Raw genomic sequence first — 72089 nt, forward strand, 5'->3', positions numbered from 1 at the left:
ATTCATTAATGGTTGAAAAAAAAAATATTTTTTAAATTTTTTCAAAGAAAAATGTACTAAAAGCAAAGAAATTCTAATTTCTAGGGGGGGGGGGGGGCCTTGAGCCTCCTCTTGCCCCAAGCTAATAATCTATATCATCTTAACAAAATGTGACATATGACATCGTGTGTGACTAATGTGACACATTTTGTTACGATGACAAGTGTGTCATTGTAACAAAATGTGTTACTAAAAGCAAGGAAATTCTTAATTTCTAGGGGAGGGGCCTTGAGTGTGACAACAAATAATGTGACATCATGTGTGACATATGACATTGTGTGTGACAAATGTGACACATTTTGTTACGATGACATATGTGTCATCGTGTTACTGAAAGCAAGGAAATTCTCATTTCTAAGGAGGGGGGGGGAGAGCTTGAGCCTCCACATGCCCCACTATGTGGGCATCCATGCTAATAATCTATGTCATCTTAACAAAATGTGGTCATTTTAAGAAAGTTACCTAAACAAATTAAAATAATATGTATTTGTTCCCTCAACTTGTTTTGTTTTAACACAAATAATCAGGTGAAATATTTTTTTGGATCTAGGTTGAAGTAGAAGGAGCTTTCAGGGGAAGAACAAGAAATCTGAAGTGCGTATTCGTTGAAATTTTATGGAACGATGCACTCGGAAATCGCACAGAATTCGCCGGAGTCGGAAACGGGAGCTACGTTCAATGCAGTGTCAAACTTCCCCTCGGTAAGTTTTGATGTTTATTAAATAATATTTTATTATAATTATTGTTGAAATATATATAATCGCACTTTAATTGGTTAAAGTAAACTTGGTTCAATAACGTTTTGCTATTGGTCAGGGCTTACTTGAAGCTCTCTCGGGGATCCTAAATTTTCTTAAGTTAATCCCTTTCTTTTGTCTATATTTTATTTATTTATTTCTCATTGGTTGTTTTACATTAGAAGCATATTAATTGGTTAATTTACTAATCCTGGAACTAAAACTATAAATAGCCTATGTGCTTACTCTGCTTTGGTTCTTTGATTATTAAGTATTACATATTTGTCATTGTTTATGTAGATAGTTTCTTCAACATTAATAAATGTGTTTTCGATCCACGACATGATAATCATTTAATATTCTTAACAATTATTTATTAAGTAAAATACGAAACAGAGAACAACTTGGTTATAATTACTCAAATTTGTTCAAAAGGGCTGGTATGACTACTTTTACGACTGTACTTAGCACGCCCGTATGAATAAACTGAAACTGTAGTTTAAGTTTTGGTTCAGCTTAAGAAACACCAATTTAGTTTTGATTTGGTCTGAGACTGGATTGGAAAAAATCAAAACTCAATAGCTTTCATTTTCAGACAGTAAAGTTACATTGCATTATTTTTCTTTCAAAAAAAAAATCATGTTTGAAAGTCGAAAATTTCAATTAATACTTCAAGTTTCAAAGGCAATCTAAAATAGCAAATGTAATTGTTACGATTAGACACACATTACCCAATGTTAATGGTTGAATTACGACTTGACTTATTTCTGGTGTTTGATCATGAAAGCTCTCAGTTATAAAACAAAAAGCTTTTTTTTTTCTTCTAATTAATCTTACCTTTATGTGTATTTCTGTCAAGCAGATATGTGGATAGCATATATTTCTTAATGCTTAACCCTTTATATGTTCCAAAAAACACAGAGCTATTAAGAAACCCTAATTTTATTCATGAAAAAATCAAATTTTACATTTTTTCCAATTTTTACCGAAAAACCGGTAAAAAACTATTTTTTTCCACCATTTCAAAATTTCCAGAAATTTTACATCTCTACTAACACATACAAGTTAAACACTCTTCCCTTCATATTTTAAAGAATATTTTTTTTTTAAAAATTCATTGAATATTGTTGTGTACTGTTCTAAGTATATATTGCTCAGTTGTTTTAACTTTAATTCTCCTTTTGCCTATTTGAAGGCAGGGTAGCTTCAAGCAGCCTCTTCAAAAGTATGCTTGTCTTCTTCTCAAAAGTAGAATATTTATGTTGTATAATAATTAAGTAATTCATTATAAAAGACATTCCGGCTAAAATGGATCAAGTCAATTTCGACTTAGTCCACTTTCCCACTTAAGCTCTGAATACCTCAATTATCTGAAACTTATTTTTCTTCTTCTTCCAAAATATTTCTTGCATAAGATAAATGTATAATTGAAATTCTGTGAGCTTAAAGTATTGCCAATATGTTTTGTACAGTAAAACCCCTCTAATGCGGACACTAACGGGACAAATTTTTTCGTCCGCAATAGAGAGGTGTCCGCAGGACAGGGGTTTAATAATGTTATTTGCATTGGAACTGGGGAATTAAAAATTGTCTGCATAAGAGGGGTGTCCACCTTTGAGGGGTGTCCGTTAGGAGAGGTTTTACTGTATCAGTAGGTAACTATAATCACATATTATTTATAGTGAATGTTATTCATCACTTAACAATATAGTCGAACCAATTTTTTTTTCCTGAATCTTACTCGATTATGAAATTTTTTATTTTCCATATTAATTCTGAGTTTATTAGTGCTTTTTAAAGCTTGACTTTTGTCTTCAGGTACATATCGTGTGGGCATCAAGATTGAAGTTGGGGAGCTTCCTGAAATGGATTATGTAGAAGGTGCAGAGCTCTTGGTTTATGAAGAAGGTAAAAATCTTTTTCTTTTTTGTTTTAGGTTCCTTTCTCTTCTTGTTTGTTTGTTGTTGTTTTTCCACTCAATCCACACTTCTTTTCCTTGGTCTGCTTCTGTATATCAGGGGTTCCCACCCTGGCTAAAAGCAAGGGCACACACCCCTAAATATCGCGAAACCCCCCTCCCCCCCCCCCCAAAAAAAAACCAAGAGCCCAACTAAAACTGAGGAAAGTACCCCTCAAAACTGATAACTTACAATGTTTAAATGGAAAGCCGAAAGGCTAAGTTCTGTAAGTCAGTCAACAATATTACTTGCTTATACAGCCAGAGAGGATACAACACAGTAGAAGATGCAGATTTAATGTCAATGTGAAGAAATGTACATTGGAAACTTGTTTAAAAGCTTACCAAAAATTTATTGGTCCATTGTAACTAAAATAAATACACTCACAAAATAAATTAATAAAAATAAACCCTGGAAAAATAAATGATTGGAATCGTTCACTATTTATACTTACATGCCTCGTTTGCACATGATTGGGCATCAAGGATGCCAAGCTAAACCTGAAACTTTACGCTTGTCAAAAAAGTTGAGAAGTTAATCTAATTTGAATGAAGACGATTTTACATTACATTAGGAATGAGAACGTAGTTGAATATCGTTTACTGATGTCTATCAACTCCCCCCCTAAAAATTTCCTCCCTGTAGGTGGGACACCCCTGTGTATATTTCAGAAAAGAGGAATTGAATTGAAAACTTTTTCAACAGGGTTCTTATGATACTTGCTTTTGAAACTTCATAAAATAAACATATATTCAAAATGTGTAAAAAAATGCATAAACTATTGTGAAAATGTGAAGCTAAGAATATGTAAAATATGATACATTAAAAAAAAAAATCTTTTTCTTTTTTGAAAAATATAAAAAAGGTGGAGAAGAAAAAAAGAGAAAAATAGCAGTAAATAATTAAATTCCAACTCAATCACACAGTAGTAAAGTTGCTAAAGATTGCTCTGTTCACTTGACAATATACAGTAAACCCCCTATTAAACCGAACTTGGCTTAATTCGGGCAGCCACTAAGATGTACATACTGTGTTAATAAAAGGCCAGTTAGCGCAATAATGTGTTTTAGTAGATCGTATTTTGTATTTTTGTAACTTTCTCTTATTTAAGTTTTTTATTTCATTCTGGTGAATTCAAAGTACAATTTCTACTGTTTGCAGTGGTTTGTCAATGTACCTATGATCATATTAATTTGGACAACCTGGATTTCTTATTTGTTTGGATTCATGAAGTTCTACCGTATACATATAGATAGATTCAGGGACGGATTTAGGGGAGGGCAGGTGGGGCTACTGCCCCAGGGCCTCCACAACAAAGGGGCCCCCACAATAAAATTTTTACAAAATATCCTAACTTTCACGGGTCAGGGGATGCATTTACTATTAAAGTGCTGATCGAAAATATCGAATATATACATATATATCAAAATATTCGGATATATATCAAAGTATCGGATATTTTCGAAAGTATGGTGATCTTTTCGAACCCTGATTAGGGGACTCCACTCCTTCGTTGCCCCAGGGCCTCCACACTTCCAAATTCGGCCCTGGATAGATTTCAACAAAGCTTTTCTTTTTGTATCCCTGCTACCCTTGGAATTTTCTATTTCCTTGTTGAACCTGGAATAGATTTTCTGCTCTTTAAAATAAAAATTAGTTTTCAAAAAATGCAGCTTGAACAATATCATAGTTTGCTTATGCACAGAAAACTAATGCAGTGAAACCCGTGTATAACAATGCTGTCTTTAACAATAAACCTCTCTATAATGATACAGTGGAGCACCGTTTATAGATTTCACTTTTATACGTTTTTATCATTTATACGTTTTTTAAATTGGTCAATGCAGAGTCAAATACACATTATCGTATGTCTATTATACGTTTTTTCTTTTATACTCTTTTTTCATACAGTCCCTTCAAAAACATATAAACGGTTCTTCACTGTATTTTCTTTAGTCCTGGCCGAATTCTCATTTATTGAATATATTTTCAACCTCCCTATAGCGATATTCATATTTCTGATGCACCTTTCTATAACAATAATTTATGCACTTTTTTAAAAAAAACAAAAATTAATTTTATTTATTTATCACAGCATTTTTCTATTTTAGATACTACATCCCGAATGGGAGATAATAAAAATGAAATAAAATTCAGGTCAATTTGGGAAAAGCTGAGTAGGTACTGGCATACAATCGATAAAGAATTAGAGCAAGCTGATGCAAAGAAATATTTGGAATTTCTTTGTTAACTATAGCCGTTACTTTTTTATTTTATTTTTAAGGGGCAATATTAAAAATGACCAAAATTTAACATGGCAAAATTATTCCAAATACTGATAGTAATAAATATGCCCTTGCCTAGAATGTATATAAGTTTTCAATTCTTATTTTCATTAATTATAAAAGCGTAAAATTGTTAAATGGAAAAAATAGCTGTTAATTATTTACTACTAGCTGTGTTGCAAGGCTTTGCTCGGTCCACCTTGAAAATAAAAATTGTGTCAAGTGACGTATATTCAACAATCAGGCGTAAAAAATAAATAAAAAAACATCATGATTTCCCTTCCAAACAATGATGACAGATAATACTTTTAAGAAATTAAATCCAGAAAGATAGATTTAAAATGCACAACCATGGAAACACAAAATAAAATAAGTTTAAGGAAATAAAATGCGAAAGAAAATGGTTCACAATTTGAATGGAATCGAGATTTCTGAAACTTGATTTAAAAAGGCTTGTAACTTTTCTTCCTTCCAAGATAAAAGCTTATTTTTTCGACCATAGGTCGAGTTAGATCTTGAGTTAAAAAAGCTGCTCTTTCCAGTGGTGTTAAAAAGAAAGCTGTGGGACAATTCCTTCGCTTTTTATTGATTTATTTAATGAAGAAAGTAGTGCCTAGATTTCAGCTGAGCCTAAAAAATTCGAGCTAAAATTGCAAATAACTCCCGCCGTAATAAAGTTAGAGCATTGAAACAAGTTGCGTAGAACGCAGAAAATTCTACCCTTTCTAACGATATGTAATATTAATATGTGCAAGTAATTTTCACCCCCATATTTGAGAATTTATGTGAAAATTGGACGTAAATTGGAATAAAAAAAGAACTATTCATCGAATTTTATTCAAACTGGTCTGCAAACCTTTTCAGGACTTAAAGGAAGAAACTGAAAATTTCAGCAAAGTCTGCCGGGTAGTTCTCGAGTTTGCGAGTTCAAACACACAGACGCTTTTTGGGGACTTCATTTTATACTATAGAGATTATACATTTACATATTATTCAAATTTTAAATTACTTGGATTAAGTTCACTTTTCTAAATAAAACTCAGTGTATCATATACACGATGTAGGTTAGGGGATATTTGCATAAATGTTTCAACTGTCTGTAACGATAACCTGCCTAATACAGTATTATTTTTAGGTCCAACAGTATTGTTACAGACAGATTTTACTGTATTCAGTAAACTACCGCCCATTAGCCAGGGCTAAAGCAGAAATACGTGAAATACACCGCCAGCTCAGTCATTTCCAGCCGAGGACTGCAGTTTCGTGCTTATTAGCACTCATCAGCCCGAAATAGGAAAGTGACTGAGCTGGAGATGGAAAACCTCTTAAGGAAGCCAAGAGTGACAAACAAACTGGTAGCTAATATAGAATTAGCAGACCAGACGAGTGACCGAAACGCAGTCCTTGGCTGGAAATGACTGAGCTGGCGGTGTATTTCACGTATTTCTGCTTTAGCCTTGGCTAATGGGCGATAATTTACTGAATATACCTTGCCCCGCGTTCAATCTTCGAGTTGAACCGAACCATTGCTTCGGTCACTCGTCTGGTCTGCTAATTCTATATTAGCTACCAGTTTGTTTCGCACTCTTGGCTTCCTTAAGAGGTTTTCCACCTCCAGCTCAGTCACTTTCCTATGCCGGGCTGATGAGTGCTAATAAGCACGAAACTGCAGTCCTCGGCTGGAAATGACTGAGCTGGCGGTGTATTTCACAGATTTTACTGTATTTGTTTGAGTTAATATTGCATTTATAATGTCCAGTTTAGATGCTACCAAATTTAATATTATGTTGAACATTTAAAATTAAAGAAAATTTTTGTTTTGTTGAATTTAATTTTTCATCTTTATTTATTTATTCTGCAGCCGAGTACACAACTATGTCACCTACCAAAGCTGTATTTGACAGAGATGGCAATAAAGAGCTGGTGGTTACATTTTCTGGGGGAAAAGTTCCTCCTCTTCCTCTAACTTGCATAATCACAGGAGAAGGTTTGACTTTCTATTATTTATACTATTTAAAAAGTACATTTTTTTATGCTTCATGTGTTTTGGTTCCTGAAATCTGTTTAAAAAAGCAAAAAAAAAAAAAAAAAAAAAAGTTAAAATATTAATGTTTTATAAATATTTCCTTTTGAAAGTCCTATTTATTTGCTTTTAACTTACTTCAGAATTCACTTCACGTTCTATTACTTTCATTTTCATCTATTTTGTTTAGATTTCAGTATTTTTAATTTGGAATATGTAATTAGCAATTAATTGATATCTGTTTCCAAGGATTCATTTAAACGAGAAGCAATGAGCCCTCTCATCCCCCCAAATAAAATAAAATAAACCTATTCATTAAGAATAAGGAAATAAAGATTTTAATATTTTACAAGCTTAAATTTAGAAAGCTCTTGTGATATTTTGCTCCTGCCCATCCCGAAATAAATTACTTTATGCAAATCACTTTATCCGCTCCTGTCTGTTTTCAAGCAAACAAGGCAAGGGGTTTATATTAATGATAATATTTCAGCAAAAGGTTGTGTTAAATCTATTAGTATTTTTTCCTAATTAGCTAGAAATCATTAATTGGCTATATTTTTTTGATTTGGTAGAAGATGTGTTCATTTCAGTCTCTTTTGGAATGCTAATTTTTAAATACTTCATTTTTTTTAAACAAGACTTCTGGGTTAACCTTCAAAAAGTGGTTGTGTGAAATATAAGCTTTGATTTTGAGACTGAAAAATACTAATAAATGTATGCAAAACTATTTCACCCATTCATAGCTGTAACTATAACTGAATTGATATTAGCATAATTTGACAAAAGGAAATGTAAGATTTTTTTTTTTTTTAAATATTTTTGTACCATTATTACCTAATTGTTATCAATGAAATACTTATATTTTATAACTTTGTGTTAACAAATGTATAATTCTCATGTTTAAAACGAAATGTTCTTTTCAAGATCACTTTAAAACCAACCAGCAGTTAACTTCAGTTTCAAAAAATAAAAATAAATAAATAAATAAATAAATAAAAATAATAATAAGAAGAAAGTTATAAAAATAATTAAATTAAATTCAGTTGAAAAATGAGTTTAAGCTTGGTGTTGAATTTAATTTTGGCTAAAATTTATGCATTATCTAGATATATATCTAGATATATATCTAGATATATATTGCATCATGAAAAATAATCAGATAAGGCTTTTTTGAAAAAAAAAAAAGAGACACATAATGATGCGTAATTCGGTTACGCAAAAAATACTGAAATACATGCTTAAAATGTTTTAAATTTTTACTAGAAATTATTTCTAAAGCCATTTTAGGCAATGTTTTTGGAGACTATAGATCATAACACATCCATAAAATTGATTGCTTGCTCTAAAAGTTTTCTTCATGTCATAATTCTTAATATTAAGTCAGGATAGTTTTATTTGTTTCTTTATTTTGATCTTGCTATAATGTAAAACATTGTGCTCTATTGTATCTCATTGTGCTAGATCCTATAATTTACAAGCTTTTTAACTGGAATAACTACAGCTATAAAGATATTTTTTTGTATGGCACTTGCCATTAAAGACTAATTCTATTTTTTAGAATTTGTATTCTTAAAAATTAAAAATATATAGATTGAATACTGCGTATAGATTTTTTAAAATTAATCTATTTTGTCTGGACTCTTTTTAGGAGTGTTAAGAATTGACTCATACTATTATCATACCTGCCAACCCTTCCGGATTTCCCGGAAGTTTTACGGATTTTTATGTCCTTTTCCGTTTTTCCGGTTATGAGCAAAATCTTCCGGATTTTTCACGTTTTGTAGGAAAAATAATTATCTCGCCAATTTTGGCGCTAACGATACTTTTGTGGAACGCGGCACCGCGTTTTAGGCCAAGTAGCCAAGGAAAGGTTGCCGTAAGAGAATAGCACGAGAAGAAGTGAGGCAAGATTATGACGTTACGGAGTGATACAGCGCATGACTTCATCGGGATCCAATCAAAGCAAGCGTCGCGGCGGGCAACTAGGGGCACAATTTCGGCGCCAATTATCTTCTCATTCTCTCAATTCGAGCTGTTTTTGCTTCGTTCTTTTTTTTTAAGATGAGCAACAAATGTTATTTCCAAACTTTTAAAGAAAGCAATAAAAGTAATATTTACTAAACGAAAGTAATTTCAATTCATATGAAATTCAAAACTAATATATTGTTAAATGTAAAGAGGGTAGGTGTCCTGTTTGATTTTATTTTGCGTTAAAATCTTGTGGATAAAAATAAAAAAATCTTCCGGATTTTTTTTCTCGGAGGTTGGCAGGTATGTATTATATATTATTATTAATAATATTATTATTTAATTTGAAGGATGGCCCTCAAAGTTGAGGCTGGCACCGAGCGAAGTCAACACATTGGACACTTGTGTCATTCCTTACCCGAGCACCTCAATGAAGCTGAACATAGCCCAGTCGTTCAACGGCATTCATGCTTTCAAGAGATCGTTCGTTCTGAAGTTTTATGCCTCTCCCCCAGAGATGAGGAAGTACTATATTGCCGAAGATGGTGAGTTAGGGTCTAGTTCTGGTTGTGCTCTATTTTTAACAGATAGAGTTGTTGAAATCTTTTGATCTTGGTTGCGTGTAATCCAGTATTGTCTGAATCAAAGAAAAAGGAGTGCAGTGGGGAAGCTTAATCCTTAAGGGGTTACATTACCTTTTGAAATTTTTTTTTTAAATTTATGAATATTGTGTTTTTCTTTGAAACCATAACAGACACACTCATTTTGCAACCAATAATTTATTTTCAAAATCTTAAAATATTGCCCACCTTTTTTAAAAATTCAAAAAATTTAGGGAAATTTCAATTTTTAAAAATCCCTAAGGTTTTTTTGTTTTTGAACTTATTCGAAAAAAGATTTTTGCTAAGCAATCACAATATTCATCTCTAAAAATCTGTGCATTTATTTGGTTATATATGTATTGAAACATTTTCTGTGATTAATTATGTAAAAAATCGTAATATTTTCTTTTTATATAACAATATTTTAAATTGTTTTTAAAAATGTAACATGCTCTAAACATTTGAGTAATTTATAAAATGCTTATCCAATGCACAGTTTTGTTAAATATATTATCCTGACTGCAAAAAGTATTACTTTAAAGCTAGCTATCTTTAATAGAAAAAATCCTTAGAGATTCTAATGACATGAAAACACAAAAATAAATAATCACCGAGAAAAAGCAATTTAAAATTTTTCTTTTGCATAAGAACACATAGCAAGCATGACCTAAAACTACTCATAACTTTTTAAATATTTGAACTAATGTGATGAAACTTTTACCCTGTGTTTGGAATAATTTGTAGTTTTAAAATAAGCAATAAAATATTTTTTGATCGTTTGTTCACTTTTGAGATACTGTGGCCCCTTAAAGAGCAGTAAGAATAAAAATTATCAATAAAATGCAACCTATGTCAAAATCATAAAACATTGTTGAAATTATTCGAGTGAGCACTAAGGATTGACAATTGCTAATGCATGTTTCAGGGGAGCAAAAAAAAAAAAAAAAGGGCATGGGACAAATTCTATATGAAAGAAATAATGTTTTTGGTAAACAATTTTTGAAATAAGCTAAGTATACTACAAAATAATTTAATAATTAGTACATATAAAATAAATATGTATGAAAATTATGAAGAAGTAACTTTCAACTTGAATTTTGAAATCTTTGTTTTGGCTCATTTTTTTAGTACATTATTTGTTGAAAAACTCCATAATAGTGGATTGCTTGCTAAAAGACTTTTGGGAATACTTTTCTCACTCCTTTTGACATCTAACAAAAGCTTGTTTTCTATGTCCTTTCATCCACAAGCTCTTTTTTCTTTGCATTGAGGAAGGGATATTCATAATGAGATCTTTTGACGCTTAAAATAATTATGTTTGACTCTTATTTATTTATTTATTTTATCATATAAACAGCGTAATTAGGATAATTCTGGAAATGAAAATATTTTACAAAATAATCTAACTTGGTTTTATTCTTTGTAAGGGTATCACCAACTAACTTGGGGGATCTTGTTTTTGCCAGTTTAGTAGTCATATCTGGAGCTATAAATTCTTTTTTTCGGGGTCAAGAATTAAAAAGTGTATACAATGTATTAGACCAGTGGTACCCAACCATTTTATTTTGCGGGCCACATCTTATGTATAGATGAATCTCCCGGGCCACAACAAATATAAAATTTAAATATATTTAATTATTTTCTAGGTAGCATGGGAAAACAAGAAAAATGAAAGACAAATACAGATCAAAATATCTGTCATCATTATTTCTTACATACTTATTTTATTGATACAAACTTAGTATCTGTATTTTAGGAACAGGGATCAAAGTTGTCCTATATTTCTTATAAATCCTATATTTTTCAAAAAAGGTCAAAAACCATCCTATATTTCCTGCAAATCCTATATTTCCAATAAAAATCCTATTTTTTTTGGTACCCCAGAGGAATTCTACACCTTATTCATAACGAGTTATGTCATTTTTCATTGAATGTTATGCCCTGCTTCATCAAAAAAGAAACTCTTAAAGGGAAAACTGGTGAAAATTTACTTGAGTTAGATCTAATAAAAGATTTGAAATTTCATGTTGATAAAACGTTGCCCCGATTGCCCCAAAATACCATAAAAACATTTATTCAAGTTAAAAAATATTGAAGTGTCCCGCACTGCCCTTGCGAAAGAAAAAAAACTGGAAGAAATAAGAAGGAAAATTATAAAACCTAAATTGAATGATGTAACAAAAAAATCTTCTTGAGATAAACTGAAAGGTTGTAACGAAAGCATCAATTCAGCTCAGGCAATGATAGATGAGGCGAATACGAAATTAAAAATTAGGACTTGACATTGAGGCGGGGCAAGCCGTAACAGACACTGGTAATAAAAAATTTAAAAGCTGCTCAGAAAGAGTCAGCAGTTCTATGTAATTTGTTGCTAAACCATTTTGATTTTTAATTGAAATAATTTGTTATTTCCCATAATAGTACCATCGTTTTTATTTATTTTTTGCATCTGAGAAATTTAAATTTTTATGGTACAGTAAAGAATCAATAAGGTATGTCTAACAATTTTTGTATACATTTTTTCATCAATGGCACTAAAAGGTACCTTTTTTATGATGTGTATGCAAAATTCAATCATTTTTTTGGTGTCCTATTAATCCTATATTTTTTCAAAATGTGTCCGATATTTTTTCAAAAAATGTCCTATATGTTGTCAGTTGCTCACTTTGATCCCTGTAGGAACCATTTTATGCTTACTTGGTTCCAAAATTCCAACAATCATTCATAATGCTGAATGAAAATTATTAGAAGAATTTCGAAAGGTTCCAGAATATATTTTTTGTTTCGTAACATTAAACGCAACGGCCGGCCACATAGATCAGCTTTGCGGGCCACATTTGGTCCCTAGGCCGTAGGGCACCACTGTATTAGACAAACCATATCTCTGAAATTTTCTGTGACATTAAACTTAAGAGAGGTCAAACTTACATGTGAAGAAATTCAAGAAAATTGGATCTCCCTGTGTGCTGTAAATAGTGCTCAGAAACAGTTCAGTTCAAGAACATGAGAGCACATAAATAAAAGCAGGAATCTTTGACATGGGCTTGCGACCTACCCTCCCTGCCTGTAGAAAAAAGTTTATTCTTTCATATCGAACAATAAATCAATGCTGTGACTGGTGCAATTAATTGTCTGTTTGATTTTATGTATTTTTTTTTAGGTCATGCTGTTGTGATAGTCTTTGACAGACCTGTAAATTTATGTAATTTAGACCAGTGTTCAAATATTTTAAACAGTGAAACCTTGGGAAGATTAGGTGATGGAGCTATGTGCAAGTGGGCTACAAAGCAACAGATGATTATTACAGTGCAAAATCCTATTACAGGTAAGATGAAACGCTAAAAAAAAAAGTAATTGAAACAATAATCATAATTTGTCCTACAAATCTTTTTTTTCATGAAATATTTTTCTATCAATATTGAAGATTTAAAAAAAAGATATGAATTATCACAACTAAAAATTTGATTAAGGATTTTGAAAATGAGTTGCCAATGATTTCACAAATTGTTTATATGATTTTGTAAAAACAACATTTTACTAAAGATGTTTTTCTTTTTTTTTTTTAAATTTGTTATTATTATTATTATATTATTAATTGTGTGGCAAGTAAGCGCTCAGACTAATGGTCAGCAAAGAAAAAAAAGGTTTTAAAATGCTTCATACCAATTTTTTTCCTTTAATGTATGTAAAATATTAAAATTGACTCACTTAACAAAGATTTTAAAATTCATAAAATAGGTTTAAGTGTTGTTCTTTATGAATTATAGCAGAGTTCACATTAAAAAAGAACCAGAAAGCAAAAAAATTAAATAATATTTAAAAAAAAATAGATAATACTCAAAATTGTGCAAAACACGGGAAACAGTATTGCTAGGACATGATACAAAAAAAGTTCAGCCCCTCACTTGTAAAAATTTCTTTTATTTTCTACATTAGTTATTCCTTTATTTTTTAATGCATGCTCTACAGTTTTTAAAATAAAAGTTTTCACTAACCTGCAAACTTTTTCGTTTTTAATAAAAAGACAGTCTGGGACAGACTCTGGGCATTGTTATATGCAAAATTTTATAGATGATATTATATACAAGACATAAAGGTTGGGGGGGGGGGAGATGCAGCATTTGATTCTTGCTCTGTTGTACAAAAGGGTGATCTTTATTCCCTGAAGTTACTTTGTAGGCATTAATGTCATTTAAAAAGTTTGATTGATGTTTCTTGTACCAGGCTCTGAAATTTATAATATCATCTAATATATAAAAATCTCCTGTCACAGTGTTAGTGTTTGAACTCTTCTGAAACAACTCAACCGATTTTTATGAATTTTTTTATGTGTATTTAGTAGGTATGAGAATAGGTTGTAAAGTATATTTCATACCGCTAGGTAATCAGGGTATCCACATGCAAAACTTTTTTTTTTTAAATCATTGCAAAAACCATTGTTGAAATTCATTATAAAAACCATTGTAAAAAATCATAGTAAAAATCATTGTTGAAAATCATTGTAAAAGCCTTGCTTGATTAATTACATACATTTTATTTGTAGACAAACAGAAGGTAATAACAAAACTTTTTTGAAGGCTACAATTGGAGTCCTAAAATGCGAAAAACCAACCAAAGTTTTGATTTTTCATTGTTTCCTTAAAACTAATCTTTGAACTGTGGTTTATTCATAGCAAAAAAAAAAAAAAAAAAAAAAAAAAAATTCTATTCGGACAATTTTTACAGATAGGTTGTTCTGTCAGTGTGATAAGTGTGATATTATACATTTTTGGAACAATTGTTTCATTTAAATGCAAATATCTCATATTCATAAAATTTCGATTCATGTGTGTCTTTCAAACGCTCCCTTCAGATCAGGAATTGATTAATTGCTTTGAGTTTTTTACAGATTGATAATGAGATACGAATTTTTGAAAAATAGGGAGCAAATTTTCAATTCCATCAGTTTTTTTTTTTTTTTATCAGGATTAAATCTCAATTTTATTGACTTTTTTCAGAAAAATTCAAAAATTTTAACAAAAATTGTTTTTGACTCCTTTTGAAAAAAAATTTTTGGTTAATGAAATTTTGCTCCCCAAGTTTTCTTTAAATATGAAATATACATCTAGAAAAATACAAAAAATCAAGTTAAAAAAAAATGGTGCTCATGGTGTGATTTTTGCATTTCAAATATTTACTATTAAAAAATCAATTTCCTCTGTTTTTCAAACTCTATTCAGAATTTTTCAACAAAACTTTACATATTACTTCACCTCATAAAGGTCTATAACGCATAAAAATTTCATAATTGTATCTTCAAAATTTAAAAAACAAACGATTTTCATATTCCTTTGTAGCCTTAATCATTGATAGTTTTCAGACATTTTGCCAGAGCATCGCATCATGTTCACATTTTATTCTGCATTTGTTTTGTATCACAAAGCAGTGTGTGCCAAATTTTGAATGGTATAAAAATTTTGTCTATTTGTACGTGTGTATTACTGTATTGAGAAAATAAAATGTTGGTGTTTTCTTTTTTTTTATCGATGATCATCGTCTACAGTGCTCCATTCCTTTTTCTGCCAAAGATCTCATCCCCGCTTTACAATACATTCGTTATTTTTTAAATAACCACCAAAATATTACCTAGAAAATATTTATATGGCAGAACAACATTTGCTGGGTCAGCTATGCTGTTGGTGTATGAGAGTAAAACATTATTGTAATCCATCAATTTTTATTTGTATGTCAAAATAGAGATACTGCTTTTAAAATTTCATTTTGTACAAAATATTTTTTAAAACTCTTTATTGAACAAATTTAAGTAGGAAAAGAAATTCCTTTTAATGATTTCTTCAAAAATATATGTCATGGAAAGGGGTTAATCTTGAAAATTATTTTTTCTGCCAAAAACTATCATGTGTTGAATTAACAGTCCTGATGAACACGAGCTGAGATGTTGTTTCTATACCTTACAGTTAATCCTTTTCGAGTGACTTTCAAGAAGGGCATTTTGAAGCAAGATGCTCAAAAGTATTCCCTCCCAAAGAATGAGAGTTTGGTGAGTTTGAAAAGTTTTCTTAATTTTACAAAAAAAGAGAAAGGAAGTGAAATAGTAATCTTTCATTGAATTTTCTCATTAAAGCTATTGATTAAGCTCTAATGAATGTCAATTTAAGTGACTATTTATTTTTATACTTTTATTGAAATTTCCTTGAATTTTTGTTTTAAACAACTCTATAAAGATGTTTAAAATAAAAATTCCAAGGATTCCAAAATTCCAAGAACAAAGATGTATTACTCTATTGTCTATACAGATGGTGACATTTATTGCGGGGAGGGAGGGGGGGGGGGGTGTTTACCGTTATCTCTATAGAAAGTAAAACTAATTCAGGCTAATGGGACATTCTATGGTAACTGGTTATTTTGTACCGCACCTTGCGTTTGATGTTTTTCATTAAATAATAATTTAAAACGATAATGATAAAAAGTTAATTGCTTAACAGATTACAAACAAATGTTTGATTCCTTGAGCAAAAGATTTTGTCATTACTTTTTTAAATTACTACTTTTTAATAGTATGAACTGTCACATGCAAGACAAAGTGACTATTTTTTTGTGGAATGGCCCAATATATAATTTTTTTTCATGGTTTGAACTTTTGTTTCGAAGCAAATGAGATATATTTCAGTTACATTTGAACCTTTGCTCTTCAAATCTACCATTTATTTTAACATTAGTATATTAAAAGAGCAAAAATATTAACTCATTCATACAGCAGGTTGCAAGAAGTTGACTTTGGATATTCCGCACATGACCGCGGGCAAATAAATTAAAGTTTTCATAATAAAATTGTTTAATGAAAATATAACTGTGTCAGGAGTATCTTTGTATCAAATGTAAAGATTAAAAAATTTGCTTACACCTGTTTAATAAAAATAAAAAGAGATATGACAAAATGTTAATGAAATTTTATTGTCTTTTTGTCCTGTGTGTTATGGTAGAATGGCCTAAATATGTTTTCTGTTTGAAAATTTTCTAACCGAAATCTGTGTCACATCAAGTCTGCACATAATTCATCTGCTAGTCTGCAATTTTTCACTTTTTAACTTAAAATATTTTTTCATGTAGTTTTTTTTTAAAATATTGTCCGCCACTTACATTGGAGGTTAAATAAGAAATATTTGAAGGATAAGTTACAGTGTGTTTCAGTGAGGATTAAAATGCACGCGAAAAATACTGTGTTATTTCCTCTTTATGTACCGTGTACCCTCAGTCTACTCACAGGCCTTTTTATTTTGTCTTTCTATACTCTCATTTCTTGTGTCTGTAAAAGTGTTTTGCAATCATTAATGACATTTTATTCACTATTTTTTTTTTGTTCCTTTCATACCTACAAAAATATATAATTGGTTGAAAATAAAGAACTCTTGAAATGCTTAGTATATTGAAAATAAGCACTGAATAAAATTGTTTATGAATATTTGCTGTTGCAACATGTTTAAAAAAACTGCTATAACAGAACAGTGGTTGAGAAGCATTGTTGCTTGCAAAATAACCTCGAGCAATCAGAGACCACCATAGGCGCCCATATGCAAAATTGTAAGGGAGGGGGGGGGGGCTCAGATATTTTATGCATGATTTAGCAGAATATTTTTCCCATGCAAACCGATTTCTGGACAGATTAGAGTCCTTAAAATGTGACAGTTTTAAAAACTTACTCATTAATGGCTGGAGAAGAAATGTTTTTGTTTTTGCAAAGAAAAAAGTATTAAAAACAAGGAAGTTCTAATTTCAAAGGGGGGGGGCTCTTGCCCCCCTATATGGGCGCCCTTTGGAGACCACATAGCAAGTACCACTGAATTATATCTTCCTCATACAAAAGCTGTGTTGATAGTTGATGCTAAACCAATATTATTTTATCTCCTAGACAATTGACGTTTGGTACCCGCAACCCGTAAGCAGTGCACAAGTGGCCATCAGTGGACCTTCTACCATTCCCAACTGTGGTGTCTTCACATTGGTCGGCCATTTCAGCTCCCCCAAGGGAGATGCTCAGTTTTATTGGACAGCGAATAGGGCCGACAAGCGACCTCTAGAGGTGGAAATTGCCAACGCTCTGCTCAGTAAGTGTACTGAAAATTCAAGACATTTTGAAAATCCCTTTTTTTTTTAAATCTCTCTGTGACAGGTATTTAAGGAATATCTTTGAAAACTCAAATACAATTGTTAAAAATTTCCCGATCATTAGGACGTGAGGTGTGAATTTATGTGAATCTTAAATTACAACTCCCCTCTAAAACATTGATATTCTGTATTTGTGTGAAAACTATAGAAGTGTTTTTATGTTATTATTTCGCCTTTAGTTCTGAACGGGGCCTTCATCCACAAATTTGGTGCTAATGTGGTATTTCTTTTGTTATTTTCAAAACAAATCCATGCTCTAAGAACTGCCAATGTCTCTACTTAAATTCCCCAAAAAATATTCTTACTACAGACAGGGCCGGATTTAGGGGAGGGCAGGCGGGGCTACTGCCCCGGGGCCTCCACAACAAAGGAGCCCCCACAATACAATTTTTATTAAATATCCTAACTTTCACGGGTCGAAAATATTGGATATATACGTATAATCAAAATAGTCAGATATATATCAAAGTATCGGATATTTTCCAAAATATGATGATCTTTTCGAACCCTGATTAAGGGCTTCCACTCCTTAGCTGCCCCGGGGCCTCTACACTTCCAAATTTAGCCCTGACTACAGATGATGCTTGGTTTTAAGAACCTCTTAATTTACAAACACTCACAATTTTACGAGCAATTTAGAAGAAAAATATGCTAGTTAATTTGAAATTCTCTCGATTTTATGACACTTTTAATCTTTCTAAACAGTTTAAAATTGAAGATAAAACTCTAATACTTTGTTGCACAAGAGTATTTCTGAAATAATCCCTAGTCATAGTGCTGTAGAAGTAGAGAAAAAAAAATAGTTTTTTAAAGTTCTTTATTATGCTTTCCACTTTGGAATGGGAGCACTTGTTTTTTGTTCGGTAGACAATGTTATGCACCAATAATGAATATAAAACTTAAATTTAAAAGCCAACACATTGCAAAGAGTCCTTCAGTAATGTCTGATAAGATTTTGTGTCTTACCCCTTTCAGTGATCAGGACTGCCTCCCTCACTCTGGACTCCAGCCTGCTGGAAGTGGAGCAGGAGTACATCTTCATCTTGACCGCAGAACATCCCATCAACGAGAAATACGAAGCCAGACACGTCGTTAGTCGGAAGCCCTACATCGGACCCCTGGTGACAGCCTACTCGAACGTCATGACACAGTCCTCTGTCATGGTGGATGAAACGTAAATATATACAAATACAAATACAAATACAAATGTGACGACCAGCAACAGGCTCTGGGCCCAGCTAGGCTGGTCCTAGTCAATTAATTAGTCCCCAATGAAGATCAATGGCCCTCTTAAAGCTATCCACTCCCTTGCTCGTTACCGCCTCTTCCGGTAAGCTATTCCAAGTGCCCACGACCCTGCTAAAGTAGTAGTTTTTCCTGATTTCCAAGTTAGCCTGAGATTTAAATAGCTTAAAACAATGACCCCTTGTCCTGCTTTCCCCGCAAAAATTTAATCCATTTACATCTTTCATTTTGATAAATTTAAATAACTGAATCATGTCCCCTCTGACTCTCCTTTGCTCCAGGCTATACACGTTAAGCCTATTAAGTCTGGTATCATAATCTAAATCTGAGAGTCCCCTTACTAATTTAGTTACCCTTCTTTGAACCCTTTCCAATACAAAAATATCTTTCTTCAGATAAGGCGACCAAAACTGAACAGCATACTCCAAATGAGGTCTTACTAAACTCCTATATAAAGGCAGAAGAACTTTCTTAGATTTGTTTGAAATAGATCTATTGATGAACCCAAGCATTTTGTTGGCTTTGTTACTAGCAATACTGCACTGTTGACTAAACTTGAAGTCCTGATTTATAAAGATACCCAGATCCATAACATTTTCTGCCTGATTTATGACTGAACCCTGTAAACGATATCTCATACGCTTATTTCCATGACCTAAGTGTAGCACTTGACATTTCCCTACATTAACTGCCATACCCCATTTATCTGCCCACTTAGTAATATGATCTAAATCCTCTTGCAGCTGTTTTACTTGTTCTTCATTTTCGACAATCCCCATAACTTTTACATCGTCAGCAAAACAATTCATGCTTCCAGAAATATTTTCATTGATGTCATTCATAAATATAATAAACAAAAGAGGCCCTAAAACTGATCCCTGAGGAACCCCACTTAAAACATCACTCCAATGAGAATGATTTAATTTCTTAATATATTCTTTAGTGTTCTGATTGTAGCTACTATTCTGCCGTGTGCAGGTAAACGGCAGTATCTGCAGAAATGAGTTTTTGAGTTGTTTGAACAAAAATGTTTTGGACTCCATACTAACAACGGGGAAAGGTCCGAATTAGACGTCTTTTTTGCGCCTCTTTTTTGAGAGAAAACCAAATAAGCGAACTTGTACAATGAAGATAACGTACAATAAATGACAAAAATGCGAAAAAAAAAATGAAAAATTTGCAGTTACTGCCTGCACACGGCAGTATTGTACTCTGTTCATTTCATGGTTTAATTTACATAGGAGTTCAGCTCTTGCACTAGTTTTCAGCTTTATGTAAATTTTTATGCGTGAAAACTATTTACATATAAAAATAAGGGCTAAACAGGGTTTAGCCTACAATCCCATTTTTCACAAAACGCAAAATTGATAAAATGAAGATGACATTTTAATTTCTTTTCGTAAACATTTCACAAAATGTTTTTAAAAAAGGGTTTATCCCTAATAATGTGTAAAGATATTCCCAGAGAAAGAATATAAATTATAGATAACAAAAACATGGCTCAAAAACTTAATTTTTATTTTATTTATTTATTTATTTATTTATTTATTTTTTTGTCATCTTTTATTTAATGAATTTTTAATTTTGTATGTTTTGTTATAAACTTTTCAAAATAGAATGCTTCATGTATGTCTTCAATTAATTTTTACTAGGAGTTTTAAATGCAGCTCTTTTATAATATTTGTTGAAATCTCAAAGTGAAACATAAATCTTAATTGTTACTTTAATTATTATTTTTATTTTGTTATTATAATGTACTGTTATTTGAATTTTACTTCTATAATTAACTTTTGGAAAATCTTTTTATTGTATATTTCTTGTGTTAGTGTTTTTTTTTTTTTTTTTTTTTTTTAACAAAATCAGTTTAAGTTATTTCACCCTGTTTTTGTTGCTAAATAGTAGAATTTCAACTTGTATTTATTTAATGTTTATCCATGTAGAAATTTATACTACTATGTTAAACCCTTAGAATTCATGAGTTTTTGGTTACATTAATAAAAGGAAACAAATGGGAAAAAAGGAAAATAAATCCAGAACAAAGAGTAGCAGTGATTTAAAAATGACTGTAATTGTAAATTCATAAATTGTACTTTCAAATTGTAATATGAACATATTTCAATCATAAAAATTACCTTAAATTATAGGGTAACACTCCAAGCCGACCTGACTCTTCCGGAATGCAGCAATGGGAAAGAAAATATGTATTTGATGTGGTCTGTCAACAATCCTAAAGTGAAGTTTAATTTTCGTAACAGACGCTCAAGCGTGTATGTGATTGAGCCTTATTCTTTGCCAGGTATGTTTTTCAGTTTTTTTAAACTTAAATGTTTTTTCTGGGGATTTCTTTCAAAAATTAATAAGTTATTCTAATTTTAATTACTTATTTTTAACTTGAAGTAATATCAAATAATGCATACATGATGTTGATTAATAAACATGCAGCTTGTCTTGCCTTGCAGTATGATTATTTCCCACTTCATATTTTTTGTCTTGTGTGTTGTCAACCAACCCTGTTGCATTGTTAAGGCAACAATCCTTTTTGTTTTATTTAAGACCAGGGGCACCCGCATGGCTTTGCTCGTAGTAGAAAATTAGAAGGTCATTTGGTTCACCTGTACATTAACAAATAATGGATGATGAATTTCTTGCCAATTTGCTATGTTAAATGTGTGGTGTCTGCTTTCGAGGATATCGGAGTTTCCCGATCTCTGATAGAACTGCGTTCGAGACTAGAACGGGGACTCTGGGTGAACGAGACTAGAGGAGTGTAGCAGAGCGTCGATGGATTTGTAAATAGAATGTGTGTTTTTGCCTAGTGTACATAGTAAGAATAAATAGTGATGTATCCATAATGATATTGTTTGTTGAGCACCCTAACATGAACCCACAACCAAAGCATATACACTACAAAATGGCTGGCCCATGTTACAGTTTCACATTATGATGATTTCGTAATTTACTATTCCACGTTGTGATTATTTGCTTGGAAAAACTTTCTTAAAATTGGTATAGAAAAAGAAAATGTTACCATCACAAAATTTCATCTCTTTTTTTTCATATCAATGCTTTATACTAAGAGGGGGAAAAAAACTATATATGTGTCTAAAACTTTAAGCATTTGGCACTAAAAATTAATCCTTGTTCCCCTCTAGGATTTGTTTGAGTGCCATTTTAATTAGAACCATTTAAATATTAAAGGTTTGTGAAACTAATTTACATTTCACCACATACAAGTTACTCGTGATAAAGATCCTAATGTATGTTTTTACTTAGCCCCGTTCTCGATTATTGGCATAGACGAGCATAAAAATCCTAAGAAAGCAATGATAGTGGATAAGTTTCATGCTTGCTCCAGAGAAGCCTTGATTCAAAATTTTTATTGTGATTACTATTAATATTCATTGCAAGGAAACAAAATTTGTAACAATGGGTTTTGTATTTAAACATTTAATGGAGAAATTTCATGAATTGCTCTTTCCATCCTAACCAAAATAATAATTTTAGGAACTACTTCAATATACCCCCCCCCCAAATCGGAAATTTGGCGACTTTTTTTCTCACCAGGCAAAATACCTGTTTCATACCAGACCCACATTTCTTACACACTGCAGCCTTCAACAATCCATCCTCCATCAAAAAATCAGTTAACATCTGCATATCCTGAGCCAAATGATGCACAAATAAACAATTAACAATACCTGGCCTTCCAACTGTCGGCCCACCCGACGAAAATGAAGAACAACTACCAATTTTTCGACTCAAAATTCCCGGAAACTTTTCAACAACACTTTGCACAGTAGGCATATTGAAAGCTAAAAGATGGAAATAATTAATAGAAAGAAATATAATTGGAAAATACAACCAGATTTGCAGCAAAATACAGCAAAACAGAAACATGCTTGATCACTTCACAAAGAAATAGCAAATGAATGAAATGGCACTAAAACATATATGAAATTCAAAAATTGTTCCCACAAAACTTTAAAAAAAAAAAAAAAAACTCAAAAAATGGTACAAAATACAAGAAAATACTAAATTTGGCAATAGCAAAAACCTAAAAGCTGAAAAAACCTAAATTGGCAATACCAAAATAGGAAACAGCAACCCTAAAAAGTCTGTAGGGAGTGCCAAATTTGGCGCATAATTTTTGGGGGGTATATCAAAGTTATACCTAATTTTATTTTAGAACTTAATTTTTTAGCATTAACTTGTACCTTAAGATTGAGCAAATCATTTAGTGAATGCTTAAAAATACATGAGAATGATATCTTAAATCAAAGCATTTTTGAATTCATGCATATAATATAATTTTGCAGCTAATTAACTTGAAGAGTTTTGTGAATTTCTTTCTTCTGATTGGTAAAAGCCCATTTTATGTGAATTCTGTTTTTCTCCCTATTTTCCTTTACATGTTAAGAAGGTAAATATAGGAATTCTACTAAGAACTCGGTGCTGTAAAAATAACTTTGCAATTTTCCCCAGTATCCTTTGTTTTGTCTTCTATTTAGGAAATAATGCATTATATAGAAAATCCAACAGCAGATATTTCAAGATTTCTCCTCGATTGCAGCAAGGCTTTAAAATTGCATAATAAGACTCTTTTTCATGTGCTCAAATGTGTGCAAATTAATCTCATTTTTCAAATCACATGTTTCTGTTTTTGTTATTTGTGTTAAGGGGTTACAGTATCTCAAAAATGATGAAACGATCAAAAAAAAATTTATTGCTCATTTCAAGACTAAAAACTATTCTGAACACAAGGGAAAAGTTTCATTGCTTTAGTTCAAATATTTAAAAAGTTATGAGTGGTTTTAGGCCGTGCTCGCTATGTGTTCTTATGCAAAAGAGGAACTTTAAATTGCTTTTTCTCGATGATGTTTTTTTTTTTGTGTTTTCATGTCATTTGAATCCCTAAGGATTTTTTTTCTATTAAAGATATAGCTTCCCTTTTTGCAATCGGGTAATATATTTGACAAAACTGTGCATTGAATAAGCATTTTATAAATTATACAAATGTTTAGAGCATGTTAAACCTTTAAAAACCATTTTTTTTTAACTTTGATTTCTTACATAATTAATCGCAGAAAATTTTCTAATAAACTCATAAGCAAATGAATGCACAAATTTTCAGAGATGATTATAGTGATCGTTTAGCAAAAAAAATAAATAAATAAATAAATAAATTAAATTAGTGCAAAAATAAAAAAACCTTAAAGATTTTAAAAAATTGAAATTTTCCTCAATTTTTTGATGTATTTAAAAAAAATGGGCAGTATTTTTAAATTTTGAAAATAAATTATTGATTACAAAATAAGTATGCATGCTTTGGTTTCAAAAAAACATAAAATTTACTTAAATTTAAGAAAAATGTTTGAAAGGTACTCTGACCCCTTAATCAGTACCGTAGAGCACATGCATCTTTTGCATACGAATTAAGAATTGTATGACATACAATTCCTGTTGCAAAAATGGTTATGAAATGAACTAAACATTTTTTCCCTTATTTCTTCCATAGAAAACACTGAAGTCGTCTTCATTGCGAACGCCTTCTTTTCAAATATGTTGAACATAACAGAATCCAAGATACATCTGCGTGTTGAACCAATGAAACTCAAGGCGGCCATCAAAGGTATGTCTCGCTGCCAGTTGAACCATCGGGTTATTATTTCATGTACTTAAACTGTTGAAATCTGTTCTGTTGTATTTGCTAAAAGTTAACAAGTTAACTGCCGTTTTCAGGAACTGCCAAGAGAGTAGTCGGGAACAAAGCCGGAAATTTGGTATTGGAGAGTGAAAATCTGAATGCTGGTATTCCTGTGATCTATCAATGGAAATGCTATGATAAAGTAATTTCTTTGGTTCTGGATTTTTTTTTCCAATTCTTGCCTTAATTCTTTGCATTTAAACACCAACTACACGCAGGAAAGTAGAGATAGAATTGAAAAAAAAAATTTTTTAGTGTATAAATACCTTTTTTAAAGGAATAGATTAAAAAAAAGGGCATTCAAGATCAACGACATTGTTAAGTGAAAATCATTTAAGAAATGACATTTTTCTTACTCATAAAAGTCAACTTGCTTTTATCATGATTATCTTAGTTAAGAACAGCATATTTTGACATTATTAAAAGCCTTCGTTTTAACTCACTCCATGTTTTAAAAGTTAATCATGAGTAAAATATTTAGAAATTTAGAATTTCCTGAATTTTATGTATACTCTTTTTCTTTATTGTTCAATGTGTTAATTGCTAGCTTAGTTAACTGCTAGTATCTTAATGTTTGAATAATCTTTTTGAGAAATCTTTTAAAAAATAAATAAATAAGGACTTGTCTGTTCATATCCTATTCATCTAATGCCAAAAACTTCTTGTGACATTGAAGCAAACCTAATATCAATAATATTTAGAACATTTTAAGTAATTGCATATTTTTGTTTATAAAAATTTCTAATAAAATATTTTCTTTTCAAATTAAAAAAAAGAAAGAAAGAAAAAATAGCTATAATTATTTTTAAAGGCAAATAAATCATGAGAGATTGTTAAAACTTTTAAACACTGTTTTCTACAACTAGCATTTAGTTTTCCTAGTTTATGAAATTATCCCCTGTTAAAATCACCAATTTAAATCAATTGATTTGAATTGTCCACACTTGGTTGATAAATGTTTCGGTATCAAGGATATAGACCTAAAACATTGAAACTTTACAGGCTTCTGCCATTTTATGGGAGCAGATTGAACTAATCTGCTTCTGAAGAAGCAGCAATGAAAAGTTTAATCATATTTAAAAACCAAATACAGTAAAAATATTAATTTATAATAATCTTAAGTGATATCTAATTCAGTTTAATCATTTACTGGTTCATGAAATAATTATTGTACCAAAGTGGTTATGATGGAAGTTATCTTGTTTGGATCTACCTGGAGCTCTTTCTATGAGAAATAAATAATCAAAACTTGGCATACACATTGTATAGAGCATGGAAAAATGAAGTTTTCTCTAAGAAAACTTGTTCAAATTTGCACTACCTGGTGAGAAAAAGGTTCAAGAAGAAGAAAATAGTAATATAGAAGCAAAAAACCTTTATTGTATCGCAGCGTTTGTTCACTGTACTTTTCATTTGCTTCAATCACATGTTCAAAGTGTTTCCCAAAAAGTTCTCACCCAGCATTAAAAGACATGAACAAGTATTTTCTTATGGCATATTTCTTTTTCTCTTGGTCCTTACAAGATATATACTAAGTTTCAGTGGCATATGTTTGTTTATGTATTAGAACAAGCTCTATGTAGCTCTAAACAGGGTACCTTTATTTATAACTTCCCTGTTCTTCCTATTTGATTTGAACCAGGGTTCATTTATTTTAAAAGTGAAGAATCAAGTGTCCAAAAACAAAAAACCCTTGTTATTGTTTATTTTATGATTATATTGATTATCATTGTTGTTATCATCATTTACTTTAAAATTGTTTCCCTATGATTTAAGATTTTTGTATAAAATTAAATTAATTTTCACTGAGTCGACATATTTCTCAGTTTAATTAAACAAATAATACTGAATATCTTTATTGAAAAATTAAAACTTGCATGTAAATATTTGATAGTAATATCAATACATTTTGTTGGACTTTTTACTTTTCCTTTAAATTATTACTTTTTCATATATAGTAACACATGAGATGAAATATTTGCTTCTCTTTGCATAAAAAAGGAATTTTTTTTTTCCACAAAAATTACAAAACCAAACTTCAATGTAAGGAAATGATACTGTTATGTGATGTACATTTTTTAAAACTTTGATTGTTTTGAAATGTCATAAATTTGTATCTAAATTGTGTCTTAATTTCATGTCATGTACTTCTGCTTAACTTCATTTACTTCTGTTAAAATGATGAAACATTTCAGTGTGTGTAAGTAACATTGTTATTGCTTCTCTCACCTAGAATTACCCGATATGCTACAATTACAAGAAAAACTCCACCGAAGCTCTTTTAGTTCCCAGAAAACTGCAGAGCAAGCCGAAATTAGTCATCCCCTGCGAAAGTCTGAAGGCTGGGCATGTGCTGACCTTTGAGCTCCGAGTTTTCAACGCCAATAACAGGTTTCACAGTCAAACTGCTTCGGTCATGGTACTGGTCGAAAGTAAAAATATACCTCAGGTAAGCAATCAAAATGATTTGCTCTGTATACTGTTCTTTTTTTTTTTTTCACAGATTTTTTGAAAGAAATCTTCCTCGTAAAAAATGACAATCTTTAAAAACATAAATAAGCAAAAATTACCAGGTAGGTGTTTTGAGATTTCAAGGAACTCCTTTTTCAATGCTAAGAAATGAACTTGTGGCTGAAAAAAAAAAGTTGCTTTCATTGGATGGCTTTTTATCACAAGTTCACATTTTTTTGCATTGAGAAAGTGGTTTTTTGTAACTTCAAAATATGTGTCTGCTATTCTTGTTACTATTTGTTCAGTTTTAATATTCATTGTTAGAATGTGTATAAATTATTGCATAGACATGAACAATTTATTTGTAATTTTTCTTGTAGAATAAAAATAATTTTGCTACTTTTACTTAAATACTTCACATGGTTATAATTCGTATTACTTAGTTATAGTTTCAAAAGAGTTCGTTTAAATATTTAACAAATTTTAAAAGAAAGCATTAAAAGATTTTCATTCAAAGTAATAAATTGGTTATTGTTGTACTAGACATATTATTAGAATCATTTCTTTGTTTTTCTAGAACTTTCAATAATGCTACATGCGGCGAAGAAATTTGTTTTAGTAAGCAAATAAATAAACTGTTCATTCGCTGACTTGTTTTCATTCACTGTTCGGACTACATCAAAAAAGTTTTTAAATTTTGTTTTACTTTATACTACACTCTCTCAGATTTTCCAGATTAGGTTTATATTCCAAATTAAGAATTGTCATACTTGACAAATAGAATAATCATCCATTTTAAGAAGCATAATTTTGCTAATTATGATACCAAAGTTAGTCAGTATTTTAAAAGTTTGGTCAGTATTTTTGAACTTCCGAACAGTGTTATTCCCTGGAATGCAGTTTTGTAAATAACCAAAACATTATCTTTCTTTTCCGGTTATTATACAAACTTTTCATTGCTGATTTTGTTGTACATTACTTCTTAAATCATGCTTATTTTATTCTATTTTACTTTTTTGCCACTCAGGTTATCATAGATTCTGTTATAGCAGATGGTTCAATCCCCATCCAAAGGCATCCCACAACAGGCGCATACAGCATTCCAGCAGGCCTGCCTGTTGCAGTGCATGCGACCATAAATGCAGTGAAAACAACTCTGAAGTCAGTGAAATGGGAAGTCAAAGGTACTCTTTTTTTTTCTTTTGGTATATTAACTGAACAAAAAATAATCACTAGTTGGATATTTGTATGCTAATTTTTGTGTGTTTTACAGGATATTCATCATCATTCACATTCACCACGATGCATGGGAAGTCTGTATTGTCTCTTGAAGAAGGTAATATTCCTGCTGTTAAGTTTCATTTGTTGGTTTACGTTCTAATGAATGAAGTTTAAGTCTCGCTCTTCAATGGGCCTGTTTTCTAACATTAAAGTTTAATCATTATTGAAATCAGTTAAAATTCGAATATTTGCTAAGTTGCAAAACTAGGTAGGTAATCCAAAATTTAAAAGTTCAATTTCATTTGAAATAATATATTTTTTAAAAGTAAAACATGATTTAAGATGTTATTGGAAAAAAATTTAAAATAAAAACCCTTATCATTTAATAATTTTCATGTGACCTGAAAATTATTATAAATATTAGTTTAAAAGTTACAACAATATTGTCACAGATTGAGTTTAAAAATTTACATTTTTTTAAAATTCAGTCATTTTTGCTTATTTAATAATTCAAATAAATGAAATTTTGACAGAGTTAAGAGTTAGTTTAATATCCTATATGATGTGTTATGCATGAATTTTGTGGTTCATTTTTTAAATTGTCAAAGATTTTTCTCAAATGCGTACTCTCTTATGGATAGTTATTACAATAATTAGCCATCTACTATCTTTACATTTAAGTGTTTTGTGACAGTTTTTTTAATATCAGGTCAAATTTTATTCATTTATATTTACTCTGTTAAAAAAAAAGAAAAAAAAAATTCTCACTTGCCGCTAACTTTTTTTCACAACGGCCTTGAGAAAGTTTATTCATTTGTTTAGTTTTTTGCAAAGAAAGAAAAAAGAAAGGACATAAATTTTCGACACTCTACAAGGTTCTTTTTTTTTTACAAAGTGAAAAAGATAATAAAAAAAACCTCACTGGTCTATGAAATTTTTGCAAAAAGTTTTGCCAGACCTAGATTAAAAAAAAAAAAAATGGTTGAGAAATGCTGCACAGGACCACTTCTAATGTAGCCTACAAAAATTGTTCCATGCACTATGTCATGCATTCTACAGGTCCATTTCAAATATGGATAACTTCCAGGGGCGGATCCAGAAATTTTTGTAAAGGGGGTTTCAATAGCCAACATTACCCCTCATACGTAAAAAAAAAAAGTATCAGTTAAGCAGGGATGCCGACAAAGGGGATGGCACACACCCTTATGCTACGGAGACCCCCCCCCCCCCCCAGGCTGAGATCAAAATCCTTTCACATTATATATTCTCCCTTCGCCAAATTTTTCAATGGCGCAACCTGCGCGGTGGATCAAATTTTCACCAAAATTCATATTTCTGCAGGCAAACGTGCTGGTCATGTTACCGTAAGTTTGAATATATGACATTACAGCTATAAAATGGTTAGAAAAAGCACACACAACACACACACACACGACATGTGGTTTGGTGGAAGAGTACTCTGAAAAACATTAAGCTCATTGGAGATGATTGTTCTTTTGAAAATGAACAAAGAACTCAAAATAGCGATAGCCCCAGTCAGTCTCTTGAATTATGATGCGCTGAGAATAAATACCTTACAGAACCAAACAAAGCAAGGTTTACATTGATTTTATGTGCACTTACTATTTTTAGTTAAATAATTATATAGAAGTTTTATATAGAAGTTTGGTAAGACCCCATTTGGAGTATGCTGTTCAGTTTTGGTCTCCTTATCTTAAGAAAGACATTAATGTATTGGAAAGGGTTCAAAGGCGGGCTACAAGGTTAATAAGTGGACTTTCCCACTTAGATTATGATTCCAGGCTTAGAAGGCTAAAAATGTAGTCTTGAGCAAAGAAGAGACCGAGGGGACATGATTCAGCTGTTTAAATTTATTAAAACGAAAGATGTTACGGGGCTGAAGTTTAGCACTGAAAACAGGACGAGGGGTCATTGTTTTAAGCCATTTAAATCTCAGGCTAACATGGATGTTAGGAAAAATTATTATTTTAGCAGGGTATTGGAACCTTGGAACAGCTTACCGGAAGAGGTGGTAATGAGCAAGGGAGTAGATAGTTTTAGGAGGGCCATTGATCTTCACTGGGGATTGTCAATGGACTAGGACCAGTCTAGCTGGGCCCAGAGCCTGTTGCTGGTCGACACTTTTGTATTTGTATTTGTATTATAATCTTCAAATTTTTGTCACAGGGGGGTCAGCTGACCCTTTGACCCTCCCTTGAATCCGCCCTTGATAACTTCTCCCTTCATAAAATGTATGATGAACAATTTGAAAACATTGAAAATGGGTGAATTTCATGGATGTGTGCAGCTAGTCTTAAAATTACTTTTTAGAACATAACTTTGTAATTCTTCTTACAGGTTTTCTTGTCGGCCATGGTATCTATTTGATAGGACTAAGTGCCTGTGACGGAATGGGGGCCTGCGGCATTGCCAATTTGACCATCCATGCCATTCCTGGCGTGGCACTCTGCAAGCTGGAAGTACAACCTTATGTGGAATATGAAATGGTAAGCAGTGGTAAAAAAGCCAAACTGTATCATTGGCTGACATTTCTCTAACATGCAACTAACTTTCAATCTGTAATTGAGGAGATCTTCCCCATCGCAATTTGTACTCCTTTCTCCAGGAGATTGGATTCTCCTTTTTAATTTAGTGTTTGTGTCTGCGGCATTTGTTGTTATTCCATGTCACAAAAAACACGCTGATATTTAGAACTCAAAACATTTTATTCAACGCTGAAAAACTTTAATTGAGAAAAGGTAAAGACATGATATTGCTATGAGTGTGTGCAAAACCTGCGGCACACACACTCTGGAATTCCAAAACAGAAAGGAGAGAGAGCCGGTTCTCATGAACTTGAATTTATATCGTATTGCACTACCCGAAGGTACAAGCCAATTTGGCGAGCGCCAACATCCCAGTTTGGCTACTGCAGCCGCATGTCGTCAAAATGTAACTATTTCCTTTTCTTGTTATTCAAAGTTTTTTGTCAACATATTGTTTCATACGTTGTTTAAATGTTTTTAACATCTACAGGTTTTTTATTACTTATTTTAAACTACTCATGTTTGTACCTTTCTCCATAAAACGCGCTTACTTTTATCTGACTTTATATGTATGTCTATAATTTATTCTAAAAAATCATTTGGGGCAGTGTAGCCCTCAAGGGCTCTTGCACCATTAAAAATAAATCAACTAACCAACCAACCAACAATCTGTAATTGAAGGAAAACAGAAGAAATAACACGGATTTGATTCCCAGTGATTTTTTTTAACAGCAAAACTTAGGGACAAAGAGCATCCATTCTAACATTGGGGTGATATAGTTGTACAAGTCTTGTGAGGCATGTTGCCTGGGAAAACTATGTACAAGGACTTCTAGCTATTCTATTCCCTCGGAAACTGGGATTCGGGGACATTGTATTGTTGAACAGTAAAAAAGCCTAATGAGTTTAACTTTTGAGCTGTTGTGTGCAGGTTTTTTTTTTTTACTCTGGGTTTATGCAGCTCTAATGTCTAAATTCTCTGTGACTGGGGATAAAGTAAAAAAAATCTCAACATTTTTGAACGGTAACCATTAGAAGACAATTTTTGCCTTGAAAACCTGTAAATACAACATGTCATAAAGTAAAATGTTCAGCTATTGAAACTTTGGTATATTCAATACCAAAAGAATTTGTTAACTCTTTGACTTTGTTCCAGTTGCTTATTATTGTAGCTTTATTGAAATCTCTTTAACTCAATTTTTTCTTGTGTCGCATGAAATTTTAGATCTATAAGTTCGACTGTATACCACTTTTCTATCAATGTACATTTTTGTAAATCAACTTATGTTCCATTTTTATTCTATAAAAGTCGTGTTTTATTAGTATTTAATTGTTATGTTAACTTTACGTATGCATTAACTGTAACTTCTTGACATTCTGTAATGACTGAAAACATCACTCATTTCATGTGCCATTGGACTCTGTCTCAGAGATGTTGTTCATTTCTGTGCCGTTATACTTTGACAGCTGTTATACGATCTCCGAAACGGTAGTTGCATGTCAAGGGGCTAAATTATGTACTTCAAAAAACTGGAACAAGTGTCTCATATATTCTAAAGTTTTTCAATTTACCTTCTCATTTTCAGATAAAACCTGTTGTATCTGGATGTTCAATACCACCAGGCAGACAGCCCCTGACGTATCAAATATTCCTTCATTCCATCGAGTCAGTGTTCCCCATCACCCCTCCACAAACACCCACCGTTTTCAACATGTTTGGACCTCCTCGACAAACAGCAAATGGCACACAGATGTCTGTGCAAGTAAGTTTTTTTGTTTGTTTTTTCAGCACAGTTTATTTAGGAATGTTTTTCCAGTAGGAATATAAGTGTAGTAAGTTAAAAAGCTGTTAGCTGAATGTGTGAAGTTTTTTTAAGTAGAATCATTTAAAACAAAAAAATAATTTCAAGAAAGATTTTAAACAAAAATGTGTAAAAAGCTTTTCTAAAGTCAGACATTAGTTTGCTGCGTATAATGCATCATTAAAATTTCTTTAATAATTTATCTATTTCTAAAAATACTTTTAGTGCAATAATTATCTGCATTTTTCTACCATATAGGGGAGTGTAAGATAAAGTGAAGTAGCTAGGCAAAATGAAATGGTGAAATATTTACTCTGCTTTTAGCGCCACCTGCCTAGTGATATTTTAACTATGTAATAACACATGTAGTCTATTCTAGTCAAGAAAAAATACCTCTAAAAATCTGATGATACCTCTAAAAGCCTACTAGCTAGCAATTTTCAAAAATTGATACTCATATTGTAATATTTTGTTGTGAGAGTCAAAAAAAATTTTTTTTATTATTAAATGATTAAGTTTTTTAAATTAACATTTTAAATATTAATCGAGATTTTATGTAATATTTCAAATGCTTTGTACAGTTAGTCAAGTGCATGCAGGGCAAAGTGAAATAGTCCATTTCATTTACTTATTCAATATTACATAAAATCACTTATATATCCATTAGTTAGATATTTTATATAGATTTTTTAATTTAAAAATTCCCTTACATTTATTAATTCATTTACTTATTTTCTTATTCATTCACTATTTTATCCATTTATTTCATTTTTCTCATATGTTAACTTACAGTGAAGCACCGTTTATACGTTTTTGAAGGGACTATATGAGAAAAGCGTACAAACGAAAAAATGTATAATAGGTATAGGTAAATGTGTATTAGACTTTTCAGGGACCAATTTGAAAAACGTATAATTGATGAAAACGTATAAAAGAGAAACGTATAAACGGTGCTTCACTATATTTATCTATTTATTTATTCGTTTATTGTTTCATTTTATCTTTATTTATTCATTCATTCCTTTATTTACTCATCTATTTGATCAAAAATATCTTTGACTAATTGAATAGAAAGTATTTCATTAGTAAAATAGTTTATTTTTTTCACTTTGCCCCATGAAAAAAAAGAAGGGAAAATTTTCCAACTTTTTTTGAAGGTACAAATTTACTGTCAAAATTTTTTTGAAATGTTTCAATGCAAGTTTTATAAAAATATATTAATCTGTCTTCATGTACTATAATGTTCAAAACGAATTTCCAATTTGATCATTTTGAGAAGTGTAAGTTATCTTAACTATTTCACTTTACCCTACATTCCCCTACAACCTGCACAAGTTTGCCTTATTTTTAAGTAAATTGATACGTGTTGTTGTAATTTTAAGGTGTGCGACAAGTACTTGCTGTGCACTCTGTTCGCTGGTTCTACAGTGAGAGTGAGTTCCAGTGAAAGGCGAGAGGAAGACAGAGATAAACTCATTAAGAAGGCAGAGCATGCCATGGAGATTGGTAAGCTCTTTTTCGTAATTTAAAAAGTCTAAGTTATGTTCATAGTATTTGAGTGTCTGTTTGAGTAACTTTTTATGGCAATCGATCTTACCGCTTCACAATTGTTCTTTGCAGTGTTTTACCATGTGAACTGTTGAGATTCGAAATCCATTAATCACTCGCAAATTGCTGCATTAGTCAAAATTTGTATCTCAAGAGATTTCCCTTCTACTTGGAATGTAAAATCGGTGGCAAATTCCTCAAATTGAAGGAATTGACACACAATTGTTTTTAAACTTCCTCACTCCTTAACTTTTTTGTTCCCCGTTACGTTTTAGACCTTCAATTTTAGCAGGGATGAAGGTCCTGAACATTCATTGAAATGAATGAACATTCATTGAAAATTGTATTGGAAAGCAATTTTCAATGAATTAAACATGCATTTTGCAAGAAATTTCCGCATTCTACAAAATTTACATCTATTTTTTTTGATAAATTTTTTTTTAATGATTCCTACTATTTAAATTCAATTTTCTGAATTTTGACTTTGCATAGGTAAAATCTTTGTGTTTTGGAGAGAGGCCAACATCATACACGTGCTTCTTCAAAAATTGCCATGCTATGGTTGAAGTTTTTAAGTTGCTTATTATAATTAAATTATCTTTTTTTATTTTAGTGTATTTTTTATTTTTTAACTTAATTTTAGTTGTCATTAAGTTATAAGTACAGTTATTTATTTTAGGGAGAATACTAAATTTTAAACAAATAATCTTAATTTTATCTTATGTTTTCAGAATAAGCTGTCTATTAATTTTAATGTAATTACTAAATACAAAGAATAGAAAATCACCAAATTAATGTGAAACAGCCACTTATGCCACTGTGCTTTCAGCTTCAGCGCTTAAGTTATAGCTGAACTTTAATGTATTGAATTCTTATTCTGTTTAATTTACATATTAATACAACGTACAGTTAAAAATTTTGGTTTTTAATTTAGTAAAGAGAAAATTTAATGTTGAATCAATAAATAAACACTTTGGAAATTGGACAATTGGAACACATTTGTACACTTTGTTTAAATATTTATGGTTGGGCCCTTAAAATTTTTTTAGATTCCTTAAAAAGTCTCGAACAACTCTTTAATTGACTTTAAAAAGTGAGTATGCACCCTGTAGAACTAGAACCATTTGTTCTTGTGAAGAAACTTTAACTGTTCTTTAGATGGCTTAGTGTATTTTGTGCGTATGTGTTCATTTTGCCAAAAAAGAAGAAAAAAACAGTTATAAATTCAAATCTTTTTACTTTTTGATTTACTTTGAACATTTTCTGAGAAAAATTGCAAACCATAGCTCAGGTTAAAGTAACTTCTAATTTTATAAAATATTGATGTATACTCTTATGAAAATTGTTTTTGTTTTGGTAAATCATCTTGTGTAAGTCATAGAAATTTACTGGCTGTAGTCATGGAAAGTCAAAAATTTGGAACCTTTAATTGCTGCTGATGCCTTGTAGTTTTGTAAACTCAAAAAGTGCAGTATATATAATCTGTCGGGCCTGCATTCAATAAAACTCCAACTTTCTAAATTTTTTGGAAAGAACTTTTAAGATTTTAATTGTAAAATAGCTTTTGTACAAAAATTGTATTATCAATTTAATGTCTCTTTTTTTTTCTTTCTTTCTTTTCTTTTTTGTGAGCAATTACAAACTTCTAATTGCCCTCACTACTTTGTAGAAACAAAAAGCCATTCCAATTCTTGATAGATTGCAAAAAATATAATTTGATTTTTTTAGCCTTAAACTTTTACCAACCTTATTTGTCTTTTCAATAAGTTACCCCCCTATAGCCAGGGCTAAGGCAGAAATATATGAAATACACAGCCAGCTCAGTCATTCCAGCCGAGGACTGCAGTTTCGTGCTTATTAGCACTCATCAGCCCGGCATAGGAGTGAGTGAGGAGGTGGAAAACCTCTTAAGGAAGCCTAGAGTGCCAAACAAACTGGTAACTAGGTCTCTCGTCTGGTCTATGCTAATTCTATGTTAGCTACCGGTTTGTTTGGCACTCTTGGTTTCCTTAAGAGGTTTTCCACCTCCAGCTCAGTCACTTCCCAAGCCAGGCTGATGAGTGTTAATAAGCACGAAACTGCAGTCCTCGGCTGGAATGACTGAGCTGACAATGTATTTCAATTATTTATATAATTCCTTTTCATTTTGCACATTTTAGAAAGCTTCTTAAAATAAAACTGATTTTTCCATGAAACGTTCCCCAAAAACTGAGTTAAAGTCAGGGGCGTAGCTAAGGGGGGGGGTTTGGGGACAACCCCCCCCCCGAAAAGTTAGTCTCAAAAAAAAAAAGAAAAAGAAGAGAGAAGAGAAAGAAAAAAAAAGAAGAAAAGGAAAAAATTCCAAGCGATTATACATATACATATATATATATATATGTATATATATATATATATATATATATATATATATATATATATATATATATATATATATATATATATATTATATATATATATATATATATATATATATATATATATATTATATATAAATATATATATATATATATATATACATATATATATATATATATATATATATATATATATATATACATATATATATATATATATATATATATATATATATATATATATATATATATATAAAAGAAGTAACCCCCCCCCCCCCGAAAGTCGGGTCTAGCTACGCCACTGGTTAAAGTCCCATGCCCCTGGGGAAAGTCTCGCAGAGAAAAAAAAAAGCAAGGATGCTGCTCATGTGTGTGTAATGTAATAGCTCAATATTGTAAGGAACTTTGTCCTTCAGATGACCCTTTGACCACTCTGTCCCTCTACCTGATCGCTGCCTCTGACAAGGAAGTTGCCCTGTCCCAAGTGGAGACGGAAAACATGCTGAGTGCCGGTGCCAAGGCCACTGTCAACCGGTACATCAGTGCCGGGCAGTTGTCGCTGGTGTACAGCGCCATGCGCCCCCTGGTGAGACAGAACTCGGACAAGGTCAAGATGAGGGCCATCACCGTCATCAAGAGGGGGACCAAGCTCGCATTCGGAAACAAAGTGAGATTTTTTCCTAGCGTCCTTCTTACCAGACTTAGATAAAATGAAAAGATTTCTGCAAACACAAATCCTATCTGCAAATAATTATTTTGCCTAATTCACCCTTGTGAATAAAGAATTAAATTTTTATTCAAATATGAAAAAGACAAAAAAAAAGTGCTTTAAATCATTAATTTTTTTTACAATAACATATAGTTAGTTCTTATTTTTCACCAACTGTAGAAAACTGCTGAAACCATTAATTTTTTCACACATGTGCTTTAAAAGGCTTTTGGTGAAAGGCTTTAACAGAAATAAACTGTTTTTCTTTTTTTTTTTTTTTTTAATTCTCTTTAAAAAAATATATTATTTTTTCATTAACGTTAGCAGTTTGAAAAAAATTTCTGCAGACCCAAAAATTTTGTGCAAACGCCGTTCGCGCGTTCGTCTATATAATGCAAGACTGCTTCTTACATGTTAAAAGTTTTTTATTCTCAATTATGATAAACTAGCAAAAATACCTGGCATTGCCTGGGTCAGTAATAACTGTGAGAAACAATCGCTACTTTCTTTCGTTTTCTGTTTTAACTGAAAGAACTCAAAACACACCGCTTTGACGTGATTAAAAATCGAGTTTCTTCCTTACCCACAAGAGTAAAATAGCAATAACCATAAAGAACGAATGAGTATTCATTTAGAACCGAAAACACGAATTGAAGCATATAAAAATTTCAAGAATTTCCAAAATATGAACTAACAAAAACAAAGATCACTAAAAAAAAAACCGTGCGCTTTATTTAATTAAATAATACACACACACACACAAAAAGAAAAAAAAAAAGGTCTTTACTATGTTTCCCTAAGTGTGCAAAAAGTAGAGTTTCCAAATGTTTAAATGACTTTAAACTCAAGCTTGCTCCGGAGAAGCCTTGTTTCAAAATTTTCATTATGATTACTTTTAATATTGCTGTTGTACGGCAACGAATTTTCTTAACTATGGGTTTTATATTTAATCATTTAATTTGAAAAATGACATGACATTAACTGTTTTTCCATCATAACATTTTTTAACTAAGTTTTTTAGGAATAAATGTTAGCCTGAGTTGCTCCCTGATAATGTAGCTATTTATGATGAAAAAATGGTTAAAATCGGTCCAGTAGTTTTGAAGATTATCCTGGACATGCATACGTACACACAGAAGTAGCCATTTATGTATAAAGATTAATCTTGCATCGTCTGTAGAATACACTGAGCAACACTTACAAAAAAAAAGTTAAATAAGCTGTGTCAATGCTGCACAGTATTAGTTAATATTCTAGTTAGGAGATGACAGTAGTTAAGAAACTAGAGCTCAAACTTAACAGTGGTCCACTGGTCCAAGAACATAAAAACATCCATCCGACCAGCAGAATATAAATTTTAGTGGTCCATGCTTATACCAGTGATGTTTTATTCCTGTTTTCCTTTTTTTTAAACTTAATCATCATCATTTTTTGAAACTGTTGAGAGCAAATTTTCTCCTTTATTTGCAATGCTTATGTTTTCTAAGCAAAAAAAATACAGATTAAAAATTTTTTGCACAGATTTACAACATATTTACCCTATTTCCTTCCTTCCCAAAGCAATTACATGCATAAGATTTGTTGCCTTAATTTCTTTACCAGTATTAGAAAAAAAGGAAGATGCTTGTTGTTTCCTTCAATTTCCCAGTCGCTCAGACATGTCTATTGAAAACTGCTAATCAACTCTATTTTCATGTTAATTTTGGTCCACATGTTTTTGTCTTTTTGCTTTAATTTTTCATAATTTAAAACCAGGATGCAAGAATGGATTACTAAAAGTGTCAACAGATCAGTTAAATTTTGCAGTTACTAGACCATTGTACCAGTAACTTATTTTACTAAATTTCTACCCCTGGAAGAAAGGTTATTTCTTTCACATATTTTTACTCATAACTTGATTTCAGGAAAATGTAAATGGAATTTTCCAAAAAAAGGAAAATAGCAATCATACATATCAGGAAGGGTCCCTATTTTTAATTATTTTTAGAGTAGAAAATTATTAAACATGCTGCTAAATTATTAACTATTGTATGTTACATGCAAGACTATTAGTTTTCACTCAAATGCTCCTCCTGGATCATAACACTAACATTTTAATGCTGCTTTTCTAGGCGACATTAGTTTTCTCAAAAATAAAAAATCAAGGTCTTTTTTTTTAAATATATAATTTTTCTCTATTATTCTATGTGCTTAAAAGCAATTAATATATATTTTTTTCTTTTTTAATTCATCATTCAAAGTTAGTATTGGGTCTGATCAGGGTTTGCCAATATATATCACAATATATATCCAATATTCATTTTGAAGATATCATGATATTTTGATATTTTCGACATTTATTTTTCCAACTACGGTATTTTCTATATGAAAATTATATTAATCATAGTAATGTTGCTCTTTTATTATTAAAAATAGCCAGAAAGTTATGTACTATATTTTTATGATGTATTAATACATCACTAATGTAGCAAAATAACATAATATTCTTTTTTTATTTTCTGTTCATAAAATTATTAGTAATGTAACAGTTTTAATGCATATTTAAAGTACGTAATTATTATTGTTTATTTCTATGCATATTGTTTATTTCTAAATCATATAACTGTGCAAAAGTAGGTAACAGAAGACAAATGAGTAAAACAGCTAATGCTAAATGAATTAAAATTGACAAAAATCTAAAATGAAATATTAGGTATGAATAATGAACAAAACTTTAATTTTAAGTTGACATATTATAATAATAATCAAAGAGTGATTTGAGCATGCATTTACTATTTTGAAGACATTAGTTTGTGCTGATTGAAAATATTGGATAGATATCAAAATATCGGATATTTTCGATATTTTCAAAAATATATCTTCGAAATATTTCGATATTTTCGAACCCTGGGTCTGACAAAGTTCAAAAACAAAATAAAAGCATTCAACAAGGGCGGATCCCGGAAGTTTTCAAGGAGGGTGCGGTTGATTTTTTAACTGACCTCTTACTGCGTATCTGATTTATACAGTTTTCGAGGAGGGGGGGGGGGCACAGTTATCTAAAACAACTAAAATATAAAGATTTAGCCAAAGAAGTCTCGAAATTATTCCTTTCCCTTACTATTGAAAGAGGTACTCCAAAACTGTGTTTTAGAACTTCAAATTTGTAATAATTTCTGGGGAAAGTTTCGAACCTTCCTCCCCCTAGCATCGTCAAAAATCGTCTAAAATGCGCTTTAAGAGTTAAATTTTGCAAAATACCCTTACAAGGCTTCCAAACTTCTTTTTCAAACATCGCCAAACATCGTTTAAAATTGTCTTTTTGAAACTTTAATTCCCAAAACTTTGCTTAAGGTTGATTCAAAGTCTATTTCCTTTCTTAACGCCATTAAAAACGGCATACATTTGCATTTTAAGACTTCAATTCGGAAAAATTGCTGGTGCAGGGTCCCTCAAGGGAGGGGCGATCGCCCTCATCGCCCCTCCCTTGTATCCATGGCATTCAATTATGTTTGTGGCATTCAATTATGTTTTATCTTCTGTCTTGAATTGCTCAAAATAAGAGCAGAGCATAAATAAGAGCTAAAATTTGCTCTAATTAAATAAGATGTGTTACCCATTACTTTTCCATGTGTATGTAAAAATTGTAAACATAGTATTTATTGCATTTGAAATTTTAGTTTTGAAACGAAAATCCAATTTCTAACTGTTATCTTCTTTACTAATAATAAAGCAGAAAGTCTCTCTGTCCGGAGGATGTCTGGATGTCTGTAGGATGTCTGTAGGATGTTTGGATGTCTGTGACGTGCATAGCGCCTAAACCATTCGACCGATTTTCATGAAATTTGGCACAAAGTTAGTATGTAGCATGGGGGTGTGCACCTCGAAGCGATTTTTCGAAAATTCGATGTGGTTCTTTTTCTATTCCAAATTTAAGAACAAAACTATCATAAATTACGAAATTATCATAACGTGGAACCGTAACATGGGCACAAGCCAATTGGCGAGATACGAAATGATCATAATGTGGAACCGTAACATGGGCACAAGCCAATTGGCGAGATACGAAATTATCATTGCGTGGAACCGTAACATGGGCACAAGCCAATTGGCGAGATACGAAATTATCATAACGTGGAACCGTAACATGGGCACAAGCCAATTGGCGAGATACGAAATTATCATAACGTGGAACCGTAACATGGGCACAAGCCAATTGGCGAGAAAATTCACCATACATTATTTGTAAATATACAGGCGAACCAAAAGACCTTTTAATTTTTCTATTACGGGCAAAGTCGTGCGGGTACCACTAGTAATAGTATAAAGACTAAAATTAAGGTCAATAAAATTTCATTCTTTCCATTTTTCTGAAATATATGTAGCAGTTAAGGGGCTGAACTCGTAAATATGGCTCATATCCTTTCTTCCTTTCCTACCTATTTTGCGGGATGAACTTGCTTCTCAAATAACTGACAGATGCTTCATTTTCACTGTCGGACTTTAACGATCCTTTTCCCTCCCCTCAGATCAAGATCCCGGCAGAAGTCCTGTCCCGGGGTCACACCAATGTCGCGGAAGCCCTCCAGTGCCGCGATGCGGGTTCTGCCGTGTCGGATGCCGTCAAGAACACCCTGGACTATTTCGTGGAGCGGCTCAGCGCCAGCGTGCCGCTGGGAACCCGGGTTCTCATGTCCTCCAAGTACCCCGGCTACCCCACCAGCCTGGTCTTCCGGCAGCACCCGGACCGCAGCCCCATCTACATCAAGGCCATGTCCTCGGACGGCACGGTGGAAGGGTCCGTGCGCTTCGAGGACGCCATCAGGGACAAGTACGTTGAGCATCTTTCATGTCCTCTTCACTCGAAGAAACTTTCACTTGGTCTGATTCACTTCACTCCAAGTGATTCAGCGCCAGTGTTGCCAGATGGTCAAATCCAGATTTCCCCAATTCCCTTCCTATTTTTCCCCAAAAACCAAGTTTTCTATCGAAATTCCCCAAATTCAAAAATTATTTTTCCACTAATATTTTCATAAAATAAATCGATTTCCTTTAATATTTTTGTCTCTTGAAAAAAAAATTTTCCCCAAATAAACAATTTTTTTTTATAAAATTCCTCCAACTTTTTTTTCTTTCCATTTTCACTTTTTTTTTTTTTGTCTTCTTTTTCTTTATCTTCTTTACTAATAATAAAGCTGAAAATCTCTCTGACTATCTCTGTCTGTCAGGATCTCTGTGACGTGCATAGCGCCTAGACCGTTACGCCGATTTTCATGAAATTTGGCACAAAATTAGTTTGTAGCATAGGGGTGTGCACCTCAAAGCGATTTTTCGAAAATTCGATTTTGTTTTTTCTATTCCAATTTTAAGAGCATTTTCCCGAGCAAAATTATCATAAGATGGACGAGTAAATTACCCAACTATCATAACGCGGAACCGTAACGTGGACAAGAATATTGGCGAGAAATTCATCATGCATTATTTGTAAATATACAGGGGAACCAAAACACCTTTTAATTTTCTACTGCGGGCAAAGCCGTGCGGATGCCACTAATCATAAATACAAGCGCCTGATCAAAAGATAAGAAATAACCAAATGTTTTTTTTCAACTTGCATTTGCTACTCTGCTTCTGTATGTACATTTAAACTATGATTTTTGTATATATTTATCCAAAAACATTCTTCATGACACTTATTTTTGCCTGTTTTACGTATCAACTAGTTGCTTACGCAGAACATGAATGCGAATTCCGTAGCATAATATTCCACATAATGCGAAATGCGAATTCCATGAAGTTGAGCAAAGCTAAACGAACGCTGTTTGATACAAACAATGTAACTACTACTTCTTGTCGAGAATCTCAAAACGAAAAAAATTCTTTTTTCCCCGAGGTTTTTCTTTCCCCAGGTTTTCCCCAAGAAAAAAAATTTTCCCCAAAGAATTCCCCTCAAAACTCATTTCCCCAAAATTTCCCCAGAGGTCGCCAGATTTCCCCAAAATGGGGAAATTTCCCCCAATCTGGCAACACTGTTCAGCGCTTTAGTTTTCATGGTAACAGAAGCGGTAAAGGACTACCAAGGACAATCCAGTGGATGTACTCTTGTCTGCTGAGAAGGAGATGACTTTTTGTTACCGAGTGAATTGAGGTACTGATTCATTCAGGGTGGAATGGATCAAACCAAGTGAAGCAACAGCTGCTTTTTATGACTTCTTCACTCCAGGAACCCTGATTATTCTTTGCTCAGTCTGATTCATTTCACTTCAAGTAGATTCACAATCTGTTTTACCCAGTAACAAAATGGGTCATCTCCATTCACGAAAATAAAGTGCAACTTAGGCCTCGGTTGAACCCCTTCACTTGGTCTGTTTCACTTGGCTCCTAGTGAACTCTGATTCATTTCCCTCCAAGTGAATCAGCACCTTAGCTTACAGAAAAATAGAAAGGGTCTGCAAAAGAAGTTTCAGTGGATGAACTTTTGTCAGCTGAAAAGGAGATGATTTTTTCTTGCAGAGTGAACTAAGATGATGATTCATTCAGGGTGGAGTGGATCAAACCAAGTGAAGCAACAACTATGTTGCTTTTAATGAAGTCTGACTCATTTCACTTCTTGTGAATTCAATCTGTTTTACCCAGTAACAAAATGGGTCATCTAAATTTAAAAAAATGCAAATTCAGCCTTGATAGAGTCCCTTCACTAGGTCGGTTTCACTTCACTCAAAGTGAATTCTGATTCATTTCACTCCATGTGAACCAGCTCTTTTTTGTTTCACATAGGAACAGAAAGGGTCTGAAAGAAGTTTCAGTGGATGAACTCTCATCAGCTGAGAAGGAGACAAGAGCGGATCCAGAAAATGTTCAAGGAGGGGGCGATTGTTTTCACTCTTTACTCTTTAGAACTTCAATTTCTAAAAATTTTCAAAGGAGTGTATTGAACCTCTCGTTTACCTATCCCTAATATCATCTATCGTCTAAAATTGAGATTTCGGAACTTTAATTTCCAAAATATTCCTGTAGAAAGTTTGTGCCCCATCCCCAGAGTAATAAGATATGTGCTACGTTTGCATTTTAAAGACTTCAATTTCGGAAGAATTAATGGAAAGAGCTCCCTTTCTTCTAACACCATCGAATATTATGTAAAATTACAGTTTTGAAACTTCAGTATTGAAAATATACATGAAGAAATTTCCTGTCTCTCAGCTCAAGGAGGGGCGATCGCCCCCATCGCCCCTCCCTTGTATCCGTCCTTGGAAGGAGATGACTTTTTCTTACCGAGTGAACTAAGATGTTGATTCAGTCATGGGGTAGAGTGGATCAAACTGAGCAAAGCAACTCTTCTTTTATGACTTCTTCTCTCTGAGAACCCTGATTATGCTTCATTGAGTCTGATTCACTTAATTTCATATAAATCATTACCCTAATTTACCCAGCAACAAAATCTTTCATCTCCATTCATTCGGAAGGTCTTTCAAAGAAGTTTAGGTTGACGAACATTGGACCTACAGTCCTAAATTATTGTAATGTTATTAGAGTCACAAGATAACAGCATACAGGTAGTGACTATTTCTTTAAGCAGTGGTTTTTCCACTGCTAGAAAAAAAATTCTGAAGAGGTTTAGAGTGTATTATAGGTCATACTTTTTGTATCTTTAAATAAAAATTCCCACACCTCCTTCAAAGGGCTTCATTTCAATGACCTGTTTCAAGGGCCCTTTGATGTGCTTAGTTTTGAATAGAATTCTTAATCATTTTTAATTGTACTTTATTCTTTATTTATTTGTTTATTTTTTGTAAGTTTTCTACAAAGAATCAAGATTTTTTCTCCTCTCCTTTTTTAAGGAAACTTTCAAAGCATGTTGTTTATTTAAGTAAAATTGGTTCTTTGATTAAAAAAAATGTCCATTTTTTGTTCATATTTAAAAATGATTAAAGTCTTTCTTTTTTTCAAAATTCATATTCATTAAATATTTATCATCTCATTGTCATCTCCCACCTCTCCCCCTCATTTTTCTTTTTCTTCTTCCTTTTTTTTCCTCTCAGTTTTCTTATCTTTTCAAAACTAACCATACATTTTTCAATGCTAAGGAAAACTACTTATCCTCAGTGCAGTTTTGATTTGGTTGAACGGCAATTTTGATTTATGCATACTTACCAACTTTTGCAACTATTTCCTAAAATTAGCACATTTTAACTAAAAATGCGAAGATATTTTCCTCTTGATTTTATTTAGTGGAATATGTAATTTATTAATTTCATGGTTACCCAACTAGGGAAAGAGGTCATGCCATGAAAACTTTTTGATTGTGTTTGGGGGGGGGGGGGAGGGGACATGATGAGGGACCTCTGCACGTATTTTTCTCTTTTTCTGAGAAGTGGGACAGGGGAGACAGTCTTCATGATTTTTATTTTGGAGGGTGCACTATTGCCTCCCTTGGTTAATTGAGCTATAATTTCTAATTTCATGTGTTGTCTATTCAAGTTTCAGCTCTATCTACTCCAAAATGCAGCAAATGGTATTTTTCTTATGTTTCTTTCAGAGTTCGAAAGAGGAAATGTGCCAAGACATGCAAAGAAGGAATTGTGGTAGCTCTCACTCTGTACCCTGCATCTGCTCCTTACCCCACTACAGACAGGAGGACTTCTCCTGTTCTGGATATAACACTCAGGGAACCTGAAGGAGGTACTTTAAAAAAAATTCGTCATTTGAATATTTGTATTATTTTAGGGTTTTGTTTTTCAACGGCTATTGCTCCCAACATACGATTTTGACTGTGCAGGTTGCCCACCTAAAAACCTTCACAGCTTTTTTCTTTTACTGAAGCTGGAGGAAGGGGGGAGGGGGAAGGTGCAATCCATAATGAAGGTAACAAAAACGCAATGATTAAAGTATTACCGCTTGTTTTTGTTGATATTAACATTCATTGTCCTGAAAATGTCCCAAAATTTCATGAAAATTGTGTCCTAATTTTGTGTGATTCCCCAAACCTACTCCTCAGTGGTGCAGCTTTAACATAAATGTAAATTCTAATACAGTAGTTTATGCGTATGAAAGGGCTGTTTTGATCAAAAAACCCCTTTCATTAAGTATTTTTGTGAAAAAACCTCTTTTAGAAGGTATTTTTGATCAAAAAATCCCCTTCAGAAGGTTTTTTGATCAAAAAACCCTGTCTAGAAGGTATTTTTGATCAAAATATCCCAGGGGCGTAGCTAAGGGGGGGGGGGTTTGGGGACAAACCCCCCCCGAAAACAGGGGCGTAGCTAAGGGGGGGTTTTGGGGACAAAAGCCCCCCCCCCCCGAAACGTTAGTCTCAAAAAAAAAAGAGAAAAAGAAGAGAGAAGAGAAAGAAAAAAAAAAGAAGAAAAGGAAAAAATTCCAAGCGATTATATATATATATATATATATATATTAAATATATATATATATATATATATATATATATATATATATATATATATATATATATATATATATAAAAGAAGTAACCCTCCCCCCCCGAAAGTCGGGTCTAGCTACGCCACTGAAATATCCCCTTCAGAAGGTTTTTATCAAAAAAAACCCTCCAGAAGGTATTTTTGACTGCCCTGGTGCTGCCCCTACTTGAGTGTAACTAAAATACGAATATAAAATGGATACTAAATCTTCAAAAGGTTAAGGTCTCTTATGCAGACCTATGAAAGATATAAAAAACTAACGAGCCATCCGAATCTTCCAGGCAAGCCACTGAGCATGGCGGACGTCCCGAATGCGATCCGATTGGCCCTGAGCCACAGCGGCAACTACTCGGAGTCCGTGAGCAACCGCATCCTCTACAGGTGTTCCTACTGGGATGCAGCCAATGGAGAGTGGAGCTCCGAGGGTCTGGTGACCTTCGGTGTCGATGGCAATGTCATGAGGTGCTGGTCCTCTCACCTCACCTCCTTTGCCGTCATGGAGATATACGATGGTGAGTTCTTCCCTTGTTCTGTTGTTGGTGCGATATAGATTGGCGCTTTCTCCCAAAGCAGAATACTTGACGATGTTCTGCAACGTAAAATCATTTGACCACAATTGTTCTGCAAGTACTTCAAGCATTGCATACACAAGCAAATCAACGTGATCTTTTCCACAAATCGGGAGCCCTAAATCAAAATCCTTTCATACAGTTTTTTTTTTTTTTTTTTCAGTTTTTATAACTTCACCGCTGCTATGCATTTCTGTAGAACCTAAACCGATTGAAATTCTAGAAAAATATTTTACATGCTTTCTAAAATGCATAAAAAGAGCAAAGATACAAAATTTTCTAAAAATCTGAGCTCAAGTGTCAAACCACGTTCTTTTGGTTAATTTTATATGGCATAAAAGATAAATTAAAATAATGTTAATAAATAAATGAATTACTGAAATAATAAGTAAAACAAGTCGAATTAGGGTAGCAAATAATAAAACACTTCAAAACATTCTAAATAACTGAAATATTTTCAGGATGCAAAAGGATTGAATTCTCAAAGAAGACACGCAATTTTCGTCGATGGACGTTGGCATGTATCCAAAACATACGTTTATGGAGGCAATTGCAGCGGATGAAGGTCGATTGAGAAAAGAAAGAGAGAACCAAAAACGCTAGAAAAATCAGAATCTTTTCAGACTTAAAATATGAAATTTCTGCAGAAGCTGCAGATTTTCTACAAATATTTTCCAGCTCAAGATAGAACTTTGCACAAATTCTGCAGATTTCTCTAAGCTCAAAGTAAATCTTAAGTTCTTGCAGATGACTTCTAGAATTCAACATTTTTTGCGAGTTTTCCGCCGAATTGTTGTAATTTCCTAGACTTTTAGATTTTCTTCTAATTTAAAGAAATCTACAGAATTTGTGCAAAATTTTATCTTGAGTTGGAAGATATTTGCAGAAAAACTGCAGTTATTTACTGCAGAAATTTCACCGAAATCTGTAGAATTTTTGCAGAAAATTTGAGTTTTTCTCTCACATTTGAGCAGAATTGTTCTGCAGTTCAGGCATCTGTTCTGCAACGTACGTCGCAAATTTAGTAGTATTCTGCTTTGAGGGCGCTTTCCAATCTTTTCATCCTTTTTGGAAGCCAAGGAGTCCCAAATTCAAAGCTAGCCAAAGGTCCTACCTGTTCATTAAAGGTGACTGGATCCAGTAAAATATGTCGTGGTCAAAGTCCTCCAAGTGAAACGATACCTCTGAGGACTCCCCAGAGGTATTGAACTGGGGATTGCTTGGCTTCTGGTCTGGATCAAAAACCAAAGCTGTCTTCAGGGCCCCATCCAATCGGTTAAACCACAAATAGTGGTAGGTATTACCCTGGAGTTTAATATAATATGGAAGCCAGGGTTTAGTTTCCTATCGCATTTTTCACAAAAAGCAAAAACGCAATCTAAATAACAAGTACAAGGTGTTTTGACTTTTTTTTTGCTAAAGTTTTTTACAAAACTATGAAAGATTAATAATGAAATGTTAGAAAAAGAGCTTACAATAATAAACATATTAGTTTGTCATTTTCTTTATTCTCTTAAGATATACAGTGAAACACCATTAATACGTTTTTGTAGGGACTGCATGAAAGAAGCGTACAAATGAAAAAATGTATAAGAGGTATACATTAATATGTATTGGACTCTGCAGTGACCAATTTAAAAAGCGTATAAATGATAAAAACGTATAAAAGAGAAACGTATAAGTGGTGCTTCACTGTAATTTATTTCCTATAAAATACAGTATAAGCTGTTTGGTGTTTGAAATTTATTTTGATAAATATTTTCACAGAAAAATTATATAAATCAGAGATAACATGTTCAAAACTGATTTCAGAAAGGTCCTAATAGTAAAATGGTAGTGTCTGTAATCAAACGGAAAAAAATCTATTGTTTAAAAATGATGTGGAATGTTTTATATTTTCTTGTTATTTTATTACGGAGTTCAAAATAATGAAATACATTATTTATAGTAAAACAAATATGTATATATTTTGTGTAATTCATAATTCTTCATTTCTTTTTTATTTGTTCAAAAAGAAGTGTCCGTTATTCCTTTATTATTATTATTATTTTGGAGATCTTTTTCAGGAAAATGTTTCACAGATTATTTTTCATTAAAAAAAAATAATGTAACTTCAAATTGAATGTAACATCTTCTTTTTTTTAAAAAATTGGAGTTTAAGTACAAAAGCAAACCTTTTTCCGAAATATTTTTATTTATACTTTGTATGTATTATACATATTTATATTGTGTATTCTCTTAGTATCAAATATTCGTGAAACTTTTTAACAATCTTTATCTTATCAAATTTTTGCCATTTACTCAAATCTCCCTATTTTAACCCTTTATGACCCGAATTCCTTTATATTTTGACAAAAGAGTTTGAAACTTATTTTTACATATCTTTATGCATTAGAAACGCTTCGTTATTTTTTTTTTTTTTTTAAATTAAAAAACGGGAGGCGAGAAATAAATTTAAAGTTATGGCTCAATGCAGAATATGATTCTACATACAATGCACTACTAAACAGAAAATTGCAATTTTAGGACTTATAATAGTCTGACTCTGAGATACGGAGTTCATCTTTCTTTTTTTTTTCTACTGAAAATGTTTTGACTTTTGTTGCAATTTCAGTTTAATAGTTGCTATACTTTTTTATTATTGGGAAGATACACCAAGTGAATATACTTCCCAAACATTATATCTTTTTCTAATCAATCTTATAAGTTCTGCTGCTACTAATTTTATTTGGAAAAAACCCTTCATAAGAAGCTGCCGCTACAATTATACAATATTGTTGTTATACTGTATCCCTGATTGTTGTAAAATTATTTTTAAATATTTACAAACTCCTTCATAAATGTCTTGTATTGCTCATTTTATGATTTAAAATTGCTTAATGTATGCCTAAGCAGTATAATTTTTAAATTACAGTTGAAGACCATTATAACGCACACCTTGGGACCAAAGGTTTGTTATGTAGATAACTTTACGAATTTAGAAAATAACATTCAGAACACATGAATAGATTTGCACATTAGAATAAGTTTTCACTACAATGAGTATCAGAGCACAAATTATGCAATTTAATCAATGCAGTAGTGTCAATCACATTTCACAAATAGAATGTTTCATGGTTTGATAGGAAGTGCATGGTCATGCACTTTCACTAGCTTCGTGGTTTGCATAACAGCTGCATTTACATGGACAATCTGGTAATTTTTTCATTATGAATGCTAATAATCATTTTAAAGCTTTGAATAAATATAGGAAGATGTGAAACTTTCAAAATATATTTTGCCAAAAAAATTTATGTTAAAAAGGCAAAATAGAGTACAGTAGAAGATCATTATAACGCACACCTTGGGACCAGAGCTTTTGCGTTATATAGGTTTTGGCATTATATGGGTCATTTCACAAATTTTGAAACCAATATTCAGAATATATATATATATATATATATATATATATATATATATATATATATATATATATATATATATATATATATATATATATATATATATATATATATATATTAGCTCTTCAGAATGAGTTCTATCTGCAATGAGTATTAAAACACTAATTATACAACTAATCATTCACAAATAATATGCTTTACAATTAAAAGAAAGTGAATTATCCTGCACTTCTGCCAGCTCCATGGTTTGCATAACAGCTGCATTTTCAAGAGCCATCTGATATTTTCTCTTTACTGTGAATATTAATTGTCATTTAAAAGCTTTGAATTAAGCTGGAAAGATGAAAAACTGTTTCAAAATTTAATTTTCCTAACAATTTTTATGTTAGCAAGGTAAAACATAGGGATTTTTTAAACTTAAAAAACTATTGTTTACTTCTGAAAAGTTGTGCGGTTTATAGAAAATTGCGTTATATAGGTCGGCGTTATGAAGGTATTCTACTGTATATGGTTTCTTACTGAAAAACTTATTGTTTACTTCTGAAATGATGTACATTTTACAGAGCAGAGGTTCGCAAACTTTTTTTAAATGGCATCCTTTGAAGATTTAGAATTTTCTCGCAGCACCCTAGTTTATCTCTATTATGTAAACAGCTAATAAGTCGTTATTTTTATGATTTTTTCCCCGCACCAGTACGCAGTTCGTGCACAAATGAGGCAGTGGGAAGCAAAGGGATGTAAGTGGACATTTTCAAGTTCTGCGTAAAACGCGTATAAACATTACGTCCTAGGTAGGCTTTCATTGATTTTTTTTTCTAAATCTTGCTGTATAGCAGCAACTACCAGGGCTACTAGTACCATCTCTTGCCCCAAGACAGAGGAGAGGTTCACTTACCATTTGTACTGGTTATCTCCAAATTTTTAATTTTGCCACTTACATCCCTTCGCTTCTCACAGCCTCATATGTGCAACATACGCAGCACAGGAACATATCCTCCTTCCAAATACTCCATTGCTATGTAATAAGGACTAGTGTTAATAAGGCGAACCATGATCTTTTAGTACTACAATCTAGTTGTCTAGGTTATCTAATCGTGGGAAAAAATGACGGAACACAACATTTTTTTTTCTTGAATTTGTCAATTACAAAGTTTAACAAAATTTCAAGAACATCATGCAACATTTTTTATTCTAATAAAACTTCACGGAACCATGTAGAAACAAAATATACCATAAAATAAGATCAAAAAGTTTTGACATCACTCTTCTGCAACAACTTTTGCTGCACCGTTGCCTGGTAGTTGAAAATGGCTTGTTGATAACCCTTTATCATCAGTTAGGCTCTTTGATGACGATGAAAGAGGATCTAGTGTTATACTGTAACAAAAAAGTAGGATTTTCTTACTGGTCAATCGGGCATTGTTTGGCGCACTCACCTTACATATGCATAGATACTATGGACACTTTGCGGCACCCCTCACCTCTTCCTACAGCACCCTAGGGTGCAGTGGCGCCGACTCCATGGGGCCTGAGGGGGCCCGAGTAACCCCCCCCCCCCCCAAGAAATTAAGAAAATTATTAATTATATTATGCTTTCTAAACTCATCCCAAAATCCAAAAGGAGTACAATGCACTTTACATTGAGGTTTGTGAAATGGTACAATCTTGCATTATTGTGCGGTTTACATCAACTGGGCTCACACAGGTCATTGCAGTTGAACAAGAGTGCTTGCTTTTCTTAAACAGAGGTGAAACAAATTTTGAAAAATCAACTTAGTTTTTCAAACAGGACCTAGACATTGAGAGACGGTGTTTACACTTGAATACGTTAGCTGATATCAAGAATGAAAAAACAACTGGTCTTAAACGACATGCATAAATTAAATTACCTTTTTATGAAAATACTGTGCTTGTTGTTATTTATTCCTTTTTTCAAAGACAAAAAAATGTGTGTCAGGCTTGTCGAGTTTTCAGGGTTGTAATGTTGATAATATGACTTTAAAATGCTTAAAAAAGAACTTTAAATTCACTATTTTTCATCTCAAATTTAGAAAAATTCCCGCGGCAAAACCCCCCTCCCCCCGGTTTCCCCCCATTTTTAAGTCGGCATCTCTGGGAGTGCCGTTCCATTCAAGTCAAGTGTCCTACCTCATATCAATACCTAGCTACGGCACTGCACGGCTCCCCATAAAATAGAACAAAAAATATCTTACTAAGAAGAATGACATGATTTAATTGTACCAGAAAATTTGCAAACCAATTTTTAGATTGTTTTTCTTCGAAAACGCCAAGTAACATACCGTTTGTTTGTTAAAATTATGCCCACCAGAAATATGGCATTTTCAAAATACAAAAATCTCACCTTTATTTGGAGTGGGGGAACCTCTGAGGGATTTAACCCCCTAAATCCCCGGTGATGTCCGGTCCCCCCAATAAGTTTTGCAAGTCGGCGCCCCTGCTAGGGTGCCGCGGCACCCTGTTTGAAAACCCCTGTTATAGAGATTAGCTTTTTTAGGTCAGCGTCATCTTTATCTGGACCCCTTTTATGCAAATAGATTCACTTTTCTCCTTTTTTTCCCCCTTGCAAATGTTTTGTTCATTTTCCTCTCTTATGGCCGTCTTTTACACTGAAATTATTTTTCCTGGCAGGATTGTCTACGGGTTCCATCGTAGGCATCGTTGTCACAGTCCTGATGGGCGTCTTCATCATCATGATGTTGGCCTTCTTCTTCTTCCGGAAGAAGCAAGCGGCCAATGCCAGGGTCTCCAACGAAGCCCTCCAATCCAAAAGGAGCTCCGAGAAAATGAACGGGTCCATGAGGGTCAAGACTGTGACTCCCTGACCCTGATCAAACACCATTTGTTCCTGTGATCCCAGTGTGCCTTTCTGGAAGCTGTGCCGATGTGCTCATTTCCGATTTTAACAATCATCATAATGGAAGATTGTTGACGTTTCACATTTGAAGTCCGAGTATAATCCGTCCAGCTTAACAATCTAGCTCATCTGTAATACCAGTATAATCCGTCCAGCTTAACAATTCCAGCCTTTCTGGAAGCTGTGCCGATGTGCTCATTTCCGATTTTAGAAATCATCATAATGGAAGATTGTTGACGGTTCGCATTTGAAATCCAAGTATAATCCGTCCAGCTTAACAATCTAGCTCATCTGTAATACCGGTATAATTCGTCCAACCTAACAATCTAGCTCATCTGTAATTCCAGCCTTTCTGGAAGCTGTGCCGATGGGCTCATTTCCGAGTTTAACAATCATCATAATGGAAGATTGTTGACGTTTCACATTTGAAATCCAAGTATGATCCGTCCAGCTTAACAATCTAGCTCATCTGTAATACCAGTACAATCCGTCCAGCTTAACAATCTAGCTCATCTGTAATTCCAGCCTTTCTGGAAGCTGTGCGATGTGCTCATTTCCGATTTTAACAATCATCATAATGGAAGATTGTTGACATTTCACATTTGAAATCCAAGTATAATCCGTCCAGCTTAACCATCTAGCTCATCTGTAATACCAGTATAATCGATCCAGCTTAACAATCTAGCTCATCTGCAATTCCAGCCTTTCTGGAAGCTGTGCCGAAGTGCTCATTTCCGAGTTTAACAATCATCATAATGGAAGATTGTTGACGCTTCACATTTGGAATCCAAGTATAATCCGTTCAGCTTAACCATCTAGCTCATCTGTAATACCAGTACAATCCGTCCAGCTTAACAATCTAGCTCATCTGTAATTCCAGCCTTTCTGGAAGCTGTGCCGATGTGCTCATTTCAGATTTTAACAATCATCATAATGGGAGATTGTTGACGTTTCACATTTGAAATCCAAGTATAATCCGTCCAGCTTAACAATCTAGCTCATCTGTAATTCCAGCCTTTCTGGAAGCTGTGCCGATGTGCTTATTTCCAAGTTTAACAATCATCATAATGGAAGATTGTTGACGTTTCACATTTGAAATCCAAGTATAATCCGTCCAGCTTAACAATCTAGCTCATCTGTAATTCCAGCCTTTCTGGAAGCTGTGCGGATGTGCTTATTTCCAAGTTTAAACAATCATCATAATGGAAGATTGTTGACGTTTCACATTTGAAATCCAAGTATAATTCGTCCAGCTTAACAATCTAGCTCATCTGTAATTCCAGCCTTTCTGGAAGCTGTGCCGATGTGCTCATTTCCGATTTTAACGATCATCGTAATGGAAGATTGTTGACGGATTGCATTTGGAATCCAAGTATAATCCGTCCAGCTTAACAATCTAGCTCATCTGTAATACGATACAGCATGACCTTCTGAAGGATGTCATCTTTCTTTGTAATTGTGATAAACGATTGGCTTGAAAAAAATCAGTGTGCAGTTAACATTGCAATTTTGGATGTAAAGATTCATGTATTAAGAGGTTCAAAAGATGATTGATTATTTGCAAAGTTGTATTCATCTGTTCAAAATACACTTTTTCAACCTTATACAAGGGTGGATTCAGGAAATGTTCAAGGAGGGGGCGATTGTTTTTCACTCTTTACTCTTTGGAACTTCAATTTCTAAAAATTTTTGAAGGAGTGCATTGAACCCCTTGTTTACCTAGCCCTAATATCATCTATCATCTAAAATTTAGATTTCAGAACTTCAATTTCGAAAATATTCCTGTAGAAAGTTCCTGTCCCCATCCCCAGAGTAATAAGAGATTGCGTTTTAAAGACTTAAATTCCGGAAGAGCTCCCTTTCTTCTAACACCGTCGAATATTATGTAAAATTACGGTTTTGAAACTTCGGTATTGAAAATGTACATAAAGAAATTTCCTGTCTCTCGGCTCAAGGAGGGGGTGATCGCCCCCATCGCCCCTCCCTTGTATCCGTCCTCGACCTTATATTCTGCTGTGGAGCTAACCTCTGAATGCTTATATTGAAACAACTGTAAAAGTTAATTTTTCTGTTCTAGTTGGATGATGAAATATCCCAATCAATTTTGCGGATGAAAATGGGAAATTGTGCGCTGAAGCAGTTAAAATAGATTTTGATACCTTCTGGAATAAAGATGTTGTATAAAGATCCCTTATATGTGTTATGAATTTCAGAAACTTTACATATTCAGAGTGATTATTAGGACAATCAAATGATGGAGGATTTTATCTGATTCACAGTTCAAGATTTCATAATGTACTTTTCCATCTGGGCATTTTCAATCTCTTGAAATTTTCTAAGATTTTACTATGTTTTAAGAAATGACTGAAACAGCATTGAAAAGTTTTATTTGCAAATCTGTATTCCGTTTTTCAAAGGCCTTTTGTTTAGTGCCTTACACATGCTATAAATCTATTCCAAGCCCACTTTTTTAGTCTGAATTCACATATTCATGCTTTGATCTTGGCCATATCAGACTATGGTGATGATGTTTACGGACTTCAAAAAATTAAATGTGAAGAAGTAGTTGCGATACCAAACTATTAATGTGGCAAATCTTAAGCTTCTTGTGTACTGAGCTACAGCATCATCTTTATTGTTTGAAACATGCATCTCCAATCCTCAGTTGACAGTTTGACTCCTTGTCTAACCCCTTGTTACTCAGTTTTTCAAAATTAAACCATCCTTGTATTTCCAAAATATTATAGTAATTAAGTAATGATAATAAAATTCTCCAATTTAGCGAACAATTTAATTTTGAAAGCTTCAAAGTTTTCTTAGTGCCGAACAAATGCGAAATACTTTGAATTGATGATTTGCTTATGCATTATACATGATATTCTTTTATGACCCCAACAATTATTGACAGAGAAAAAAGTATGAGTTCACCCCTCTGCCATTGAATCATGGGCTACTATTGGATAAACTCATTGCATCAGACTGAAGCTTTTTAATGTAAGTTTTAAAATTCTGTTTTATAATTTAGAACTCGGCTATTGTGGGATACTGTACAAAATAACTTGATTTCGGTGAGAACTGGAGATTGTACATTTGCATTCTCAAATAGTAATGTATTGTTGATTAGTTGGTTATAAGTGTGTTTCCCTAAAATACTTGGCCTACTCGACTGTATTGCAGAGAGGACTGAAAAAGAATGTTTTGTGTCTCTATTTATAAAAATTACTGCTTTAATAAATCGGTTTGTTTTTATAATTCTGTTTCTCTGTTTTGTTGCATTTTATTATAGGGTAACGGCACCAGTCAGACATGCTTTAAGACGTCGCTCTCAGGTTAACTCAATTTTTTGAGCCTTTTAAAACTTTTTTAAACTGTTTTTCGCTCATGCAACTACATCTCATCAATGTTTGGCTGCTCCTGGATCCTCTGCATTAGTTGATTCTATTTTTACTTCCTTTTACAAAACAGGAAGTATTGTATTCGCGAAAAAAATTTCACTCAAAAATCGGCCTTAATTTCCATTTTGCTCACCCCCGAATGAATATTGACTTTATTTTTCAACCTCACCACACGTGGATATATGCCTAGGAACGTACAGACACCCGAAATATCCAATTTGACGATCCTAGAGTTAATTACAACGAGTTTTCTCGTGACGTCTGTATGTAGGTATATATGTGCGTATGTATGGTGCATAACTCAAGAACCAAATGTCCTAGAAAATTGAAATTTGGTACTCAGACTCTTAGTGAAATCTAGTTGTGCACCTCCCTTTTTGGTTGTATTCTGATGCTCCAAAGGGGGTCTTTTGCCCCTTTTTGGGGGGAAATCATTGTTAATTTCGATGTAAACTCAAGTGCTGTTATAATTTAAAGGCCACTTTGCGATATATCGCCAGTCTTTTGGTCGCCAAGTTTTGTCGCCAACTTGGCGACAAGTTTGGCGATTTTTATTATTATTTTTTAATTCTGGTTTCAATTTGTCCACTGTTGGTGATATTTAGAGAGTAAACTATTGAATCACATTAAAACTGCCAACAATGAGAAAATGACGTTAAATTGGAGTAAAAGGAAGTCATGTGATGCACACATCAGCTCGTTATTTGCTCAATTTCGAATAAAGGTCCGACCCCCAGCAACAGACACCGAAAAATCTGATGATACCCAGCAACTGGCTGGATGAGGAAAGGATGAGTAATGGACCAAAATCCCATTTTCTCTTCAGAATGTGCAAAAGTTCTGTATTTTTAGATCTAAAACCTTATTCAATTCAAATGAACATGAAACACTGGCAGACCTCGTGGTGGCTGCTCATAACCTCCCACCACTGGCTTATAATTACCAACTGGCTCATCAAATTCACTCTGATAACACTAGATTACTGCACCATACATATTGGCTACAGCAACATCAATTTAATCCGCCTAAAATTCTTATCATTTAAATACAAACTTACGACTGTCCATTTACGGATTTAAGGGGGGGCGAAGGGGGGCAATGCTTCCCCAGTCTTAGGAGAACTTTATGTATAATAACATACCTTACAAAATCAAAAAAGAAAAAAATCATGTTTCTTCTTTTTTGAATAGTTCAGAAGTGAAAATCAAGAGAAATGTCCTTGTCTAATGGGGGGGGGACTGTACACTGTATTGCAAGTTGTAAAGCTATCACTAGGTTTCTGAAAATGTGTTGAAAACGACAATTTTGAACTGAAAACCATTAGTGCAACTATATATAAGTGAAAATTACGAGCTATGTATTCAGATGCAATGTTTAAAATAATTTTTTAAACATTATTCCAATTACCCTTTATAAGACTTCAAAATGTAGAATTTTATATCTATTTTACAAAAATTCTTCCAGGGGAGAAACGGACCCCTGAAAGTGGAGATATTCTACACCTTACTTAAAGGGACACCATTAACCCTCTTGAGTTCAATTTAAGAGGACAGCAGGCAACATATTAATAAAACGACACAAAATAAGTACGACAGGACCTTATATATTTCAGGAAAAAAGACAACATAGTGTGAGGGAGGGGGTAAAGAAATGGCCCTTTTCGCCACCGACAGAAAAATTGTCCGGAGGCCCAAAACCAGCCAATATTGCTCAAAAAAAAACTGCCCCCCCCCCCCGCCAGGAACCCAGCCATAAATCCGCCTATGCGACTGTCTGTTACTGGTGCGTTTATCCTAGTTTCTTTTTGAGATTTGTTATTTCTCTTGATATTGTTTGATCACAATGTTGGGTAAAAAAGAAAATATGAGCCATGCCTTAGATCTGTACTTTCAAAATCATCCAAAATAAATGATAGCTTTTGAAGTGAAGGCATTTTTAAATTACATTTTAAAAAGTAAAACAATTTTAAGTGCTTTTTTTTCATTCAAATTTTTTCAGTTCTCAATAATGCTAATTTATGGCTAAAGCTTCCAGTGTGCAACAATTTTGAGGTTTAAAAATTAGGCAACTAAAAACTATCAAAAGGATTTTGAGAGCATCAAGCAAATGTCTGACACATTTTATCCTAAAACGAATGAAAGCTAGTACGAATAGAAGAAATTGGTGAAATGGAAGCAAATTTCCCACATTGATAAACGAGAAAGTAAACTGTAAAGAATCAATGAAGAATTGATGGATGATCAAGTATAGTTCCAGAAGAAGGTTTTAAAATGTATTTATTAAAGTAGTAGATAATTCTGTAAGTTGAATAGCATCAAGATCTGAGTCTCAAGGAGTTTCACGAAGACATGTCTTTTTTCAAAAAGTTCTATCTACAGTCTACCCAAAGACTTTTTTTTTCTTTTTTTTTTTAATTGTCAGTTCACGAGAAAGTTAAAATATTTTACAAATCAGGTTTCTTAACTAATCATTTCCATAATTAGATTTAAAGTGAATATTTATGATAATGTGGTTCAATCGATTGAAAGTTCAAATTGGTTGAAAATAAAATGAGAATTGATAGTTTCAAGACCTTCAGTTAATGTTTGTTTTTGACCTATATACTTTAGGTGGAAAACACCAGGAAATTCCCTTTTATTTTAATCTCCTTATCAGGGGTGTGTACAGGGGAGAGAAGAGGCACCTGTTGGCCCGGGCCCGAGCCTGAGATTTTTCAAAACGAGCAGTGCTACCTAAATTTATTCCTCCTAGAGGCTACTGGGCTTTTCATCCCATACAGGAGGGGAAAAGGTTTTTCAAAATCCTAGTGAAACGATGGTCAAGCTTTTTTCCTGTACACATTTTCAACTCTTTGATTAGGAGCTGATGTCTTTAAATAAGTAGCAAAACAATTTGATAGAATGCGGAAGTATGTTTAAAAAGTTGTGCAATAGATGGCAGCACTATTATAGAATTTTATTCTATTCTATTCTATTCAAGAGTCACAACTGACTTCAACTGTATTTATGTCGAGGACTGCATACTAAGTGCCTTGCCTCCATTATTTTATATACCGATAGATGGTAGCACCATCACCGGATCGAACAGTTAGTGAGAATTTTGAACTAGTCCAGGAGCTAATAGCTATCTAGTACTAGCACCCCCAGCGGTATCGTTTCACTTGGAGGACATTGAGACCACGAGCATATTTAACGTCGCCCAGTCCCCTTTAATGACGACGGTGGGTCTTCGACCAGCACGGATCGAACCCGAGGCCCTCCGGTCCCGAGTCCAATGCCTTACCGATCGGGCTACCACGGCCCCCATATAGAATTTTAAAGAACATAAATGTTTTTGTAAGCTAATTCATTTCAGTTCCTTTTTGGTATAGTGCCGTGTGCAGGTAAACGGCAGTAACTGCAGATTTTTCGATTTTCATTTTTTTGCATTTTTGAAATCTTTATTACCATAGTTTTATGGTACAAACATTTTTATTTGACTGCCGCAGAAAAAAAGCATTTTTTTATCAGTGGTAATTAGAAGTAACTGCTTTTTTAGCAATATTTTGCGGGAAGTCGGCAGTATGCACATACTGCTCTTTACCTGCCCACGGAAGAACGAAAACTTTCTCCTGTGGTCTGGTAAACGGCAGTAACTGCTTTTGTCGCTACATTTTGCAGGTATGGCAGAATGCACTTACTGCTCTTTACCTGCACACAGAAGAACGAAAACTTTCTCCCGTGGGCAGGCAAATGGCAGTAACTGCTAATTTTTTGATTTTCATGAAATTTTTTGCCCATGATCGTTCTACCGTGGGAGGGTAAATGACAGTAACTGCAATTTTTTCCTTTTCCTTTTTTTTTTTCTTTTTTTTTTCTTTTTTTTTTTTTTTTTGGAATTTTTCAAATCTATGCTTCTTCAGTTTTATGGTGAAAACATGTTTATTTGGTTAGCGCTAAATAAAAGCATTTTTTTTTTATCTGTGGTGATTAGCAGTAACTGATATTATCGCTACATTATGCAGGTAATCAGCAGTGTGTACTTACTGCTCTATACCTGCCCATAACCATTGTCTGGAGAATGGAACATAAATGAATCGCCGCCAAAACTTGAACCAAGACACATAAGCTGTTTTCGCGATTTCTTTTTAGCTCAACTAAGGGCAAGCAGTAACGCCCCGATCCGAGGTCATTGTGTGACCTCTCAAAAATTTCCTTGATTTGGCAAATTTGGAGAAAATATTGCATTTTTTAAAATGATTCCTAATCGCTTCTCATTAGATGTAGGTATGCGTGCCGTATTTTATCGTTCGGCAAAATTTGGAATTACCGTCTCTCGTCCTTGAGCGAAAGAGATACTTAAAAGGGGGAGATACTTGGGGGGGAAATAATCATACTTTATTTCAAATAAAGTCGAAGAAAACGTTTTGTAATTTCACAGCCCTCAAACACTTAAAAAAAAATTAAAATCTTTGATTCTTCATATCCGTGTTCTAAAAACAATAAAACAAAATTTTTTTTTTGCTAATGTACAGTTATTCGCAACTCCAGCGCTCGAATACGCTACCTTGCGGTGATTTACAAAACTGCCGGAAAAACTAAAACATTGCCACATTGCGTTTCACGTAAGTCTGTTGACTTAAACATAGGCAGTTTGTTCTGAGTATTTATTAACGCAATCGATGTGTCTTGGATTGCTTTCAGCAACAGAAAGTGTTCGAGCTCCTCAAAATAATGTTAGTTTTCATTATTTCCCTCTAAAAAGTGATTTGATTGAGAAATGGTGAAAGCGCGTTAACACCAGAAAACTCTGGATTAACAAACTTGGATAACGTTATACCAGGTAAAAATTTTATTATTTTGTGTGAATTTGTAAGAATATGGGGTTTTTTTAATCTTAAACAAATTTAGCAAATCATATTTTACAGCAGCATTTAGTTGGAATAGACAGTACGCAAAATTTTTTCGTGAATATATTATCGTAGAACGAAATGAAAAATGTTTAACCGAGAAAGAATTTATTTTGTTGATTTTATTCTCAGCTGAAAGGTTTCGCCAAATTTGTTTAGGGTTATAGTTTTAGTATTGTGCGAGCTAAGTATCCTTGGCGAGATTTCGCGTTTTTAGTTAAACCATTTTTAATTTTTATCATGAGTGGAATAAAATGGTAGTAAGATTGCAGAATTCGATAAGTAAAAAGAAATAATGGTCAATCAACTGAAAAGAAAACTACCACCATATATCCGTGAGAATTTTGTTGATGATTCGCATAACATGACACAATTAAATCGTAGCTCAGAAATTAGAAACATCGAAACAGAAAAATTTTAAATTAACCGATTCGGGAATTCGAGAGAAATAACTCAGTTACAAATGCAAAACAATAAGCGCTAGCCAAGCAATGCAAGAAAGTATCATCTTCTTTCGATAATAATTTGTAAGGTCATATTGAATTTTCTAGCATTAATTGTTGTTCTTGTCAGGCCACAATTATTATTTAGTTTTATCAAGAATTGATAAATATCGAATTCAACATCGTGGAAATAGCTGCTTAGAACTACGAACTACGTAGTTTGCAGTAATCTTTGACGTTTAGTAATGCTTTTTGAATTCTCATTTCTTTCTACGTGGGCCAGAATATCCACAAGACATTGAAAATTAATTTAAAAAGAATAAAGCGAAAAAATCATGCATACGAACAAAATTTACTAGACTTATTACCATTTTCTTCGTTACCACATACGTTTGTTTTAGTTTTTTCGTTCGCCATTAGTCAGTGACTGCAGTGCCCCCTATAGTTCGTTGGAGTTGCGAATACAAGATAACATGCCGAGTAAACACAAGTAATGCTTGGCAGACGATAAATAAACGTGTACCAACAGAACGATTTTGTTCCATTTGTTTTGTTCTGTCGCAGACGATATTTTTCACAATTTTTTATTTATACTAAGCTGCTGCACTTTTAGTAGTTCGATGAGAGCCATTATTAACACACGAAGCATTTCTTTCGCCAAAATTTTCATGGATATTTATTGCAAAGTGCGGAACATTAAGCGATTTGTCGTAGTTTTAAAAATGCCTAAAGGATCTTCCAGTTGCCAAGGGACAACGTATGAACATTAAAGAGTTTTCGACAATGCCGTAAGCATTCAAAACATATGCCTTTTTATTTTATTTCTGAATTACATTTCATTTATTTATATTAAATTTATGTCAAGTATATACACGGTATTATTTATTTTTTAAAGTAAAATATATTATTCGCATTGCATGCAATAAATATACTTCGTAATGACATATCTACTCCGTATTATGTTGAATTTGTAATTATTGGTCATTCAATAGTACACTGTGCAGTTACTGCTGATTACCAGTAAAAGTGCATGAAAATTACTACTGCGAAGTGCAGGTAAACGGCAGTATCTGCACTTCGCAAATTACAAAGACAATAAATAAATAGCTCTGAAGATCAAGGAAAATAATAATATTAGTCATTTTCGATATTTGATGTATATTGCAATAATTTGGGATTGATCAAAAGCAGTTTTTGTTATTATAAAATGATAAAAGTTTTTGTAATCAATATTTTAAGTATAAGTTGAGATCTACCGATTAATGATGCGCCAATTAATTGAAAGTACGATTAATCGGCTGCTTTGCCGATTGTTTATAATCGGCGAAATTTTGTCGATTATTCGTCGAAAAAAAAATTCCAAAATACACTTTTTTAATTCAACAAGAAATTACGATGAGTACGTTTATTAAAACAATAAATAAATTTTATTTTCAGAAACATTATTTTTCTATTCATTATTTTATTTGGGGTGGGGGGGGGGAGGGCGAGAACCAAAATTACTACTCTTCCTCCAATAGTGTTCCGGTTTGCCACCATCGCGAACGTCTCAGTTCCAGATTGATTTGGCCCTGATTCGATTTCGATTTTAACAATCGGAAAATCCGGATTCTCAGCTTCGCGGGGCAGTGCTAATGCGCATCCAATAGATCTGCCACAAACTCACCATCTGTACCCCCCGTCCTTTGTCTATTAATCCCTCCCTCTCTTAAATCCCCCCGCTGAACTGGATTAAACCGCAGTGGTCTCTCCGTACTTCGCCGGACTACTTCCGGACAGCGAAACATGTGGAGATTTGAAGAGGCTTAGGCTATCTATCCGGCCCCCCGCCGGACTGAGTTGTGTTACACTTGATTAATGAGACCCTTTGAGAGTTGGGCAAAAGAGATTTTAGACTGTTACCCATCTGATGAAATGGACACTTCTTTTGAAGTTGGCAAATGTTTGACTTGGTTGAGTTTGAAGTATTTCGTTCTGATATTCAGTTTGTAAAAATACCCGTATATATCTTATACAGTTATTCAGAATCAATCCGCACTCATAGTTTAACAGTATTACTGTAGAGGCAGGGCTCAGTTTCCAGGCCACGACTAACTAAAAGTGAGGCCCAAGGCCCACAATGCTTTGGAGGCCCCTTCTGTATTCCATCACTTTAAATCAAAGCACTTTAAGTCAAAGCAAAATCATGTTTAACACTTATTTAAGAGAGGAATTTTTATAATTTTCACAAAAATGCGCAAATTTTGAATGCTATGCATAAGTTTTTTAAACATGTGGGGTCCCTAAGGGAGATGGAGCCCCAGACCCAGGCCTAGCTGACCTGTGGGGTAATCAGGCCCTGCCAGTTTCCCTATAGGCAGAGTAGGCAGCTGCCTAGGGCGGCAAACTTTTCTTTAACTACACTTTTTTTTTGTTAATTATTATTCTTGAAAGAGAAATACTAGCATTCTTTCATTTTTCATAGTGACTACTGACATCCTTTTCTTATAATTAATAATATTTACTTTCACATATCTCATGAAAATGAAATATCTTTCAAGCATAGTAATAGATTAGTGTAAATCAATAAATGTGAAGACAAAAAACGGGCGTAGATTGAAAAAAAGCAGGTGTCATTGCTCTTGGTCACAAGATAGGAGTTTGACTAAGATTTTTGGTGCCTAACTAAAGTTTATTCAATTGTGGTTTCTTGAGTGATTGACGTATGTTTTGTCTTTTACATTATTAGTATTTAAAAATTGTTTTCTGTTAATATTAAATCTCGGAGGTAAATGAAAATGAGTGACGAAAATGAAAAGTGCCGAATGATTTCATATGAAGGAAATATGCTAAATTAAAAACCGAGGAATGGGAAAGAATCTTCAAAAAGCTTTAAAACGTGTTATTTTTTAAACAGACAGTTTTCAAAAGCGGGAACTTTGGGCTAGTTGGAATGTAATCCAGTTACAATTTACAAATGAAATACCGTCAAACAGTGGAACCGTGAGGAGTGGTAAGAAACTCAAATTAACGTAATAACGTGGAGGAAATTATTGAAATCGTTGATTTGTAGAAAAAAAAATAATTTGAATTTTGACATCTTGAATTCAAATTATGTTTTTCCCAATCACGAGTGTGTGTATGTAGGCGTGCGTGTTTGTGTGTGGGGGTATGTGTTTGTGTGTAGGAGTTATGTGTGTGTAGGCATGTGTGTTTGTGTCTGTGTGCTGGCATAAGTGTGTGGGTAGTTGTGTGTATGAATGTGTGTGGGGGGGTATGTGTATGTGTGTGTAGGCATATGTATTTGTGTCTGTGTGCAGGCATGAATGTGTGGGTAGTTGTGTGTATGTATGTGTATGTTTGTGTGTGTGTATGTGTGGATGTCTGTATGTATGCGTGTGTGTATGTGTTTGCATGTGTGTGTAGGTGTATGCGTGTGTAGGTGTATGTGTGTGTATGTGTTTGTGTGTGTGTGTAGTTGTGTATGTATGCGCGTGTGTGTAGGACATGGATGCAACCTGGAGACGGCTTTTCGCTATAGGAGCAGCATCGTGAGGAGTCGATCGACGGTGATGGTGCGGAGGGTGGCGGTGGGAAAAATAAAATGATAGGAACGTCAAAAACAGTCAAATGAGAACAATAAGCAATCGTGGTTGCTCAAAAAAAAATAATAAATAAATAAATAAACAGATACTATTAATGTCATTGCAGTTAATTAATTTTATTCTGTTTTAGTACCAAATAAGTGATGAAAAATAGTTGCAGTTCATCCCTATTGATTGATATAGGACATAAATTATTTACAATTCAGTTAAGTTCAAGAATTAGTCGTGAACCGTTCCTTCAACTTTTTGAGAAGTATAAGCATCCGTTTTAGCTATTCACAGTTCTGGCATTTCTTCAACCCTGTTTCAGTAGTCAACTTCAGAAATCAAAGATGAAAAAGACAGCGCAAAATTCTATTTCCCAATTTTTCCCGCGAAAAGTAAATCTGATCAAATTTAAAGATGACCACACGACAAGAAAACTCCGTGGTCCACATGGTGAACAAAACTGCCAACACCAGCAATCTCTCTTCCAGCGTCTCTTCGATCGGTGTCGGCTATTTGAAGTTGACCAGAGGTCCCGGTGGAATACTAATTCACGAATTTCGGGACCTCACCTGAATACCTGATAACCCCGAACAGTAACAGATGGCGGGAAATCGAAAGTTCGGGTCTTTCTGCAGAAACATTTTTGAGCATTGCTTCTCTTCAGTATCCGTTTTTATGCTGCTGCAGGTGTTTCCAAATTTCTTGTCGTGTTGAGGACTTCGGATCAAAGTTAGCCAAACGATCTGTGTCGTCCTGAATGGTAAATACCTTTGAGTTTTAAGCCATGGGTGGGTTTCTCATTTCCAAAGCAAAGACAGGTGGACGTGAATGGCAATCTTTACGTCATCCATTGAGATGTAATCTGTGGCTTTTGGTCCGTGAAATACGATATCGGTACCTGATTTTTTTTACTATTTATTGTAGAGATACGTCCAATGGTCATATACTATAAAATCGACTTTGGACATTTCTGTGGTGGTCACAACTCATTTTTCGATTTTTTTTTTTTTGAGACACGCCCATTCGTCTTTTTAGCGACGATTTATTCGAAATTGTGTTCCCCAGGTACCAGGTTCCCCAGGTATTCGAAATTGTGTTCTCAGCCTCGATACCCTGCTAGATTTAAAGAATTAAATTAACACAGAACCCTAGAATAGAAAATACCCTGCTAGATTTAAAGAACTTAAAAAAACACAGTACCACAAGGATAGTATCGAGGCTGAGAACACAATTTCGAATACCTGGCGAACCTGGTACTTGGGGAACACAATTTCGAATAAATCGTCGCTAAAAGGACGAATGGGCGTGTCTCAAAAAAAAAAAAAAAAAAAAAATCGAAAAATGAGTTGTAGCCACCACAGAAAAGTCCAAAGTCGATTTTATAGTATACTAGCTGCGTTGCCCGGCTTTGCCCGATCTACCTTGAAAATAAAAATTGTGTCAAGTGACGGTATATTCAACAATCAGGCGTAAAAAATAAATAAAAAAAACATCATGATTTCCCTTACAAACAAAGCGACAGATATTAAAATACTTTTAAGAAATTAAATCCAGAAAGATGTATTTAAAATGAGTAACCATGGAAACACAAAATAAAATAAGTTTAAGGAATTAAAATGCGAAAGAAAATGGTTCACAATTTGAATGGAATCGAGATTTCTTAAACTTGATTTAAAAAGACTTGTAACTTTTTTCCCTTTCGAGATAAAAGCTTATTTTTCCGACCATAGGTCGAGTTAGATCTGAAGTAAAAAAGGTCGCTTTTTCTAATGGCGTCAAAAAGAAAGCTGTGGGACAATTTCTTCACTTTATACTGATTTATTTACTGAAGAAAGTAGTACCCAAATTTCAGCTAAGCCTAAAACTATTCGAGCTAAAAACGCAAATACCTCCCGCCATAATAAAGTTAGAGCATTAAAACAAATTGCGTAGAACGCAGAAAATTCTACCCTTTCTAACGATATGTAATATTAATATGTGCAACTAATTTTTCACCCTTATATTCGAGAATTTATATGAAAATTGGGCCTAAATTGGAATTAAAAAAGAACTACTCGTCGAATTGTTTTCGAACTGCAAACCTTCTCAGGTCTTAGAGGGACAAGCTGTGAAAATTTCAGCGAAATCGGCCGGGTAGTCCTCGAGTTTTGCGAGTTCAAACACACAGACGCTTTTAGGAGACTTCATTTTATACTATGTAGAGATGACCAATGGACGTATCTCTACAAAAAATAGTAAAAAAATTACTGTTCCTCACACTGGTGGCGGTTTTCAAGCGATATAGTGAACTGAAAATCTTCAAATCAGTTTTCTGCAAAATGCTTAAAAGTGAGATACGCCCATTCGTCTCTTTCGCGACGAATTTGATAAACTGTATTAAATGTTGACTGCTATCACTAGCGCAGCCAGAAATACCTTCAGGAGGGGTTTTTCTGATCAAAAATACCTTCTGAAGTTTTCTTTTGGATCAAATATACCTTCTGGAAGGTTTTTTTTTTTTAATCAAAAATACTTTCTGGAGGAGGATTTTTGATTAAAAATACCCTGTGACGGGGGGGGGGGGGTTGATCAAAATACCTTCTGAACAGGATATTTTGATCAAAACAACCCTTCCATATGCATCAACTACGGTGTTAGAATTTGAATTTATGTTAAAACCAATGCCTCGAGGGGGGGTTCACCCCGAAATCCCCCCTTCGTTGCACCCACTGATTGCTATTGCAGATTAATCGCACTTAACCTTTTCAGTCATAAAATTCTTTTTTGAGCAATCACGATTGCTTATTGTTCTCACTTGACTGTTTTTGACGTTCCTTTGATTTTTCCCACCGCCACCCTCCGCACCCTCACCGTCGACCGGCTCCTCGCGATGCTGCACCTCTAGCGAAAGCCGTCTCCAGGTTGCATCCATGTCCTACACACACGCGCATACATACATACACAACTACACAAACACACACCTACACCTACACACACATACAAACACATACACACACGCATACATACAGACACCCACACATACACACACGCGCATACATACATACACAACTACACAAACACACACATACACCTACACACACATACAAACACATACACACATACAAACACATACACACACGCATACATACAGACACCCACACATACACATACACACACGCGCATACATACATACACAACTACACAAACACACACATACACCTACACACACATACAAACACATACACACATACAAACACATACACACACGCATACATACAGACACCCACACATACACATACACACAACTACCCATACATTCATGCCTGCACACAGACACAAACACATATGCCTACACACACATAACCCGTACACACAAACACATACCCCCACACACAAACACACACGCCTACATACACACACTCGTGATTGCGAAAAACATAATTTGAATTCAAGATGTCAAAATTCAAATTAATTTTTTTTAATTTAATTTCTTTTTATTCCAATGGCAGGCAAATGCAACTACATAAAATACAAATACAACAATAAGATGCAATAAAGAAAGAGCAAAACAAAACGAAAGAAGATCAGCATCTGCAGCAATCAATTATCTCGCTTACCAGTATCGTAGCCGGCACATACCTCCAGCAGAAGAGAATGGACAATGAGATTTGAAGCATCCATTTCATCGTTGGAACCACTACAGAGAAGGTAAAATGGGTGTCGGAAAAACTCGGATTCTAAAAAAGTGTTTTGGAAGACAGTAAAAGTATTTTTTTCTGAAAGAGCATGCTTAAAAATATAGGATCTAACTCTTTTTTTAAATAGCTTGACAAAGTTTAATATTTTTAAACCATTATTTTAATCGGTGCGCAGATTCGATTTCCTTTCTTACGCTTCTGCGCATGACATCATAAGTGATGAAATGCCATTTACTGATACCATTAACGCTGAGCACAATATTTTACTCGCTTCTTTATTCACATGTACTGGCAACGATAGGGTTGATAGCAAGCGTAGAGCGCAATATTTAATTCGCTTCTGAATTATCATTACCTGGAGACGCGGTAGACAGCAAGCGTAAACATTCAGTGAGCCAGTGGAGTAGCGTGCCAAAGTTCATCACTTTTGACGCCATAAAGATCATGCCTTATTTTAAAAATCGGACATTTAAAAAAAATAATCAAAAATGAAACGTTTTGAAAATAAAAATTGTTTTCACTCCGTGGTTTTTTTTTTTTTTGCTCATTCTATCAACTTCAGTGCCTAAAAGAAGCACTTTTGACTGATGGAAACAACTCCATTATGAATTGTGGCAAGATGAAAAAAATGCAACAGCTTTTCCTACGGGATCATCTAAAACACTTTGCAACATATCAAACCAAGACTTGCAAATGTATCAGAGAGTCAGGTTTTGGCAAAAATGTACACTGTTAAAAATTTTCCGGAAAATTTACGGTAATTGTTACTGGCATTCGTGTTGCCAGTAACTATTGCCGTAAAAATCAAATGTTACTGTAAAATTTTACGGTTTCTTCGGTAGGCCACAGCAACCAATTGGAGCTGGGATCGCTTATTTTTCCGGTATAAATTACCGTAAAAATCAGCGATGCGTTAAGTCCACCATTTTACAGTGACAATTACCTGAAAATCTTCCTGAATTTTTAACAGTGTAGATAAAATTAAACATTTTTTAATCCTTCGTAACAGTTCATTTAGCCATTTCTGATAATTTCTATTTATCTTGGCTTGTTTTCTCCTCTTCTTTTTCTCCAAATAGCTTCTAAAAAGAAATCAACTTATGCTGTATGCTTGTCCAACTTTTTCGATTCGATTCCGAGTCACAACTGACTACAACTGTATTTATGTCGAAGACTGCATACTAAGTGCCTTGCCTCCATTATTTTTTATACCGATAGATAGCAGCACCATCACCGGATCGAACAGTTAATGAGAATTTAGAACTAGACTAGGAGCTAATAGCTACCTGGTGCTAGCACCCCCAGAGGTATCGTTTCACTTGCAGGACATTGAGACCACGTATGTCCAACTTTTGAGCGAACTGCTTGCTTCAAAGACTTGCTGCCAGTATACTTTTTAGGAGAAAAGGGGAGGTAGGTTTACAGATACAAATACCGTCGCCTCAGAGCAACAGTAAGATATCTTATCTCAGAAATAACACTTAAATATCTTACTGTTGCTCTGAGAAGTCGATATAGTTCAGGCAGTTAAAACTTAGGGAGACACTTTATGAAAATAAATTCGTATGAAGAGGAAATACCATTCTTCCACGTCTTTTCCTCGGCCAACCACTGCTGCTCGATTTAAAGAATTTAAAATAACACAGTACTATTCAGTACTGTTTGATAATGGATTGTATGTAATTTGGCAATCTGCCAAGTAAAGACGATTCCATGTGAATAAATCTAGCAGGGAAGAAGGGAAAATAACGATGGTATTTTGATGCACGCGTTTTATAATGTCACTGGTGCCTTATTCATTTATTGCATTCTCTTAACTAATAATAAAGCAGAAAGTCTCTCTGTCCGGAGGATGTCTGGATGTCTGGATATCTGTAGGATGTCTGTGACGCGCATAGCACCTAAACCGTTCGGCCGATTTTCATGAAATTTGGCACAAAGTTATTATGTAGCATGGGGGTGTGCACCTCGAAGCGATTTTTCGAAAATTCGATGTGGTTCTTTTTTTATTCCAATTTTAAGAAAAAAACTATCATAAATTACGAAATCATCATAACGTGGAACCGTAACATGGGCACAAGCCAATTGGCGAGATACGAAATTATCATAGCGTGGAACCGTAATGTCGGTACAAGCCAATTGGCGAGAAAATTCACCATACATTATTTGTAAATATACAAGCGAACCAAAAGACCTTTAATTTTTCTATTACGGGCGAAGCCGTGCGGGTGCCACTAGTCTAAAATAAAATAAGAGGGTACAAAAATAGTTTCCATGGAAACAACAAAAAGAGAATAAAACATTTTCATTTCGTTCAGGAATGTAAAAGCAAAATGGTAAGCTCAAAACTTTGTTGTAAATAAATAAATCAATTCATTTTTGCCGTGAGAATATGGATCGAATACACTTTAGATTTAAAAAATGTTGCTGAGAGCAAATTTTCATTTTTACAAAACTAAGGCTAAATAATAGAGAGGCAAAAGTGCACATCTGAAACAAAC

The 72089-nt window shown here is 33.3% G+C and overlaps 1 protein-coding gene across 1 annotated transcript; it reads left to right on the forward strand.

Annotated features, from left to right (window-relative positions):
* Positions 1 to 15547: 15547 nt before the first annotated feature.
* LOC129217760 (uncharacterized) lies at positions 15548 to 53735 on the forward strand. The gene is made up of 17 exons (XM_054852101.1): positions 15548 to 15652; positions 17522 to 17717; positions 18754 to 18952; positions 21168 to 21319; positions 24539 to 24652; positions 24763 to 24869; positions 26961 to 27176; positions 28206 to 28362; positions 28452 to 28514; positions 30758 to 30906; positions 32532 to 32708; positions 34130 to 34253; positions 37066 to 37316; positions 41867 to 42168; positions 45874 to 46016; positions 47050 to 47280; positions 53388 to 53735. The coding sequence occupies exons 1-17, from the start codon at positions 15548 to 15550 to the stop codon at positions 53579 to 53581; spliced, it is 2880 nt and encodes a 959-aa protein (XP_054708076.1). The 3' UTR covers positions 53582 to 53735.
* Positions 53736 to 72089: the final 18354 nt, after the last annotated feature.

Source organism: Uloborus diversus, chromosome 2 (assembly GCF_026930045.1).
Source record: "Uloborus diversus isolate 005 chromosome 2, Udiv.v.3.1, whole genome shotgun sequence".
In the NCBI taxonomy this organism is placed as follows: domain Eukaryota; kingdom Metazoa; phylum Arthropoda; class Arachnida; order Araneae; family Uloboridae; genus Uloborus; species Uloborus diversus.

What these genes read in the sequence shown, in the direction of transcription:
- LOC129217760 (XM_054852101.1), top strand. Translation starts at nt 15,548, where the DNA reads ATGTTGTTTCTATACCTTACAGTTAATCCTTTTCGAGTGACTTTCAAG. An exon ending in AGTGAAATGGGAAGTCAAAG is followed by an intron (nt 28,363 to 28,451) that starts GTACTCTTTTTT and finishes TGTGTTTTACAG; the next exon opens with GATATTCATCATCATTCACA. An exon ending in CGTCATGGAGATATACGATG is followed by an intron (nt 47,281 to 53,387) that starts GTGAGTTCTTCC and finishes TTTTCCTGGCAG; the next exon opens with GATTGTCTACGGGTTCCATC.